This window comes from Malurus melanocephalus, unplaced genomic scaffold, assembly GCF_030028575.1.
Source record: "Malurus melanocephalus ecotype Western Australia unplaced genomic scaffold, MMel_1.1 scaffold_704, whole genome shotgun sequence".
Lineage (NCBI taxonomy): Eukaryota > Metazoa > Chordata > Aves > Passeriformes > Maluridae > Malurus > Malurus melanocephalus.
The window spans coordinates 115,896-183,824 of NW_026623936.1; the positions used below are offsets into that span (position 1 = coordinate 115,896).

The 67,929-nt window shown below is 56.1% G+C and overlaps 5 protein-coding genes across 10 annotated transcripts in view; 4 read left to right on the top strand and 1 right to left on the bottom strand.

Annotated features, from left to right (window-relative positions):
* Nucleotides 1-2,527: 2,527 nt before the first annotated feature.
* OTOP2 (otopetrin 2) lies at nt 2,528-27,212 on the bottom strand. Its single transcript, XM_057384366.1, has 8 exons — nt 26,956-27,212; nt 7,882-8,084; nt 6,846-7,274; nt 6,250-6,386; nt 5,582-5,640; nt 4,819-4,952; nt 3,482-4,371; nt 2,528-2,933 (listed from the first exon to the last, which is right to left on the bottom strand). The coding sequence occupies exons 3-8, from the start codon at nt 7,240-7,242 to the stop codon at nt 2,763-2,765; spliced, it is 1,788 nt and encodes a 595-aa protein (XP_057240349.1). The 5' UTR covers nt 7,243-7,274; nt 7,882-8,084; nt 26,956-27,212; the 3' UTR covers nt 2,528-2,762.
* USH1G (USH1 protein network component sans) lies at nt 10,599-20,855 on the top strand. Of its 2 annotated transcripts, XM_057384371.1 has the most exons (3): nt 10,599-11,289; nt 18,529-19,770; nt 20,453-20,855. In XM_057384371.1, the coding sequence occupies exons 1-3, from the start codon at nt 11,126-11,128 to the stop codon at nt 20,454-20,456; spliced, it is 1,410 nt and encodes a 469-aa protein (XP_057240354.1). In that variant the 5' UTR covers nt 10,599-11,125; the 3' UTR covers nt 20,457-20,855. The 2 variants fall into 2 exon arrangements, with proteins under 2 accessions (XP_057240354.1, XP_057240353.1); XM_057384370.1 differs by having other exon boundaries at nt 18,529-20,855.
* Nucleotides 27,213-36,312: 9,100 nt separating the features above from the next.
* Nucleotides 36,313-43,072, top strand: FADS6 (fatty acid desaturase 6). Of its 4 annotated transcripts, none has more exons than XM_057384375.1 (7): nt 36,313-36,470; nt 37,463-37,800; nt 38,525-38,691; nt 38,941-39,121; nt 39,896-40,083; nt 40,601-40,780; nt 42,397-43,038. In XM_057384375.1, the coding sequence occupies exons 2-7, from the start codon at nt 37,470-37,472 to the stop codon at nt 42,544-42,546; spliced, it is 1,197 nt and encodes a 398-aa protein (XP_057240358.1). In that variant the 5' UTR covers nt 36,313-36,470; nt 37,463-37,469; the 3' UTR covers nt 42,547-43,038. The 4 variants fall into 4 exon arrangements, with proteins under 4 accessions (XP_057240358.1, XP_057240357.1, XP_057240356.1 ...); XM_057384374.1 differs by lacking the exon at nt 36,313-36,470 and adding an exon at nt 36,513-36,623 and having other exon boundaries at nt 42,397-43,041; XM_057384373.1 differs by lacking the exon at nt 36,313-36,470 and adding an exon at nt 37,065-37,237 and having other exon boundaries at nt 37,466-37,800; nt 42,397-43,072.
* A 2,450-nt stretch (nt 43,073-45,522) lies between these two features.
* FDXR (ferredoxin reductase) lies at nt 45,523-56,077 on the top strand. 2 transcript variants are annotated; one of them, XM_057384378.1, is made up of 12 exons: nt 45,525-45,908; nt 46,000-46,097; nt 47,222-47,317; nt 48,735-48,857; nt 49,382-49,495; nt 49,980-50,081; nt 51,330-51,437; nt 51,642-51,726; nt 52,345-52,553; nt 52,854-53,025; nt 53,784-53,957; nt 54,640-56,077. In XM_057384378.1, the coding sequence occupies exons 1-12, from the start codon at nt 45,878-45,880 to the stop codon at nt 54,768-54,770; spliced, it is 1,443 nt and encodes a 480-aa protein (XP_057240361.1). In that variant the 5' UTR covers nt 45,525-45,877; the 3' UTR covers nt 54,771-56,077. The 2 variants fall into 2 exon arrangements, with proteins under 2 accessions (XP_057240359.1, XP_057240361.1); XM_057384376.1 differs by lacking the exon at nt 54,640-56,077 and having other exon boundaries at nt 45,523-45,908; nt 52,854-53,149; nt 53,784-53,930.
* A 6,078-nt stretch (nt 56,078-62,155) lies between these two features.
* The window catches only part of GRIN2C (glutamate ionotropic receptor NMDA type subunit 2C), a 15,032-nt gene continuing 9,258 nt past the window's right edge, over nt 62,156-67,929 (top strand). Inside the window, 4 exon segments of the mRNA XM_057384386.1 lie at nt 62,156-62,290; nt 62,292-62,405; nt 62,408-62,790; nt 66,801-67,224. Coding sequence (XP_057240369.1) covers nt 62,156-62,290; nt 62,292-62,405; nt 62,408-62,790; nt 66,801-67,224 — 1,056 coding nt within the window.

Below are 67,929 nucleotides of genomic sequence, written 5' to 3' on the forward strand. Positions count from 1 at the left end.
TCCCAGGGAAGGCACGGATCTGTGCACCTGGGATGTGGCAGTCCCTGCTCCAGGGCTGTGCCTGGGTTTGGGAGGCTGCATGTGCCCAGGAGCTGCCCAGAGATATTTGGGTGATCTCCATCAGCCTTGGGGCACATCACATTAACTGATCATGAGCTCGTACCTTCTAGTGACAATCCTTGAGCACTCAGGGTTTACAGTAGGGTTTTCTCAGAGTTTGGATTTTTAAACTTCTTTTTTTTTTCCTTGTTGGACTTGTGTGCTCCCTCTCCCTCTGCCTACATATATACCCCTTTTATTTATACAGCCCTTTTTGGGGTTCATACATGGGGTTCACTGGCTCTTTCCCAATCTACTGCTTCTCCCAAGATATTTTGGGCAGAAGAAGAATTCATCCCTTGGCCGGAAGCCCCTGCCATCCCTGTTCTTGCAGCCTGGAGATACCTCAGGTTAGCCAGGGATCCTTGTGGAGCCTCTGCCATCCCCAGGACATTCTGGTTTATCCCAACAGGACTGTGGYTGGATATTGTGGTTGCAGCTGGCCCACCACCCTGGAGTGGTTGCTTTGGGATTATTGCCTGTATCAGTGCTGTTTGGGCTGTTGGGGGTTTCTCCTGAAACCCATCCCGAGTTTATTTGGTCCCAGAAGTGCCCCTACAGTGGCTCTCCAGGAGAAAAGWGCAGTTCAAAGTGTGCCCTGCTGGACCCAGTGCACCCACCCCTAGGAACCTGAGAGCAGGCACCGGCAAGAGCACGTAGGATGAAACCTGATGGTTTCCTGGAACAGACTGGGTGATTAAAAGTGTTTCCTACCCTGGTGTGAGCTCAGCAGCTTGGGCCCAAACAACGTGTGGGGCTGTACGTAGGACTGACGTCTGTGCACCCTTTGTGTCTCTTTTCTGACTTAATTTCAACTGYGGGAGCCACGGAATAACGAGGCTTTTGTTTTAGAGAAGCTAAGGTTTCAGAGAGATTTTATCTTTACCAGATCAGTGGTAAAAATAGAACCAGGCCTTGGCAGGGTTGGTGGGGCTGGGAGAGGTTCCTGGGCAGGTGAGACAGAGGATTGACCCACCTGGGGATGTTGGATCAGTTCAGCTCTCTGAGGGCAGGGGACATTGGGGTTTGTCCCATTCTACCCAGCTCAGAGAAAGGCTGCTGGCACACAAGGACGCTGGTGTCACACCAGCCAGGGGCACTGGTCCCTGCTGGTTTGGTGATCTGGGCTTGGAGGGGAAGGTGGTTGGGAACGTGTCAGCCTGGGCCGTGGGGTGGAAAATTACATCACTGCGTTTCAAGTTCCAYGATTTCCATTTATTATTTTTTTCTTTGGCGGATGCGCACACGTCCAGAGGGAAAGGCTCGATGGTTTCTGCCACCTCTGCAGTGTTTTTCATTGGAACAATAAACCCTGATGGAACAATAAACCCTTTATTGAGCAGCTAAACCCTGATTTCTCAGGATGCAGACAGAGCTCAGCTGTGCCAGTTTGACGTGCACCCTCCTGTCCTGGCAGCGAGGGCTTTCTGAGGCTCTGCTTGGATGCAGAGGGGCCCATTTCTACTTCCTGCAGCCCAGGACTCCTGCTCTGAAAGCCCCCTCAGTCACTCAGTGGCTCATGGAGAGCTGCAGGCACCCAGAAACCTGAGTCACCGTGCCAGGGTCTGGGTGCAGGGCTGTGCTCACAGCCTCAAAGCACACACAGGCCTGAGGGTGAAGCACTAGCATCCCTTCAGGGCACGGGTGATGAAATTGGCCATGGCATTGCATTGATTTCTGTGTCATAGGGTCCCTTCAGGAGCTCAGAGGTACAGTGAAAATCAATAAATAACTTTGCGTACAAAAATGTTCATATATTTTTAAAAAATCATTATCTATCAAAAAAAAAAAAAAAAAAAAAAAAAAAAAAAAAAAAAAAAAAAAAAAAAAAAAAAGAAAAAAGGAAAAAAAAGAAAAAATCTCTTTATTATCCCCCAGACTGTATTGCCCACATCATCTTTATGATTCTTGAGCCCTGATTCAGGAAAGCTGAGAAAAAAAGTGTGCTAGAGCAATCCCATATCAGGGCCAGCCCAGGACCATACACACAGCTCTCCCTCCTTGGGAGGAGGAGGCTGCAGTGACGCCTCCCTGGAGAGGACAGAAAACAGCAGGGGCTGGCACAGGGAAGGGTCGAGAGGGCCCAAACACACGGGCAATACAGAGGGAAGAGTCAAATGTTTCCCAAAGCCTTTGGTGGCCACCAGTTTGTTTTTCACATCTCTGCAGGGGAGTGATTTCCGACTGGCCGTACCAGGAGATGAGCTGGTTTCCCTTTCTGTCCTTTCAGGCCTGTGTCAGCCCCTTGCACTCTCCAGCTCTCTGCATGCAGGGAGGACCTGACTGCCCAAGAACCCTCTGGAGAGTCCATCAGTGGCATGGAGTGAACAGGCTTTAYAAGGAAGGTGAGTCTCTGCATGAACCAAGGGTAATCACCGTTGATCCCACACTGGATACCTTCCTTCTTCTCTTTTTTTTTTCTTATCTATTCTCTTTTCAGCATTAAGAACTTCAGACACACACAGGCACATCCACACACAAGTAGCAAAAATAAAATCTGGACTATGTTTGGATGATCTTCACTGACAGTTCATAAACGCCCCAACACTGCAAGGGGACATGATTCAGGTAGTGCTGGGGACATCTGGRCAGCCTCCAAGCCCTGGGGTAGGACAAAGGTGGGTTGCTTGAGGCGGATCTCATCTTCCTTGTGAGGAAGTTCTTTAGGACATGATGTAGACCTCCAGCAAACTGGCCACGGCGTGCATTCGGTAGAAGATCCCAAAGGGCAGGCAAATGTCCACGATGGCCGGCCACATGGAATCACCATAGAAGTTCAGTTCCGTGTCATTGTCAAACTGGGGCCGGGCACCGAATGCTGGCATGATCCAGAGCTGTGGGAGGAAATGGGAGAACAGCATGGTGAGAAAGGTGTGTGGTGCATCAGGCAGCTGCAGCCACAGCTGCCCAGGAAACGAGTGGCCTCCTGGGCCATGGGTTTTGAGAAGAGATGTGCTGCCAGTTCTCAAGAAAACCCAGATATTTGTCACTTTACATCCTTTCTTTGGGGCTGAAGGGAAAGGGTTTAATGTATTTATTGCTTTCAATAAGCTGTCCTACATACCCACTAATACACAATAAAAATACTGAAACTGATTCTTCTCTTGCACCCAGCTCTTCTGTCTGACTTTCTGGTAATAAGTGACAGGTTATTAATTTAGCCTACAATGTCTTAACCTCAGGGTGGTTGCTGGGCTTTTTTTAAGGGACAAGGGAATYGCAGCTCTGCATTTATAAATATAACTCAGTGCTCTCTGTGCAGCAGAGGCATACAAAATTTGCTTTTCCCATAGGCCACACCCTTTCCTTCACAAACCCTTCTCCCTTGTGCTTGTACCCCTGTCCTGCCTCCACAAACTCTTCTCCCTGTGYGGGTACTCACTATGATATTGCTCAGCAGCAGGAACATGGAGATCTCCCTCAAGAACTTCCTCCTCCAGTTCATCTTCTTGGGGGCAGTGAGGGACCGCACAAGGTCAGAGGTGTGCATGGCTTCCGTACCAGAGGCAGCGCTGGCGGCCAAGGTGCCACCAGTGTCCGGCACCCGCAGGGACACGGCATTGATGTTGACAAAAGTGAGCCCATAGAGGTCCTTCTGGTGGGACTCGTGCTTGTGGTCCTCCTTGGGGGGCTGCCGGTGGAGGCCCTCGATGATGAAGATGTTCTGGAAGGTGTGCTGGGCGATCATCAGAAGGGCATAGGTGAGGTTGAGCGCGCTGATGGTGTCCCTCGGCGTGCTGGCCACGATGGCCACAATGGAGTAGTAGGAGATGGCGTATTGGCCCAAGGCTGCCCCCATCAGCAGGGCCACGTCCAGGGTCCTGGTGGGGTTCTTGTGCCGGTCCATGTCCCTCTTGTCAAAGCGGTAGATGACAGAGCCACCGATGCAGACGAGAGACATGAGGCTCAGACAAACAATGTTGAAGATGTAGTACATGGTGAGTGCTTGGCTCTTCTTGCTGGATTCRGTGCTGGAATTTACCTGCACCTCGTACAGGATGAGGACTCCCAAACCACTCACCAGGATGATGAGGCCCAGCATGATGCCTACAAAGAAGGTCCTTCGGAAGAGCCTGAACTTCAGGCGCTGGATGTGGTGGGAGTGGTGGTCGATGAAGCGCCCAACGTTCTTCCACATGACATAGACCATGGCAGAGGCAAAGAGGCTGTACTCGATGTTGAAGGGATACAGCCAAAAGTAGCCGTTCTTGAAGATCTGGCAGATTTGGCTGTTGCAATTGCATTCACCAGCTGAGCTGCTTCTCATTCCCACTGAAACAAGACAAATCCAGACAGAGGCAGAGGTGTYAAAACAAGGAGCCAATGCTTGTTACCAGCCCTGAAGATGCTTGGGGTTGAAGAAAATCAAGAGAAAGGACAAGTGAATATTTGACCACTTTGAAAACAAGGACACTTCACCCTCAGCTTTCTGGTGCCCGGGTTCTTCCTTAAAAAGTTAACTGTCAGGTTAAATSTTTCTTTTTCCTTCCCTTCTTCATTCCCATCCCATTTGTACAGGGTTTTCCACCTCTTTGACTCCTCTCTGATAGAGGTTAAGAAATGAATATCCAGACTTGGCTTTTAACAAACCAGCTATATCAAAGGAACCTCCAGCTCTAAAAACACCTTCTGAAAAGGGGCAAAACCTGACTTGCTGAACAATTTCTACCTGAYGGCCTCCCTCCCTGGACCAGATGGCTTTGCAAAGGGGCAGATTACCTTTCAGRAGCCACCTGAAGATTTCTTCTGTCATGTTTTTCTTCAGCTTTGAATGTGCTTTGTGGACAGACTCGTCTGTCACTGCTGACATCCACACTGCCAGGTTTGTAGTCAGCGTTAGCATCAAGCCACACCTGCAGGAGAAGGTTTGTGACATTAGAAYAGTGGCTCTAGGCCATGTTTCTCCCATCAGGTTTAGGTCTGCCTGAATTGGTAAGAGTACTCCAGTGGTCCCGGATAGAAATCCTGATCCTTTCTTTGCTGCCCTCACTCTCTTCCCATTTTTAGTCCATGCTCATGAGAATAAGCAGGGCCTGGCTCCCATTGTTGCCTTTGGAAGAGCTTCTCAATAATGAATAAATTAATAGACCTGGATTGCTCTTCAGTAAGATCCAGTCTTGCAAAAGTGAACAAGATCTTATTTTAGCCTGAGGCTTGCCCACTGAATAGTTATCTCCCCCAGGGAAGAAAAGGTCAACTATGAATCATTATTTAATGATAAYTATTTATTTAATACTATCTGCTTTGAGTAATGCTTGGATTCTTGAATTGAATCCCAACCCTGATAGATCCACAGGTCATTAACCAYAGCTGTTTGAGCTGGGATCTAAGTTTAGCTGGAGACTGAGCAGGTTTAGTTTTGGACAGCGTTAAGGGAGGTGGAGTTATTCCCAGGTTACATTTTAGCTGTGTGAGAGAGTGCAGAGCTTGTGGGAGCCCAGGTCTGCTGGGTTGGTGGGATTCAAGAAGCAGCAGTGCTCACCTGGTAACGTTCAGGTGCACATGGATGCAGTCTTTGGCAGAGACCCACAGGAAATATGTCTGGCAGGGGAAAGGAAAGGAGTTATTTCCAGGAAAACAAGAAAGCAAAGCACATCCTCCTGAAACAGGGACCTCCCTGCTGAGGAGAGCGCAAGCTGGAGCTTGGGTCCATCTGGGCTCAGCCTAGTTCATAATGCTGGCCCTCTGCTGGATGTCCTTGTTTGCTCCCACTGCCATTGCTCTGTCCCTGGGCACTCCTTATTCGGTCTGAGTCGTTCCTCTTTGACCTTCTCCCTCCTCTGCATTGTCCCAGAGCAGGGGGTTCTCTGCGTGGGACCTCAAACTGCAAGGCAGCCCTTGCCCTGACTGTCCTTCTCCTCGTCTGTTCTTCATGGGAAGAGAGGCCTGGCTGGCTGAGGGCTGCTCAGTTTGTGACAAAAATGTCATGGGATGGGAACAAGTTTAAATCAATGCCTTAGAGTGAGCTGAGTTGCCATAAATGGAAGCTGTCATGGTTGGAGGGAGCTGTCATGGGTGCCTGGGTGGGGGCTGAACTCAGCCCTTGCATTTGCTGTGGGGGCAGCTGAGCTACATCCATGGGGTCAGAGCTCCTTCCACTGCTGCCTGTGTCTCTCCACCCCTCCCCAGGACAGGGGACAACCATCTCACCTGGACAACCACAAATATTGCTTGCACGATGGGGTAGATGATTTTGATTGCAGACAGGCAGCTGTAGAARCTTGAGTAATATCCAATTTTGAACACATCCATGACAAGGCTGAAAATGGCAAATAGGATCAGGCCTCCTGTTGAGGAACAAAAACATCTGTRGTTGGCCAGATGTGTGCACATGTGGGCTAATGCAGATGGATGAGAGGAAGAAGAGAACTACTGTCATGAAGAAGCTTTACTTCTACTGCTGTTTTTCCTCTCCTAGCACACAAACTATCATGGCAACAACAGATTCATACAATCATTTTGGCCAGAGGTGATTTTCAATCAACCTTGCACTCCAGGGCTACCAGCTCTGGCAAAAGCAGTGGACAGGATCCTGGTGTAAGTTACCAAGAGCCCTTGTGGATACAGGGAGACCTGGCAGTGAATCCTGTGGAGGGAGCAGGAGCTGACCTGAAGCAGGGCATGGTGCCATGCCCCAGTGAACCAGCAGGAAGGGGCTGTGCCCCGACCTTTGCTGCTTCCCTTGCAATAACTGCTGCTCCCTCACACTGTCCACCCTGCACCTCCCCTCCAGCCCCAGCACCCACCTCTGAGCCAGATGGGCCCGGCGTGCGAGTCCTTGCCCAGGATGGCACCCGGGCAGCGGGAGGTGCCGGCGAGGTAGAAGATGATCCAGATGATGACGATCAGCATCATGACGGTCAGCAGGAAGAAGACGTCGTAGTCGTGCACGGCRATCTTCTCGAAAGCCCCGCTGCTCACCAGCGTGCAGGCCAGCAGGGCCAAGTGCACGGCCAGCAGGATGGAGAACATGCGGCCGCCCTTCTTCCACACTTCCTTGGAGGCAGGAGTGGAGGGGGGCTGGTGGCCGAAGGATGCTATCTGGCTCGAAGCCAGGCTGGCTTTGTCATCCTTGTGTCCGCAGCCCATGCTGGAGTGGGGGTGTCCGAGCTCGCTGTCCTTCCGCCCGGACTCCTCGGTCATGGTTCAGCCMAGGCTATATCTGAGGGTCAGTGCTGTTGGGAGGACAGGCCCATGAATGAGAGGTGAATTTGGAACAGCCCAGGACTGGGCCAGAGCAAAACACGTCATGAGGAGGATAGGACGTATCACAGGAACAGGGAAGGCTGGGACAGGGAATGCGAGGAGAGGGATGAGCTCATTTTCAAACTTTCCTTTCCGGGTTCCCTGAAGGCTTTTCTTGCTTAAGATGCTTTTGCTTGGGGAGATCCCAGGTCAGTTTAACGAAGCGTGTCTAATTAGTCACACAACATTTACGTGTTTATTGATGCAAGATTTGGAAAATCACCAAAAAGCACTCACAGGATCAAATATCCTGGGGCAAAAAGCCAGCGTGGTTTGATTTCTAAATGTCAACCACTAAACACTCSGAGGAATTGTTACTCTTCCTGGCTGAAGAACAGGCCACCAAAAGGTAAGAAACCCCCGGGAAACTACGGATCATCACATCATAGTTTGCAACAGTTCCTGCAGGAAGGGTGTGAACTACCTCAGCTGTCACGCGCTCTAAAGCCCCTTGCCCGTGCCAACTTTGGGATTTCATTGATTCTCTATGCCTGAAACAAAGTGAATTAACCATCCAAACAAAGCCGTTCCACCAACCTGTTTTGCTGCCTGGGATCCAAATCTCTGCTCTTGCCAGGCTGAGAAATTTCCCTGTTGCTGCAGCTTGGTCAGTTGGAGAATTTATAGCCGTTGGGACAACTCTGTGATTTACACCATGTCTGGAGCTGACAGCAGGGCTTTGTGGGCTTCTCAGAGGAGCTCATGTGATCCATTTTGTGCAATAGCTGATTTTGGGGAAGCTGGAGAGATGAGGAGATAAAGGTTATTTACCTAGYGAGAGCATGAATTGACAACACTGCTAAGCATGGCACGGACCACTCGGTCACAGGGTCATGGTCACCACAGAGCAAGGCCACCCCACCAAATCCATCTCCCTACATGCATGAGGTCTCTTCCCTTGAGAGGAGATGGTTTAGGTGATGAACTTATCTTTGGTGATGATTTTCTGCTCGGGTTTCCGCTTTCTGGAGTACAATAAACATTGTGCCTCACCCTGTGCTATTCAAATCAGCCCTCTCCATGCCTGGAAGCTTCTTGAGGAAAAGGAAGAAATTTGCATTTGTACCTGCTCAGTGCCAAGGGTAACTCAATCCSTTCCCACCCATGGTGTCATCACTGAGGAAGGTTTAGCGCTAGAGCAGGGCAGGTTTTGGGGACCGGAATTTGCATTGTCCTTTGCTGACGCACTGCCTTTGATTTTGCAGAGTGAGATCACCTTTCTCTGCACTTCAGGACCTTAACTCCTCTCCTTCCAAACACTGATTATGTCACAAATTACAGCGCAGATATGATTCAAGCATTTGCCTGGCAAGGGGACWGCTTCTGCTCATGGTCTCTTTCAGCCTCATTGTGTTTTGTGGGGGAGCAGGGGTTCCATGGCAGTTTTGGACTGATGGGSACAACTTTTAGTCCTCGAAGGAGCCTCTTTTGGAGATGTCTCTGTTACTTTCCCCCACCAGGGCAAGCAAAAAGCTGGRGCCACTTGCTGTGTGTTTTCTCAGTCCCATTTCTACCTGCTTGCACTCCTTACAGGGACAGCATCAAACTGAATGGTGTGGGATGGGGAAGGAGAGTTTAGGATCCAGCGAACAGCCCGGGGAGAGCTCCGTGTGTCCCTCCCGTGCTGCCACCAGCCGGCTGCAGTGCAGCCTGGCACTGCTTTAGGGCCACCTTCCTRTCTTGGGGCATTTTWYTTCCTTACAAAAGCAGCACCGGCTCTGCCCTGCCCGGCCTCTGCTGACCCTCAGGGACTCCTTTAGGGTTGAGGGGCTGATCTTAATCTGCAGCCTTTCCCGAGGGAAGCCCAAGCCTCCCTGAAGCAAATCCGAGCTGATGGTGACGTTTTGCAGAGGCCAGWGGTTCAGAGGCCCCTCGGGCTAAACGCACCGGTTTATCCTCCCTCTTTAGTCCTTAGCAGCCAGCAATAGAGCAAAGAGTGTTTACTGCCTCGGGCAATTCTCCCAGTCCCCCTGGCTGCCACCGTACGGCGCAACAAACTTAATTAGTAACAACACAATCATCATTAAAGAACGTCGGTAATGATTTGCAGACGTTATTGCGCTGCTTTTCACCTGCAAGGATGCCAGCAGCAAATACCTCCGTGGCTACTGCATCCCATCGGGACTTGCCCGGGGAGGCTGAGTGGGTGCGAACGAACCTGCTGAGGTGAGCAAACCCCGCAGGGAGCAGACCCTGACTCTGATGCACTTCCAGGCGTCCCCGGGCAGCCGGGACGGTGACGCCGTGTCGGTCACACAGGGGTTAATTATTGCAGCTTGCGTGGGTGCACCTGGCACTGCTTTAAGGCCACCTTCCTGTCTTGGGGCATTTTTCTTCCTTAGAAAAATAAGCTGCGTTTCGCTCTGGTTTGGTTCCTCTCTGCTCATTGCCTTCCAWGCCCCTCCGCTGCTCTCTTAGAGTCTTTCCCCATTTTTCAACTCTCCTCCCATTTCTCACCCATCTGATGGCTCTGCCTTCACCCTTTCCAAACCCTGTGCCTGTCCCAGGGCACGGTGACACTCACAGGGTCYAGCCCTGGAGATCTCCACTCCCAGGGCCAGGACATGACAAGTAAGATGAACGAGAGAGGAAAAGGAAATTCCYCCTCCATGACAGCGTGTCCCAGGGGACCCAATCCACCGTTTCACCCTCGGGTGTAACGTACKGGAAAAGCTTCGGGCAACAGCCAGGCTTGGCTCCTTCTTTTCCAACAGCAGAGGGTGCCCGGGACCCGGGAATGCTGCGCTGGAGATATTTCCTGGGGTTGTCCAGCTCCCCGAGGGTCTCAGCCAGCCGGGAATTCTGTGTCAGCATAAAAGACCCAGAGATCGCAGACACTGCACCCCCTGCRCATCGCAGTGAACAACAGACTTACAGACAGGATTTGGGTTTTTTAGTCTCCAGAGAGGGAAAGGGAGTGAGGAAGGGATTTTTTTTCCCAGCCTTTAAGAGTTTCCTTGGTTTATCAAAGATTCCTGTTGTGCAGTTTGTTGTGCAATTCCTTGGAAAAGCAGATTTCTGGGGGTATAGGTAGGATAGATGGGGAACAGGGATGGTGACTGGGTTGGCTGTTGTCTTCCTAGTGACACTAGAGATATACATATACATATACATATACATATACATATACATATACATAATTTTTTTTTCTTTTTTTTTTTTTTTTTTTAATTGGAAAAGCTTTTTTTTGTTGCCTCTTTTTTTTTTTTTTTTTAACCACCAAACTACTCTCAGCCACCCCCGCACAGAGCAGGATTATCCATCCAGGTCCCAGCTCTGACAGGGCTTTGAGTGGAGGCCATGGGGCCACACGTTTCACTGACCCACTCTTCCTYCTCTGGCTGCTGTTGCCCCTCACTTGAGATGGGGTAGCCCTGGAACGGGGGGATATTGGGCAGGACACAACCCGTGAGCCTTTCTGAGAGCCTGCTCTGCTCTGGGGACACACAAACCTGGCGAACTGTCACTGTGTGACCCTGTGCTGAGCCCGACACAGCCACGCAGCTTAACTGGAGCTTTTAATGTGCCGGGGAGCCGGTGCGTGTCACAAGGAGCTGCCGGGGCYGGAGGATGCTTAGGACCCAGGGGAAGCGCTGTGGAGCCTGGCTGGCTGGGCTTGGAACAGCTCCTGCCTCCCCGGCCAGGACTTCTCAGGTGTCCTGGTCCGCGGAGCTGCGCGAGGCGAGCGGGGCCCTCCTGGCAGCTGCCCCTGCCCCACATCCGTGCCCATGCTCTGAACCCCCTGGGCACCCATGTGCTGGCCCGGGGACCCCTTCACACCATGAATGACCAGTACCACCGAGCYGCCCGGGATGGCTACCTGGACCTGCTGAAGGAAGCCACCAAGAAGGACCTGAACTCGCCGGACGAGGATGGCATGACCCCGACCCTATGGGCCGCCTACCACGGCAACCTGGATGCCCTGCGGCTCATWGTCAGCAGAGGGTGAGTGCTGGCCAGGGCACGGGGCTGGGCTGGGGAACAGAGTAGCTGGCACCCCTTTTTCCCCCTTCCTTGCTTGCAGGTCAGTGTGCCCCACAAAATTCTGCCTTCTGTCCATGAGACCCCTGCTCCTGTCCTCCCCACTGTCATTGTTCTCTGCTTGTGGTGCTTTCAATCTAATCCAACACTCCTGCTCTGTGTTCTCCCAGCTCCTCTGACCCTTTAACTGCCCCTGCCCMCAGCCCTGCTTGCCACTCCCTGGGTAGGTATGAGTTCCCCTTTCCAAGCGCTTTGTGATCCTTTACAGCTCCTGTAAAGAAAAACACGTTCTGTTGCTGACACGAAAAAAGCCCTTTTAGGTGAGGGGGCAGAGAGAATAACTGCTCCTTCTGTCCCAGGAATGCTCACAGAGGGATGTGTGCCGTGCCAGCTGGCAGTGGGTGGCACTTGTCTGTTTTACCCAAAGCAAGGTCTCAGTATGTGACCCCTGGGCAGCCTGTCCCGCACTTGGAGCCTGGGAAATTCAGGTTTTCCAAAACCAGATTTCTTTAAGCCCAGACTCTCCCACAGGGCCTGCTCCATACTGGTTTGTCTCTCTGTGCCTCACCCTGTGCTGCCACATCTTGGGGTTTCTGGCTCCCTAAGTGTGGATGGGGTGGAGAGGTGGGAGTGGGATTTAGGGGACTTGTCAGGCTGGAAGCATTTACACCTTGGTATTGGGGGACCCACACCAGGTCTGTGCTAAGGCAGGATCTGCCACTCCCAGTTCCTTCTGTGACTCTCCAGTTCTTACCAAACCCCCAAGGACACATCCACTGCTTCCTTCTGCTCCTGCAGTTTTTCTGAGCACCTCATCTAACCCATCCAAGTTGTAGTGGCCTCTGCCTCTGCTGATTTTGATTTCTGTTGTTCTCATGTTGAGAGAYGGTGCTGAGCTCAGCAGCCTGGATGGACATCACACCTCCTTGGAAGGCCTTTGCTTCTCCATGCTGGGGGATTTTCTGTGTCCACCCTGGGCAGCTCTTGTACCTGATCAGCCACATCTCCACTGTGCCTGTTCCTGGGCTCTTGGCATCTCCTGAAACTCTGGTTTGCTTGTGCKCAACCTTCAGCCAGTGCCCCAGCTGTGCTCGCAGGCAGAGCTCCTCCATCCTTTGTTGTCCTTCCATTGTAAATCATTTCCTTTCAGACCCTGGGGTCAGAAAGGCTGTGTACAGGGTGGCTTTTTGGTCCTTGAGCACCTAATCCAATAGGAACGTGGTCAGAAAAAGAGTATTTTGGAGTCGGAAAGGAAGAGAGCAAGACAGTGCTCCAAGTGGAGCATCCTGAGATGGTCCAGGGCTGAGAGAGCTGTGATGCTTCCCTGGTAGGGGGCTCTGTGTACCTCCCAGGAGAGGCTGTGCCCAGCAAAAAAACTGCCCAGAGCTCCTGTCAGRTTGGGAATTGCCACCCTGAACCAGAGAGACCATGGCAGGAGAGCTCAGGGATGAGACCCTGGAGTAAAGAATGGTTCCAAAGACTCTCTGATGGCCAAAAAGTCAATCTGGAAGGCCCAAACGGTGGGTGAACATCCCTCCAGAAAGGCAAAGCCTTTCAGACTGACCTTTTAATCTCTTTGTATCACAGTATCTCCTCATATTGCCCACCTCCATCACGGGGCACCCTGCAGCACCACTGCCCTGACAACCTCCACCCAAACCACAAGTTTCTGCCTCTCCACAAAGCCCAAGAGCCGCTTTTATAAATTCACATTGGATTAAAAGGTCCCTGTGGGCTCAGTCATGTTCGAGTGCAGCTTGGCTGCTGTTTAATTAACAACCTAATATACATTTGTTCCTGACAAGGAAAATAGCCTGGCAAAAGCCCAGTGCCCTTTACATGATGGATGGTGGAGCAAGGTGTGCGGCTGTGGGGCTGCAGGGCGTGTTTGCATTCGTGCATTCATCTCCATGTGTCAGATCCTCGCCCGGGGCCACGCCGAGGCCAGCAAAGTGCTTGGCATGGAGGGATTTACATCCCTGGAGCTGGCTTTGGGTCTGTGAGAGGCAGGAAAGCCCCAGCCTGGGGACAAGGATGCCACAGAGGTGGAACTGTGCAGAGTCTGAGGGCAGACCCTGTAATTTTCTGCCAGTGCCCGGGATGATGTGCCACAGCATTTAAGCCTTGTTCAAATGAAACTTAATTCTGTATTGTACATGATACTATTCCACCTGCACTGTAACAACTTGAGGAAAGAGGGAGGACCTCTGAGTATCCCAAAATGTCAGGGCATTGCTCTCTGGCCTCTGCTGGCAAAATATTCCTCCTTTGGTGCAGAAAGTCCTGCAGAGGAATGTGTAGCATAGATCAATGTCTGGGGGAGTGGAACTGGGCTGGCTCCATGCAGGGACRGGGTGGGAGGCATCTTTGGGGGCTGAGGGGGTGGTGAGCCTCCAGCTGGGGTGCACGGGGATGTCAAAGCACAGGGGGAGATGGGGGAGTTCTGGGGCAGCAAGAAACACCAAAATATCTTTTCCGGTGCTGGGCAGTGGTACCAGAGCCCAAACAAGCCAGACATTGAGTGCTGGGGCCGGGCTGTTATGAAATGTCCTAGTGAGGGTGGCCAGAGGCACCCTGAGAATGCAGAGCTGTGGGATGGAGCTGCTGGGAGCCAGAACCATGGCTCTGATGGTCATGCCAGGCTGATGGACACTTGGGGTTATTGAGGCTCTGTCATCAATGAAGGAGCCTCATCCATTTGTGTTCAACTGATTGGGCTGAAACGGGGGGTGGGGAGAGAAATCCTCTGGTAGATCCTTGAGGGAAGTTTGTTGCCCCAACCCACATGGAAGGGGTAACAAAGCAGGCTTCCTGCTCAGCCCTCACCAGCTGGTGACGTGCCCATGCCTCTGGAACGGATGGAGAGAGGGTTTGGGAAGGAGGGAGCAGCAGTGGCTCATCCTTCTTGTTAACCACACAAAAAGCCTTTTTCTTCCTCCTGGCCAGGCCCCAGCGTGGAAAACAAACTCAATTAACATGATGGCTGGGAAGAGGGAGGCGAGCTGGCATTTAGCATTGCCGCTTTTCAGACACAGTAATCCTTCAGTGTGGCTCGTTAGGAGCTGCTGTGGCAGCGGWGGGCACTGCTCCAGCTCCAGTTATGGGCAGGTTTGGGGGGCCTTGGCTGGGATCAGCCAGGACTTCCTCAGAATGGACAGCAGGAGAGGCGAGGATGTGTCTGCAGGCCCTCACTCAGCTCTGTCACCCAGCAGAGCAGGTCCTCAGTTCCCCTTCTTACAAAMACAGGGGGCGTGGATGCTGTGGATGTCAGTGGCAGAGGGGACAAGTGGCTCAGCCGTGGTTTGGGGGTGATGGTGGCTCCTGACATCAGCCAGGCTGCTCGAGGGCACCTCGTCACCCCRGCTGGGTGCAGTGGATGTTGCAGCAAAGGCACGTGAAGGGTGATGTGCATCCTCTGGCTGGAGCCAGGAYAGCGTGGCCGTGTTGGTGGGGACCTTCCCCGGGCGATGACCTGCCGGGAAGGTGAAGGAGCAGGGTGGGGCACTGTTGCAGCTTGGTGGTTTCCGGCACCTGAGCTGTCAGCTGGGAGCGAGGGCGAGCCCTGGGCATGGTGAGCTCTGAGCCAGGAGATGTGGCCCCAGGCACTGCCCCAGCACCGACAGTCACCAACACAGGAACTACCAGCCCGTCTTTCTGCTGGGACAGAGGCACAGAGCCCTGGGATGACCCTCATCTACAGCAGCTCTGCTGGATTTGGGGGGATTTGGACTCGGAGAACAGCTGAATCCTTGGGCTACCACCACCTGGGCAAAACTTGGCATCCAAAACTCTGCTCTGAGCCCAAAAACTCCTATTTTGTGCTCTTTTCTAGGCTTTGCTTGGGCCCTTGCCCTGATTGACTATRCTGAAAGTAGTGAGGACTTTTTGTCAAGCCATAAATTGTTTTTTTAACAATTAATTAATTTAACAATTTTTAACAAGTTATTTTTTTACTCTTCCTCTATCCCAAACCATTTCATGAGAGCCAGAGACACTCTGAGGGCCCAATTCCTCACACACACCCAGGAGCCAAGGGTGAGCCAGCMCTTTGCTATCGGAGGAACTCCACACATGCAGCCAGGGAAGAGCATGTGTGAGTGCCACTGGATTCCCCAGCTAATTGGGATCCCACGGGAGAAGCAGAGGGGAAAAACCCGCAGGAAGGGAGTGAGCATGCATGTCACAGTGCAAATGCAGTGACTCAGGAGATGCACATGTCCACCTAAGGGGCCCAATTAACAGTGTTTTTAATAATGATCATTACGGGACTTGACTCAGTGCTCGAAAACGCTTTGAAGCCGAGAAGGGCTGCACAATTACACCTGTTATTAAAATGCGTTCCCACTTAGTGGACCCTGCAGTCAGCATCTCCTCGTGTGCAGCACCCCGGAGGTGAAGTTTTGCTTGGACAGGCAGCTGCCAGAGGGAGGGCCTCATGTTTATTATCTGAGTTGAATCAAACATCTCTACCTTACAAGTCACCGTTCTTCTTTCCTTCTGATGCATTTTTAGCGCCTGCGGCAGACATTTGTAAGGCAGAGAGATCTAACTTTGCTCCAACGCTCTTGTTCCTACAGAGTCCAGGGAAATCTGGGTTTGATGTTCTTTCCCCTCACTCTCTGAGGGAAGGAGATCTTCATGTGTGAGACACCCAAGACCTCCCTGGCTTTGCCCTCTGCCCCCTGAGCCATACAGGCCTGAGAAACGGTTCCAGAAGGTTCTTTATGGATTGAGCATCCCCACACCGGGTTTGGGAGCGAGGCTGTTTCCAGCGAGTCCACTGCTCAGTCACTGTCCACATCATGAGCCCACAAACACATTGGGGCTCTGGTGGTGCCCTGCCCACCCATCAGGCACATAAGTGTCCTTCCAGAGCATGCAGAACAAACCAACAGCCCCTCCTGAACCATTCTCCCCACCAGCACCAGCAGTTCCATGTGGAACTGGTTCACTGGCTCTTTAAATCCAGCTCCATCAATAATTTACTCCTCTCTTGCAATTCATCAAATATTTATCCTCCCCATGCATTTCCCAGCCTGGACATGTCACTACGAGGGTAGAGGCAAGGGCTGGGGAGTTACTGCTCCTGGAAACTCAGCATTGCCCGAGTACTATCAGCTCCCTTCTCTCCTTTTCCTGGTTTCATGGCCCCTCAACCCTGTGATCTCCTGCTTTCCCCCTCCCCATCACCCGTCTTTGAAACCTTTTTCTCCTGTGAGAGGTATCAAAGGTTCTGGCTCAGAAGTCCTGAAGGGCTTTTTACCTTACAGAGTTTTGAACCTTTTGACTACCTTGCTGAATTTGCCAATAAGCTCATTGAATTTGCCAGTGAGTAAGAYTGTACTTATTAAGTTTCTGTAAATTCAGTGAAAACATGTGCATGATGGAGTTACTGCTCATGCTTCCACAGAAAAAGCAGAGTGCATCTTGTAGCAGCTCTCAGGGAATATGGTTAGGAAGCTCATGCTCTGGCACCAAATAATCTCCAGCTTAACCTCTGGACAGTCTTCATTGCTTCTGTAAAGCCTGGGGATTGYAAACTTGGCATTAAACTGGCTGGGCAGCTGCTCTGTGTCTCTACTGCTCATTGGACAGTGTTCCAAGCATCAGGGGGTCCCTGTGTGGGGTGAATGTGCTGCATGAGGCTGTTCCTGGGGTTTGTGCCTTGGCAAAAAGTGATGCAGATGCACAGYAGCAGGGCAAAGACGTCCCTCTGCTTCTGTGAACTTCTCCTCTTTTCCTGGAGAAGTTTTTGGACTCTTTGAAGTAAGACAAGCCATAGCTCAGAGCAGATGGGATTTGGGAGGGGGTTCTGGGCTCTGCTGCTCCCAKCTCCTGTCAACACAGACCCTAAAGCAGCAAAGAGTTAAGCAACCCTTCCTGAAGGTCTCAAGTGTGCATTTCAGGAGTTGGACCTGATGATCCTTGTGGGTAACTTCCACCCATATGTCCTGTGATTTTCTTTCTGCACTCCTGGTGTCACCATGGATTTGAGCTGAGGTGTCCGGGGAGGAGGAACAGTGCTGGGCTCCTCTGGGGCTCATTTCAAGGGTGGTGCAGGAATGGGCAGGAGCTGTGCTGAGCCAGAGCTCTGCCAGAGCCCTGCTGCCCACGAGGAGCTGCTCCTGAGGGTGGTGGAGCTGCCCAGCTTTAATAAAAGGCTTTGCCATGGAGGGAGAGCGCCCTGTTGACAGATACTGCTGCTGGCTGCATATCATTAGCACACACTCGGCAGAGGGCTGGTGCCAGCAGGGGTGTGAACTCTCTCTCGTTTCACCTGAGCACAAATACAGAGGAATGTCAGCAGGGCAGACTTGCCTTCAATCCCAGGTTTGTGTCCATCCTGGCATGGATGGAGGTGTGGGTGAGTGGTTGTGTCCTGCCAGCAATCTGCTGGGGCAGGGGCTGACACTCTGTGAGAGGAGATGCTACTGGCAGTGTCCAGCTCTTGTGGAGTGCAGAAACCTAATCACCACTTTCTCTGAAACTGGATTCTCAGGATGTGCTAATACCAAYGGGCTTCCAGCCGTGCAATCGAGACCAAGCACGGTACAGCAAAATCCCCCACAAAACCCCAAAGCCGAGGCCAACGACAGCAAATTCACCCTTATTCTCTCCTGCCACCATTCCCCTTTGTGCCCCAGATTTCCCCAGGTGCTGAGGAACAGGCGGGTGGGAAGGTGCAGCAGCTGGTGGGTTTCAGAACCATTGCTGAGGATGGACATTTTATGGTGGGGTCCCAAGGTGTCCCACCCAGGATGTGGGGTGCAGAGAGGCATGGCCCCTCCACAGAGGCTGAATGAAGCCAAGATCTGAAGACAGAATCTCTCTAGGCTTTAATAGGATGTTTGAGATTTGAAATTTTATAAYAAGCTCCAGGTCTGAGCTGGAACCAGCCCTGTATCTCAGTTCTGGGCTTGCCTCCCTCCAAAAGTTGGTTTGATGCAGGAAGATCTTTCTCCCAAGACCGAATTTAAGTTATGGGAATTGCAAGTGGGGCACGTTATTCCATGTCAGTGTTAACACCCCTCCTGAATTACCCCTTAAAATTAAGTTGCAGGAACCAGACACAAGTAGCTTGATATTTCAAGGAGTCAAAAGTTCATGGTGCTGATTTGCCCCTGAATATCTCAGCTGGGAATATCCCAGAGGAGTCTGTCATCTATCCCTGCAGGCTAACCAGTTGTTTTTYTTGCTGTCTAGGGGTGATCCAGACAAATGTGACATCTGGGGGAACACCCCCCTCCACCTGGCGGCAGCCAAYGGCCACCTGAACTGCCTCTCCTTCCTCATCTCCTTTGGGGCCAACATCTGGTGCCTGGACAATGAYTACCACACCCCGCTGGACATGGCAGCCATGAAGGGGCACATGGAGTGTGTGCGCTACCTGGACTCGATCGCTGCCAAGCAGAGCAGCCTCAACCCCAAGCTGGTGAGCAAACTGAAGGAAAAGGCCTTTCGGGACGCAGAGAAGAGGATTAAGGACTGYGTGAAGCTGCAGAAGAAGCACCACCAAAGGATGGAGAAACGGTACAGGAAGGAGATGTCGGATAGTTCGGATACCATGAGCTTCTCCAGCTATTCAAGCAGCACCTTAAGCAAGAAGTTCCAGCACATGTCTATGGTGACTTCGCTGCCATATTCACAAGCCACCATCCACGGCACAGCCAAGGGAAAGACGAAAATACAAAAGAAACTGGAGAAGAAGAAGCAGGTGGATGGGACATTCAAGATCTACGAGGAYGGGAGGAAAAGCGTGCGGTCTCTGTCAGGTCTGCAGCTGGGCAATGATGTCATGTTTGTGAAGCAGGGCACGTACGCCAGCCCCAAGGAGTGGACCCGCCGCAATATCCGAGACATGTTCCTCACGGACGAAGACACTGTCTCCCGTGCCATAAGCGACCCGGGTTTGCACATGGACTCGGCCCACTCGGAGGTCAGCACCGACTCYGGCCACGACTCCTTGTTCAACCGCCCCGGGCTGGGCACCATGGTGTTCCGGCGCAACTACGTCAGCAGCGGGCTGTTCGGGATCGGCCGCGAGGACGGGGSCGCGCTGGGGGACGACAGCGCCGACGGGATGGGCGTCAGACTGCGGAGCCGCCTGCAGCGCTCGCCAAGTCTCAACGACAGCATTGGCAGTGCCAACAGCCTGCAGGAGAGGAACGCGGAGGAGCTGCCCTGGGACGAGGTGGAGCTGGGCTTAGACGACGATGACGAACCGGACACCAGCCCCTTGGAGACTTTTCTGGCTTCCCTGCACATGTTTGAGTTCGTCTCCATCCTGAAGAAGGAAAAGATTGACTTGGAGGCCCTCATGCTGTGTTCAGACAATGACCTGAAGAGCATCAACATCCCGTTGGGCCCCAGAAAAAAGATTGTGGATGCCGTCAAGAGGAGACGACAAACGCTGGAGAAGCCAGATGTCATTATAGACACTGAACTGTAAGTAGGACATGGGATATMGGTTAAATTCTTCAGCAGGTGGAGATGGGGAAAATGTAAGGTCTTGTTTTCAACCTGCTTGGAAGAGTATGAGTCCAGGTAACCTCAGCTCTTCTGTGTGTGGGCAAATTCCTGCTCGTGTGGAAAGGATGAGAGTTTGGAGAGGTGGCAACAGCGTTAGTTCATTACTCAACAGCCCCRATGTGTGACGTGAAGCCCTTGTTTCGTTTCATAACCCATATGAGTGCAGACTGCTTTGTGGTCTGATGCTCCTCAATCCCTGTAGCTGAGATTTTCAACCACGTTCAGGCGTGTCTTGACTCCTCACCTTTTGAGGACATTAGGAAATCAACCGCAATTCCCGGTGGGATCAGGCTGACAGCACTGCCYGGTGGCACTGGGAATCCTTCCCCAAATGCTCAGGATCTTACTCAGGAGATTGCGTATTTGGGTTGCAGCTGTTGCTGTTTTATGGTGTTTCCAGGGTTTGGTTGGGGAGGGTTGAAGGACCGTGTCCCTGTCAGAGAGKTGAAGGGAAGGCCACGTGCACTGACACCTCAATTTATGGTGTTGTTTGGGCTTCCCAGCCTCCAGATATCTGTGTGCTGTTTTTACACCCTTTCAGTACAGCTCGTTCTTGGATCCTCAGGGTGCTGACAGATTTTTCTCTTTCCCTTTGCAGATAGCAGCAGCATCCTTTTTTTATCTTTTTTTTTTTTTTTTTTAATGCTCGAGAAACAAACCCAGTTCTAAGTTGCCAGAAAACACAAGCCAGAGACTCCCTTCCTGGGGCAGCTGAAAGCTACAGCCATCCCCACCATTCCCGTGGGACTGCTCCCTCGCTCTGCTCCCTGCCTGTGCGATGCTTCCCAGCACGGAGGGGTGGACAACAGCAGAGGTCAGACCAGGCAGCTCCAACCTGCCAACCTTGAAGGGACCGTGGTCTCCCTATGCTGCAGGAAGGAGTGAGCTGCACAGCTGGCTGGGACGCTGCTGTCACAGGCTGTGAGACCACACCAAGCCATGAACGGAAGGAGATAACGCGATCTTTTCAGCGGGACCCAAAATAAATAATTACAATCCATTCTTCCCTGAGTGAGTGGTTGTTTTGGGGTTTGGGCTTGAGGAGCAGGGGGTTGGGGAATTGTGCTCTCCCTCCTAGTTCTCATTTGATGATGCTTCTCATCTTGCCTGGTACTGTGTTTTTGGAAGGGAGTTCTGATGACCATGGTCTCAGTTTGGGATGTGCCAGCCCTGACTTTGCCCAGCTGGTGCCCAACAAATCTGTGAGTCCSGTCTRTGCCRTCTTGAGGGCAAAATKCAGAATGAAGATGATGCTTTGAACRTGTTGGTAGTTGCCTTCCAGTGGTCAAATGGCTCTTACATGGACGCAACCTTTCTGTCCCATCTCTCCAGGGCACTGRGCTGGATCAGCARTTTGTGTGCAAAGGACCTTGTCTCYGAAAKCTGGGAATTTCCCAGGCCTGAGCACAGCACCAGGCTGTAATCCAGAACCTCTTCYGAGCATCAGTGCTCAAAACACTGCTCTGAACTGCAGTCAGGTGCTTGCACAGACCCATCCCACTGAGCATTGCACTCCCAGCTCCACTGCTGCATTTCACACGTGATCTCTGGACGGCTTCTGGGTGGCAGCAGTTTCTGGGGTGCAGCAGCAGGATGGGCAGTGACAGATCCTAAGGAGGGAGAGTTGGCAGTCTGTGCCATGGGGTGTTGGCAAAGTGCCTGTTCGGCGCGATGCAGACTGCCAGATCAGAAAAAGGCTGCATGGTGTTACTGGTGTTGCTTACCCACGTTATCTCAGGGATGCAAATGATAAGGAATGACCTGTTTGTGCTCATCCCGGGCCAGGCTGGGGTCTGGGCTGTGCTAGTCCCTCTGGAGCTGCAGAGGCTGTTGTTGTGCCGTTTGGAGGATGGGGATTTGTTTGGTGTGAAGCTGTGCTGCTCCCTGCCTGTGCTTGCCCCTGGGTGTGTGGGTGTAAGGGAGGAAAATCACTCTTTGCAAGTTAGAAATACTCAGGTGTTTCTCTGCTCTGCTGCTCCCCGAGGGGCTGAATCCCCACCAGGAGAGGTGTGGGGTCCCAGCCTCATTCCACTGCACACAAAGATGCTCTGGCATCCCCTAAACACCATCACCACACTGAGCGTCTGAAGTGTTTCTGCACAGAAGCTAACTGATTCATTTTTAAGCATTATTTTAGTCCTAACAGTGCATCTATATTTGAAATTACAAGTTCTGCATAACTCTTGGCTCGATTTCCAGGCAAAAGGGCGAGCGATCAGAGTGCTGAGTCAGCGAGCTCTGCACGAAGGCTGCACTGCCCCGGCCCCAGCATTGTTTTCTTTGGTCCCTCTCCAAAGCCYGRGGCTGCTGTCCCRGCAGGGAGAGCGGTGGCTTGGCTGATGTCACAGCTCCCTCTGCCGGGACCGGGTCTGGGAGAGCGGGATGGGACCCGCTGGGATGCACTGCTGACCCTCAGGCCGGTTTACAGGCAAGGCTGGGATCACTAAATTCACCCCTTCCTCGTGCATGCCTGTGACTGCAACCAAGCGCTCTGTCCCTGCTCTGGATAACTGACAGAGCGCCAGGAACCAGTCCCCAGCCCCARTTTTCCTGTGCCTTTGGGTCTTTGAGGGCACAGCAGGGGAGTGATGTGCCATGGCTCACCCCAGTGCCATGGGGACCAGTTTATCCCACCAGATTACAGAGAGAAGTGGATCTATTCTCTCAGCACCCACTGGAGCCTTTGGCAGGCCAGGCACTGGAATGGGGAGGGTATTTGGGGTCTGCCAGGCACCCGGGGTGTGCAGATTCCTTAACTTTTGCCTTTTTGCTTAGGAGCACCCAAGCGGTTGCTGACATTGAGTTGATGCTGACCGAGATAATTTCTCCCAACTTGTCTTTCCTTCAAAGAGCCAGTGAAAGGTTCGGTGCCATGGCAATACCCAAGTGCCACGGGACATGTCCTTGCAGAGCTAAGACCAAGCCCAAAAATATCACTTGGGATCACCAAGCCCTGAGACCAAYATGGTCACCTCCATGATGCAGGGAAAGACCAAAACTGAGGCGTGGCACCAATGCAGTGTGGCAGGGTGGTCTGCGGGCGTGGGGTGGCTGTCACAGGCAGCAAAAGCCCCAAAACAAACACCTGCACTTGGAACCGTGCGTCTTCCTTGCCCTGAGGGTTGGTCCATGGTTTCCAACCAAGTTTGCCCCACAGAGTGTGCAGCCACAGCCTTTGCAGGACACAACATCCAAAATCCCAGCCCAAGAGATGTCTCCTGCATTCCAGCTCCCCCTGTCCAGATGGATTGCAGCATCGCACCGGGCTCAGGATGGAGCCAGGCTCCTCTTGCCCCAGGCTGTCCCCTCAGGGTTCTCCGAGCCCAGCTTGCCCTGTCGCTGCTCTGCCCACTGGAGCTTCCACGGGGAAGCCTCACGGCACTCATTACACTCCAGGGCCGAGAACAACAAGCTCCTTTCCGAGAGGGCGCTTGTGAAAGCAGGGTGGAGGCCAGGGCTGGCACACCCTGGAGAACACCCTTAAATACCCTCCCAAACAGAAACCCAGCTGGGCAGCAGGTTTCCCCGACCCGCTGCTGCCAGCAGCAAACACCATCCCTTGTCCCTGCCCATGGCACCGGAGCGCTCGGACATGGGGCAGGTCTGGCAGTGGTGGCAGCATGTCCCCAGCAGTAACCCTGGGATGATTGTCCCATAACACCCCAAGCCACAAGCACCAAACCATCCCGTGCCTGTGTTAAATGAGGCTTCCCAGCAAAACCAGTCCCCTGGGTTCAGCTTGGACACGTGTTTCCGTGTCCGTGACGGTGTGGGAGGTGGTGCAGGGAGTGGAGAAAGGCCAGTGGGCCAGTGGGTCCAGCCATGGTATGGACACCCCATCTGTGAGCTGGACATCCCCAGCTCCTGAGCTGAAGGAGCATTGCTCTCAGAGTGATGCTGATTCCCAGGCCCTGTCTTTATCCCCAGGCAACTGCTGCAAGGGGGGAGGTGTGGGCRCTCATCAGCACCCAGGAGCTCCAGACCACAGTCTGGAGCAGGGAAAGAGCAGGGAAGATTTTGGAGATGACCGACGTCACACAGTGACGGCGTTGGAGACGTGGGTTTGCAGGCAAACAGGTACCACCTGCTGGGGACATGGCTGCTTTTCCAGGCTGCTGCCCGAGGATGGCACATGTGCCCAGCCCTGCCACATGGGATTGACATGGGAACTGACAAAGGGCATCCGCCACAGAACACCAGGTGGGTCCTACGGGACACCAGGTAGATCTTACAGGACACCAGGACACCAGGTGGGTCCTATGGGACAGCAGGGGGGTCCTACGCGACACCAGGTAGATCCTGAAGGACACCAGGTAGGTCCTACAGGCACAGAGGACCAGGGGGAGGCATCTCCCTAGGGCTGGAGCACCTCATCCTCAGCCCTGCCTGATGCTCCTCTCCCCCAGGTTCCCCCAGAGTTGGTGACGGCCACAGTGCCCACACCCGAGGGTGACTCTGGGGTCCTGGACCTGCCAGGCCAGCATGGGCCATTTCACCCCACTGTTTCCTGCCCATCCCACCAGGGATTCACTTCCTGGCCCTGAATAATGCATGGCTGCAGAAGGAGCACGGCCAGGACGGAGGTGAGGGGCGAGGGGGTTGTTGTGGAGCAGCCCCAGCACGCTCTGGCCTTGCTGTGCCTTGCAGGGTTTCCCCTGACTATTCCCAAAACCAAAGTGCCCCAAAAGGCAAGAGCATGGACACAACTCAGTGCATCTTCCTGGTGACACAGCTGCTGGGTGGGAAGCAAGAGAAGTTGAGGGGCATTTCATTTTAATTCTGGCTTTATATATTAACAGGGCAAATAATTTTCAGCATTCTCAATTCATAAATTTTCTACTTCATGCAATTCATAAATATCAGCAAAACTTCAAGCAATGCCATGGATTCTGCCACCAATTTTYTCAGGGYTGGAGCGAACTCCCTGGTACCCGTTGTCCTGGTACCCAACATCCTGGTTTGCTCCCAGCAAGGGAAACRGGGACACAGCTGCAGATGGCACTGAGCACCCCAGGGGCAGCCAGGACAGAGAAAGGTGTGGGGCATCACCAATGCCCTGGGCCCACTCTGAATTCATCCCACTGGGCACTGATGGTGCTGCTGGGAAAAAGTGTGCAGGTCATCACCCAGGGCATCATTGTCCCCAGCTGCTGAACATGCCTGGTCCCCATGTCACCCAGGCTCTGGCACAGCCCTGAACCCAGCAGTGAGGATGGGCTCRTGGAAACACTGCTGCAGGGAAACTGAAACCGAGGAACTATTTTAGGAGGAACTGTTTGACTTGAGCCCRGTGATGGAGCTGGCTCTGTGCCACTCCACAGAGAGGTGAGAACCCTGAGCAGATGGCAGCTGGCACAGCCCCTGTGTCAAGCAGGGGTCAGCTCAGCAGGGACACCAGGGGTCCCAGGGGTGATAGATCAGCTCAGCAGGGACACCAGGGGTCCCAGGGGTGATAGATCAGCTCACCAGGGACACCAGGGGTCCCAGGGGTGATGGATCAGCTCACCAGGGACACCAGGGGTCCCAGGGGTGATGGATCAGCTCACCAGGGACACCAGGGGTCCCAGGGGTGATAGATCAGCTCAGCAGGGACACCAGGGTGCCAGGGGTGATGGGAAACCCGCAGTAGCTGGGACAATACCAGTGGCTCCTCAGCAGTGCTGGTAGCTGTGACCATGCTGTGTCTGGGACAAACACGTGCACTGCAGGATTGATGCCCTGTACATCCTGCTCTGGACACTTTGGGGGGAGAAAGCTGGGGATGGAAAGGCACTGAGGGGCTGTGGAACCCTTGGCTGCTGTGGTGACCCCAGCTTTCACCATCATCTCTCACTTTTTTGGACTGACAGASACAACCTTCCTGCTGCTCCCAATCTCTGTCCAAGCTTTAACCTTTCAGTCTGTGCTCTGACAACAGCTGTACCTTCCTGCTGCAGGACACCAAGCTCTAACACATYAGCACCCTACAGAGGCAGGAAGGTTCAGCCCAAAGGTCCTGGTGGGACCAGGAGCAGCCACCACCAAAGGAGACAGCCGGGTCAAGGCTGGGCCACCTGGTCCCTCGTGGAACTGCACTGGCTGGAGCAGGAAGTGCAGGGCTGCCAGGGTGCCACCCACCCCGAAATCACCTAAACCCAGACAGTAAGCAAACATGAATGGACCTCCCTCCCACCTCCTCTCTGTTGAGGCTGCACTGCCTGGGCAGAGGTAGCAGCGGGCTCAGCACGACGCTGCTCCGGCCCAAGGACGGGCTCTGCCCTCGCAGGAGGCGCCAGCGACAGATCTGTCTGCCACAACATCCCTTTGTTCCCATCCATTATCTCACCCCCAGGAAACAGCAAAACTGTGCTGGCGTGACCATGTCCCAGCAAAGCCTGCGACCCTCACCCACCTCATCCCCCCAGGACACTGCCCTGGGCTCTCAGGCTGTTTTTTGGAAATGCACCCATGTCTTGGATGGCCAGGCTGCACGTGTCCCTGTCCCTGGAGTGCAGGACCATCAGCTGTGGGCAATGCTGGTRACCAGCGCAGGGGAACCTGCAGGAATTCCAGAATGCTCAAAGGCCTGAACAGGGCAGGCGGCGGATTTGGGAAGCCGGCCTGGTGCTGCCTTTTACATCTATGGTGATAAACCCACAGCCTGGCCCTTCTCCACTGCCACAAACAACCCCTGAGCGTGGCACCACGGCTCAGCTGGCGTGCCAACACCCGAGACAGCTGCAGGTCACAGCACCGGGGTCAGACAGGGATGTCACCCCCAAACCCTTCCACATCCCCRGCAYTGCAGACCTSCCACACCAACACCCCCTATTYCAGCACCCCGACCCCACCAGCKTTTYGGAGCAGACATCCCGGRRCAGGGGGATCCCCGGAGCCCCCCGAGGGCAGGGAAAGCTGCACATCTGGGGAGGGATGGGCAGCTCCAGGGGCATCCGTGACCCCAGCGGAGCCGCTACCTCCGGACGAGCGGGGAGCCCAGCCMTCGGCCCCGCTCAATAACCGAGCTAACGAGAGCCGCTGTCAACAAGTCGGCGGCTCCCCAGCCGGCGCAGGAAGGACGCCTGCTCCAGGGATCCGGGAGGAGAAACCTGTTTCACTGACCTTGCTCCATCACCGCCTTCCTGGCTGCGCCGTGCGCGTTGGGGGCTGCGGCGGGGGGCGAGCGGCTCTGCGGCCCCTCAGGGGCACAGCGAGGAGGAGGAGGAGGAGGAGGAAGAGGAGCGGGGCCGGGGCCGCATCGCCGGCGGGCCGGGGAGCGGGGACGCGTCGGGCGGGAGGGAAGGAGGGAGGGAGGAGGGAGGGCGAGCCCCGCTCCGTCGATGCCGAACCTCGGCCGGCTCCTCGCCTGCCTGCGGAGCCTCGCTCCACCCCTCCTCCGCTAATAAAGCCTCCGCCGCGCCGGTCCCTCCTTTGCCACTGACTCACGRGCTGACCCAGCCCAATCCCCGAACTGCCCCGCACTTCCATTTTCTGACCTACAAAGGCCGGCTCATCCCCACCGCTCTCCTGCTCCTTTACATAAGAGCAGCCGGCTCCCAAGCAAAGCCTGCGGCGCYGGGACACCCGCCAGGGATGCTCGAGGGGTGGCAGAGGGTGCTCGATGGCGGGGTGTGGGCTCGGGCACCCCTGCCCAGGGAATTGGACCCCGGCTGTGGTTTCGTGGGTGCTGCACGGCCCCCGAGGGCACTCGCTGACACCCACAGACGGCATCTCCCCAGGGGCTCTGCTCGCGTTTCAGGGGGTGGGAAGGGGTGGAGAGCAGCAGGTGCTGCTCTTGACATGGCATCCTGCCTGCTCTGGTGCCAGGGARTGCCTTCACCCCGCTGTCCTGGTGCTCTGGAACCCCTCCAGTACCCCAAAACCCRGCCAGTCGGGTTTGGAAAGCAGGCCAGGGATGGCTGGGGCGGTGGAGGCTTTATGGGCACCGTCAGATTGTGATGGGCTGTGCTGGACTCATCTCCACTGCTGGTCAGGGAGCAGCTCTGGCCACATCCTGCCCCTTCTCCTCTCACTTGGGAAAAGCATAAAACATCCTTTTTTTTTTTTTTTTTTTTTTTCCCTTGTTGCTTTTGCAGACAATGGCAAGCCCTGCTCCACATGAAGCAGGACTGTGACGCTGAAGGTTTTGAGGTGGAGGATGAGCATCTTTAGGTGATGGTGGCAATCAGGTGRCAGCACCTGCCAGCATCCCTGCAGAAAAGCTGCAGGGCAGAGGGTCCCCCAGGATGCTCAGAAGGTGCAGGGATCCCCAGGGAGTGAGAGCCCAGAGCTCTGTGTCCCAGGAATGGAYGCAGTGCCAGGCCAGGATGGGTTGGGAGAGGAGCTAGCTCAGCTGTGGCCCAGCGCTGTGTGATGTAAGAGGTTATACAATCCCGTGCAGGCAGGGTGCTGGGAGCAGCATCGGTGAGTCTGTGAGCAGAGCTCTGCTCCAGCTCCAGGATATCCCCTCCAGGAATGGGGACAGCCCTGCCCTGCRCCGGGCATCCCTGGCAGAACCCCCGGGCGGCGGTGAGGGCTCCCTGACCCTCGCCAGGAGGCATTTTGGAGGTGCCACGAGAGGCTCTTCGCTGCCAGCAGAGCAGCACGGCTCCTCCCTGCTGGCACCAGGTGAGAGATCAGCCCCTGGTATTCGAGACAGGCGGCTGAAGGTGTTACTCACCTGGCCCGGGGCTGCTCAGCTCCCGGGCAGAGATGCCACGTGCTCAAACCACCTTTCCCAAGGGAGGATCAGCCAGTGCCTCCTGGGTGGCTTTCCRTGCCAGGGAGGATGAGCAGGTCCCCAGCCCTCCCCAGGCATCCCACAGACACCAGGGGCTGGAGGAGGTGACAAGGGACGGGTGTCTTCTGTGTAGGGCACTGCAATCTCCCTTTGTCACCACCCCAGGGGGAGGTGACGCYAAGGACTGTGCTGGCCCTGACACCAGGATCTGTGATGGGACCGGAGGCTAAAAAAATTACCTTTTTACACAATTTCTTCCCCAGATTGTCTGTGTAAAGAAGGAGGGGGAGCTGGCAGCTCTAACTCTCTCCTCTGATGTCCTTCCCACCAGCCCTGTCACCAGCAGAGCCTTCCCACRGGATTTAGGGCCATCAGCCCTGCCCTTCCATGGGACAGGAAATGGGCACTGCAACCCACTCATGACATTGCTGGGGACTTGTGGAAAGGCAATTTTGTTGACCTCAGGACTTTTTATTAYGGGAAAGGGAGACCTGCTGCTAGGGGAAAGCAGAGCGTATGGGGATATTTTTTCCATGTTTGACAGCAGGTTTTGTYCCACTCTGGAGCAGATAGAATGCATTCCTAGGTGACAAGTTGTCCCGTCAGATTGGGAAAAGCCATTGATCCGTGCTCAGGCCGAACTTGAGATTTCCCATGAGCTTYAAGGAAGCTGCTTTCACCCCTTTTCCCAACAAAACACGAGTCTTAGTCACCTCTCTTCCAGCAAATTTCCCGGTTTTATGAGGGCACCACCTTCGCTCATGCTGGAAGGCGACATCCTTCTTGGAAGTGGGCTCAGGGCTATTCCCAGAACTGCCTCTGGCCTCTCTCAGTAAATTCTGCTATCAGCTCCCTGCCTGGCTCCAGCTGGCCAGGACCCAGCCGGGGACGTGGCCACGAGATTCCTGCTGTGTTTTCCAGCGGATCCGGCCGCCCGTGGGCTCCCTGGGCTGGCAGGTGCCAGGGTGGGGCTGGTGGCACCTCGTGAGCACTCTGTGCATTTTGGARGAACCCCCTGGGCTGTGCCAAGGGTCCCGTGACGCTCGTGGTGCCACGGCAGGCTCTGCAGGAGGTCGGCCTTATCTTGCCTTGTGCCAAGTTGGGCTCATTGTTGATTGTTCTGTTCCCAATCAGAGAGAAAGGTAAAAACAAACCCTACTTTTTCTGCAGAACTGCTCTCTGAGTCTCCACTCCTGATGTGTCACTGCCCCGGTGTCACACTCCTGGGTCAGCAAGGACCCTCTGGAGGTGTGTGACCATCCAATGGACCAGCAGAGCCCTTGCAGGATGAAGTGATGGCTTTAGGGCTGAGCTCTTGCTCATTTTGCATTGAGCTTCATCCCTCTCGTCCCTTTCTCCTTGTGCCCTCCAGCCCAGCAATTCCCACAACCAGAGGATGGAAAACCCTGGAAATCTGGTGAGGATGCTGAGGAAGGCTTGGAGGCCCTCAGGTCCCCTGGGCTGGCAGAGCAGCCAGCTCTACCTGCCACGACAGCTTCTACACCCACAGTTTAGCCCTAACCTGGTTTCTTTTCTAAGCCCTATTTTTTTTTCATGGGCCTCCTCCCTCTTTTGCTGTGCCCCACTTTGCCCTCCCGCWGGTGAGCTGACCCCGATCCCAGCAGGACCTGGCTGAAGTTGGTAATAAAATGGACCAGGGAGGTGAGGTTGCTTGGGTCAGGGTGGCTCCTGATTGCCCAGGCTGGGATTAAGGAGCAGCATGTTGGATTTACCTGCAATGGCTTATGGTGGGAGGGGAAAAGCRAGAGGAATGGGGCCAGGGAGTCTCTCCTTTCATGGGAAAACCAGTTGGAGGATGAACAGCTTTCCTGGTTGTGTTTTTTTTAGGGGGCTGCAAAAATTTTTTTTTTTTTTTTAGGGGTTTTTAGGGGTTTTTAATGCACTGGGGAAGGAACGGAGCTTCTTCACCCAGTGCTGCTGGCAGGGCTGGGTCTGGAGCTGTGTGCCAGCCAGAAGCTGACCCACAACCTCCTCGGGGCTCCTCCAGATATTCCCTTGGCCGACTGGGATCCAGAGMACCAGTGCTCCAAAGGTATCATTAGAAGAGTCGTGTTTTTCCAAGCYGACTGGTTGTATGGGTCTGGCTGTGCTGATGAAATAGCTGCCAGGCAGCRTGTGAGTTATCCCTCTGGATGGCAGGGAGCATCGGGCACCTGCCTGGAAGAAGAAACAAAAACTGCCCTCAGCGAGTGCCCAGTCTGGCAGGGCTTTGGTGGCTGCCCTTGGCCACTGGGAAGGGTGTAGTGGACAAAGTGGACACACTGGGTCCTGGGTGGATGTGTCCCCAAGCCTGGCAGGAAGATGGAGCTGGGACAGATCCTCTCCCCATCTCCTCAGCTCAACCATCACCTCCCAGCAGCAGCCGAAAGTGGGAAAATAGGTTACAGCCCCGTGAGGCCGGCGAGGTGGGGATGCATTCTTGGAGTCCGGCTGGCTTTGGGCAGCCCTTTGGCTCCCAACCAACTTTCCAGCCCGAATGAGTGACACAGCAGGTTGGATTCCCAGCCCGGCCGGGCGGCTCGCTCCCATCCAGCTCTGCCTCCCGGGCACGGCCGGTTACATCATGGCCCTGGCTGCCCTCACCTACCCTGCGGCCGGGGCAGCGTGGGATCGGGCACCTGCCCGGGCACCGTGGCACCTAATTGCTGTTTGCACCCAGGGTGGCACCTGCCATGCAGGGAAGAGCATGGACACATGCCCAGAGGAAGGCAGTGCCCATCTCAGGTGCAGGGGTTGTGTCGTGCAATCTCCTCTCTCATTAATTAAAGCTGTRCTTGGGCTTCTTAATGAGCAGGGAKCTTTCTGTCTTGCAGGAATTCCTGGTTTCCATGAATTCAAGGTATCCTGATAACACAAAGAACAGGAACAGAGTAAGACACAGGCACAGTGCTCACCTTAGCTCTGGTTTCTTAGACCAGGAAAATGCAACAGYGCTGGCAGAGCCTGTTCAAAAACTCTTGGGGGAGAAAGGAGCAGGCACACAGCCTTGAGCCCTGCACTCCCAGCCCCTTACCCTTCCGGCAGGGGAAGGCAGCAGTGGAAGCTGACAGGGAGATCTGTCCCCAAAAAGCAGCACTGAACCACTGGCAAAATGTCCTTGCTCARCCACAAATCGCCCCAAGGTGGCATGTGCCAGCTAACGCCATCCTGGGGGCCACATCATCCCCCTGCACGSTGAGGAGGTTGGAAATGTCCCTCTTTCCTCGAGAGGGCAGAGGATGGAGCCTGGAGTTACGCTGCTTGCRCTGAATGCTAAAAATTTTGTGTGGGTGTCTGCTGGGCAGCTGCCGGGCCAGGTGCCTGCCTGCGGGGACATGTGTGTGGCCAGCCCTGGTGGCTCTGGCTGGGGACCAGGAGGGCACCTGGGAGCTGGGAGGGCTGGGATTGGGCACTTCCATGTTTATGAGGAAAAACTTATTTAATTTTTGAGGACTTTAAGTGTAGAGCTGTGTCCAATCTTTCCAATCACTGGCTGTTAACCAGGAGTGAAACCACAGCCGGTTCCCTCCTCGGGGCTGATCCTTGCCGGGACAAGACCCCCCCAGTATTTCAGGGTTACAAAAGAGCTGCCAGGCTGGCAGGAGAGAAAACTTGGTGGCACTGCTGGTGGCAGGCTCAGCATTTTGGCAGCAGAGAGGGACGGAGYCCATGGCACCTCCACCTGCGTTGGGTAACACCAGGCCAGGCGGTGACGCCAGGGACACAGGGGTGGGGGCAAGCAGTTTCGGTCGGGGCAAGAGCACAGGCACCCAAACCAGTGATTACCTGGGCCCTGAGCTGCTAAGTGGAGGAAGTCTGTGATTAGTTGACACTTCCAGMCAGGCTTTGGAAATTAAGCTGGGCTGGAGCAGGGGTGGATGACAACTGCTTTATTCATTCATTGGTGATATATAAAACTGAAAACACAGTCTGGGTATGGTATCAGGATATGCAGCGAGTCCCCAGGGGCTTTTGAGGTGCTCATGGGGAAAGGTGGGTTTTGGTGCTGGGATATCCAAAGACTCAGGGCAGGACTTTGTGTTGGGTTTGGTTTTCAAGTGCTTTGAATAAACCTCCCTCCACAAGCCTCTGCTACGAGTCTCACACAGCCTTGGGAAGTAAAAATKTATGCCTGGTGCTTGTCCCTGAGCTTTGGGGTTCTTGTGTTTGCACATGGCCGCTGGAAAGGGAAGAAGAGAGGTGGCTGTGTTTGTCCCCATGGTGTGGCTGACACCAGACATGTTTGACTCCCTGCAAGGACGATTCTCCCTCTCTGCCAGGCAGTCCTGTGGGTCTGTCCCCAATCTTCCAGGGGGATGATGCTTGTGGCCAGCACWGCAGCACACTGGCCTAGCCAGAACCATAGTCCCAAGCCTGGAGCCAGGAGGGTTCAGGCTCTGCAATGCCATGTAGCCCCTAAAGCTTGCAGGATTTAGTTTGATGTCTCCCTGGCTGCTGCTTACAGGCAAATCCCAGCTCTTCTCACCCTGGGGTGAACATCACTGAGGTTAAGCAGAGCAATTCCCCACCTACAACTCCTCCAGCACCCATCTTGGGGTTAAATGGTTGAGAAAAACATGACAGCAACGAAAAGGATGGTGTGAATGGGCTGATGTGGGACCTGCAACCCCTTTCTGGCTGGACAATGTCCTTTGGGGTTCAAATGGTTGAGAAAAACATGGCAGCAACGAAAAGAATGGTGTGAATGGGCTGGTGTGGGACCTGCAACCCCTTTGTGGCCGGACAATGTCCTTTGTGGGGCTTTGGCCTTCAGCCGCCTCCATGCAGAGGTGCTGGGGCAGCGCAGACCAACCCAGAGCCTGGATAAAACCAACACAGAGCCTGGATAAGCCCAGACTCCTGTCCACACAGCCTCCCCCGCAGCCAGTGCACGACCCAGGGCTCTGCCCGCCCCGTCTCGCCGCTCTGTGCTGCACAAACAGATCGGCCGGATTAGCCAGCGCCACCATCCCGCTCCTTCCCGGAGCTGCCCAGCACCAGCGGGAAGTTTGCTGTGGCCCGAAGTGGCCATTTGTGCCCTGCAAACAGTGAGACACCCCTCAGTGTGGGAAGKGTGTTTATTTAAGGTTAAAAGCATGACTTTGCCCAGTCCYGGCAGGGCTGGGAGGATGTGGGCTRAAAACCAGCCCAGGGTAGGTCTGGCATGTCACCCCTCTGCCAATCCCATCCCAGCCTGGCACCAGCAGAGCTCTCAGAGAGGCTGTGGCTGCACTCTTGATCCCCAAGAGAGGACTTTGCAACACATGGGATGGGGTTCAGTGGTTGTGTCCCCCCAGCATTTAAAGTTTTGGTCTCTGGAAAGGGACTTTGCATCCCACGGGTGGGGGCTGTGCCAACCCTGGCATCCACCGAGAGCTTGTTTCCCTGGCACACAGATCAGGCTGGGACTCACGTTTTGGGGTGAAATTCCCGCACCTTTGGCTAAGCGACAGCCCGAGCAGCCGCTGCACGGAGCTGTGACTCCCTCTGGTGCCTGCCCCGTGCGAGCTCGCCCTTCGCTCTTTCCTCATTCCACAGCCCCAGGGATGGAGGGTTTGGGGTGCCCCAGTCAGCCTTGGGGCAGCCCCGGGGTGGGGACCGGAGCTAATCTCTCGCYCTGGCAGCCGCTCGGCAGCGGAATTCGGGATATGCCAAACACCCGTGTGCCAGGGCCCGATTTTGGGGGGCAGGGAGCAGCTTTCGGGGTGATGGAGGCAGAGCTYTGCCTGCAGATGGAGCTCCTCGCTCGGGGCTCGGGGCTCAGTGAGGTGATAAATCCGGAGAATTTGTCCTTCTCGGGGGCCCCGCGGCTCTGCCAGACCCCAAAAGACAAAGAGAGGCGGTGCTTAAGCTGTCCCTGCTGGGCGGGGGATGGTGGCAATTAATCCCTCATTATGTTAATAATGTTAATAAAACGCGCTTGGTTTGAAGAAGGTGGGGTGAAGTGCCACTCAAACGCAGGTTATTACCAAAGTGAATCTCTGCAGAACCAGCGATGTCAGGGAAAGGGGAGATGGTGGTTTTGGGGTGTCCGGCTGAGGCAGCCAGGGGATCTGCTGGTGTCCCATTACCAGCTCCTCTGAGCCTTCCTCCCCCGAGGAGGAGGAGGGTGTGCAAGGTGGGCAGTTCTAGGGAGGGTGGGAGCTCTGCCTCCTCACCACAACCCTGGGGTGCAAATACTGCAGCTCTTCCAAACTGCTGGATTTGGGCTGCAAACAGCACTTTTGGGGCTGCAGCAGGCACTGTCCCACAGGCTGAGGGGACCTTGGGAGGGCTCAGCAAGGAAACAGCTGCTGTGTCCTGATGGTCTGACCTGTGTGTCCCTGTGCCAGGCTACAATGGTCCATTTCCCCCTCTTTTGGGAGCAGGGACACGGGAGCAGATTGCTGGGGAGCAAATTTGGCCTTTCCAGGGGCTGGGCTCAGTTCTAGGGACAGAGGGGGTCAGATGAGGACATTGGKGGGGTTTGATTCCCCTGGACTGGCRGATACCTGGGGAGGCAGTGGGGGCTGTGAGACCCCTGCACTGCCCAGGGCAAGGGACAGCCACAGGATCAGCAGCTGCTGGCCAGAGCTCGCTGCTGCAGGGATTACACTGATCCCTCCGGTGATCCCCTGCTGTGTGCAGAAGGATTTCTGAGTCTTACACATTTTCCCTGCTAAATTGGAGGTGTTTGTGTCCACAGTGCAAGGGCCAAGTCAGCCTTTGCTTTGATCCCTAAAATCTCAGCTGGGTCAGGGGAATTGTGTGACTTGGCCTGTGCATGGTGAGAAATTGGATACAGCTTGGGGTTTAAAAGTTTCTTTTGAAAATGGAGCTCTGTAAGGCAGCATATACAGGGCTACAATCCTGAACCTGCTGACTGTCCTCACAGCTCTCCTTGCGCTTTCTGGTCTGTTGTCAGCATTGTGACTCTGACCTTGGCTGTGCACTGAAGGAAGGAGCCCTTTTTGTGTTCAGCACTTTTCCTCAGAAGCCAAAACTCAGCCTGTCCTGTGAGGTTTTCAGCCCACTGTTTGTTCTCCTCTCCAGGTGTCTCTGGTGACGGTGGCAGCACAGAACYGAGCGATGCCACGTGCCTGCTCTCCCTGTCCAGCTGCGGAGGGATCCTGATAGATCATGTTGGTCTTGGATGTGTGGCTGATCCCCACCCTCCTCCTCCTCCTCRGCTGCCACCCCATAACCAGTTCAGCCCCGTTGTGCAATGGCAGCTCCAGCACTGCTCACCCTGCCGAATGGCACYGTCCAAGCAGGGCTGTCACCCTCCTGCCACTGTCCGTTGCGGTGACATCGAGGTGTGACAATGAAGGTGTCTGAGGAGCAGCCTCGGCAGCCCCACCCGATGAGTTTTTAGGTCTGACACCCACCTCTCCTGCCCTGGCAGCACCCAGGGGTGCTCTCCTGCCTGTGGGCAGGTGACAAAAGCCACACTGCACACCAGAATGAATCACTGGCTGGGCTTCAGATGCTGCTGTGATTCCTCAGTACCACTGGTCTTTCCTAATCCCAGCTCTTACAGTGGAAATGAAACCTCAGCAGGTCTCTGATGCACTCTCAGCTCTGCCCTTTTTGCAACACCTGGGATTTTTTTTTTWAATTGTTATTATTTTTTTTTCCCAGAGGATGATGACAATTCCSTGGGGCTTGGTGTAACTTGGGTGTGAGGTTTGCTGCCCTACAAACTGCTGCAGTGATGTGACTTTATTGGACGGGCTGAGCCCATCCCAGTTTGAGGTCAGGATACCCCAGTGATGGGTGTAGCAAACCAGCTCTGTTTATTGCAAACCCACARGGGTTTGATGGATGTCAGTGTCCATTAAGGTTTTGGTGGATTGGTTGAGCTGATTTGGGATTTGGCAAGGAGAAATAACAAAGCAAGAAGAAATCCAGCGCCACGGTGAGGAACAATGGGGTGTTAGCGCTCCTCCATAAAGAAATAGGACTCGGGAGGTCCTGGTCTGTGCAGGGGCATTCCCAAAGCTTCAGGTTGTGTCTGGGTGATGAGTCAGGAGGCAGTGATGGAAAATGGAGGAAATTCATACAGAATCAGGTCAGAAGAGCAGAGGGTCCCTGCGGGGGTCAGAGCTGGGTGCCAGAGCTGCTGGGGGCAGATTTGGGGTGGCCTGGCGAGTGGCGGGTGTCCCCCCGGCAGAGCGGAGGGTGCMGGGCGGCTCCGCGGCAGCAGCAGCTTGGACAGGCACGGACAGCCCCTCCTTCCCGCCGCTCCTTGCTGTGGAAAAGGCCGAGTTTCTCCCCAAAACCGTTCGCTAGCGGGACAGGCAACGTTTGCTCCCTCTGCCTGGCAGAAGCGAAACCCTATCCTTGCACTCGGAGCTCCGCTTGGGTTTCTCTGGGCTATTCCTGGCGCTTGGATCCTTCGCCTCCAGCCTTTCCACTGTCTCTCTCCATCTTTTTTTCCGCTCCTTCCCTCCTCCGCTGCCGTGGCTTCCCCGTGCCCTCGCCGAGCGTCCTCCCCACCGCCCCACTGCCACGGCTGCTCCCTGAAATGGGCCACCAAGGCGGATTATTGCCATCGCTAATCTGCATTCGCCCTCCTCCCGGTCCTCCCCTGCTCCTCCCTTCTCCAAATCGCGGCTGCCCCGGTGCGCGGAGCCGGCCAGCCTGGAACGGCAGCGCCGGGAGAGCCACCGAGCCGGGGCTGCCGTGAGTAGGGGGCTGTGGTGGCCGGGGTGTCCCCCTGGTGGGGGGCTGGGTGGCTCTCCGGCCGCCTCCGGCCGCGTCCTCCTTGGATTGTTTATTTTTTTTCCATCCCTGCCCTTCCCGTGTCCTTCGGCGGCGGCAGGAGCCGGGCAGCCCGTCCGCGGCGGGTCGGGGGTYGATCCTCGGGGGGTGACCCTCCCTGGGTGACACCTTCCGTGGCCATCTCAGCAGGGAGATGTCGCTGGAAGATGGGGACCCGGCGAGGCCGAGGGGACAGCAGGTCAACGGGGAGGTCAGCGGTGTCCCCCGGCTCAGGGGGATGGGCACGGCAGCACCCGGTGGCAGCAGGACAGAGGCGATGGCAGAGAGCTGGGAACCGGGGACAGCACCGGGTGACGGGGACGTGACCCCCGCGGGAGCCTCGCAGCGGGCAGGGCAGCCCGAGGAAGCGCTGATGAGAGAGCTGTCGGAGCTGGTGCAGAAGGTGGTGAAGAGCAGCAGCTGGTGGGAGCGGCACGGCGTGGACATCAGCATCCTTGCCTGCAGCTTCCTTCTGCTCCCGGCAGGTAACCCGGCTCAGCCYCCCCAAAACACCGCCGGGGGGGTACCCAGGGGTCCCCCTGCCTCCTCATGACTGCTTCAGTGCTGGGAGCCTGGTGGTATTTACTGAGGTTGTAACAAAAGCGTAATAACTCCATCACCCCGTGACTTGGGGCATTCTGACCCCACAGTGGTGACAGTGACACCCGGGGCACAGCCTGGGGGGATGGTGGCACCTGGGTACAGCCTGGGCAGATGCACCCAGGGCAGAACAGGGGTGATGTGCCCCACCACAGGACAGGGAAACCCTGGTGGTTTTGGTGGCAATGGCTCTGGCCGTGGTGGGTGTGGGAGGGGACACGTCCAAGCATGGGTCTCTGGTGGCAGGGCTGAAAAACTGGCACCTTTCCCTTGGTTCTCCTGGGGATGCTGAAATCCTGGCAGAGTTGTGTCACCAGTGGGATCCCACATCCCAGAGCTGTGGGGTGGGATCAGGCACTGGCAGCACCCGTTTGCCATCCTGGCTGGAAGTGGCCGAACCTTCAGCACAATGGTGAGCATGGCTGGTCAGTCATGAGGGCGCTGAGGAGGCAGACTCTGGCTTGGGTGGTTTAAACACCTGTAACTAYGGCTGAAGAACAGGTTTAGGGCAGTGGCTGGCGTGTTTGGGTGTAGCAACGCCTCCAGTCTGGCTCAGAGGGCTGCAGGACGTGTGGTGGCCGAGCTCCTGCCCGGCTGGTTTCTCCACAGGGTTCCTGTGCCTGCGGTCAGCCCAGGCCATCCCTTTCCTGGCCGGTGTCCTCACCCTCGGCGTGGTSCATCACACCCTGACTGTCAAGGGCAGCCACCTGGCCAGCCACAATGCCTTGACCGAGTCTAAATCCTGGAGCAAAGTGTGGGCCATCTTCTTCATCGAGGTGAGCGGGGCAGCCCCCAAAACACCCCATCAGCACCTTGCTGTAGTGTGGGATGGTGGGAATGATTTCCAGTGTTTGGTTCTTAAAAAGTCCATTTCCAGACTGGTTTGGGGTCTGTGGGGTGCAGRGCATCTCCCCAGGGTGCCCCATTATGGTTCCAGAGCATCTCCCTGGGTTCCTCCCCCATAAGCCCAATCCAGGCAGTGCCCAACCCCGACACCACAACTTCTCCTGTCTCTCCCCTCCCAGCTCTGCTCAGCTTTCACAGTGGAGCAGGCCACCTACAACCACGTGAAGATCCACCAYGGCTACACCAACGTCATCGGCCTGGGGGACTCCAGCACCTGGAAATTGCCTTTCCTGAACCGCTACGTCTACATGTTCATCGCCCCACTCGCAGTGCCCATCCTGACCCCTCTGGTGGCACTTGGTACGTGTGCCAGGAGCWTTGGGACAGAGTGCTGGGTGCAGGGAGCCTGTGGCTGCTCAGCTCTCACCCCACCCAAGGGTTCTGCTTTGTTTGGAGGTGTCACATTAACTACAACAGCCACTGGGCTGCAGGAAAAGCAGGAGATGCTGCACTTCCCCKGGGGATGGCATCTAATTTCTGCTGGTGCTGAGAAAACACCTCACCTTTTCCTGTGCTGGATGCTGAAAGCTCTGGCAAAAGCCATCATGGATGGGCCTGAAGCACCCCAAATTTGATCTCCTTTAATTCAGACCTGTGGCCATAATGGGATTCAGTGTCACACGTGGGTCTCAGGCTGGGGTGTTTGATGGCTCTGGATGAGCTGGAGGTGTGGGGGGCTGCAGGGGCAGGAAAAGTGGTGGCTCCAGGGAAATCGTGGTGCCAGGAAAGAATCAGGGAGAAGAGCCCAGAAAGCAGTGAGAGGCTGGGCAAGCAAAGCCCTCTGGGCTGCATGACCCAGCTCTGGGCAGTGCCAAATGCTCTGACAATGACTTGGCAAATTGTAAGAGATGAAGATGCATCTGAATCCCCTGAGTGATGATGCTCAGCTGGTTCTGCAGCTCTGGGGAGGCTCTCAGACCCAAAATCCAGCAACTTAATAGAGTTTGGGCCAACGTGGAGGATGGGGAAAGTGAGTTCATGGGCTGGGCTGGGCTGTGGGGTTATTGGCACATTGGGCAGCCTGGCTGCTGGAGCAGCAGGGAAGCATCAACACCTCTCCTCTTCCTTGTGCAGATTTACTGAGGAATGTGGAGTGGAAAGCAGCTCTCCGGACCCTGTGCTGCATGTTCCTGGGGTTTTACTGCCATTACTGGCTCCTGCTCCACGTCTCGGGGTTCCAGTCACCATGGTCTGCTCTGCTCTGCATGCTGCTCACCCGCTCGCTCCTGGCCCACCCCTACATCCACGTCAACATATTCCAGGTAGAGACATGAGGCTCTGAGCATCCCAACAGTGCTGGAGACAGGCCAGCCACCACCCAGTGCTGGTGACAAAGCCCTGATGCTGCTGGCTGGAACTYGTGTCACCKTAAAGTGAGCGRGCTCTGTTGTCACCTCCCTCGTGCYGATGTTGTCACCAGCAGGATCAGGCTGGTGGTGCTGGGTGGAAAGTGGTGGCCCTTGGACAATGTCAGGGCACATGAGTGCAGGGGGTGAGGGGGATGTCCTGGCAGGGCTGGTGTGTGTTTGGGGTGGTGTTACAGGCCCTGGCATGGGCAGAGGCTCTGAGTGTGGATGTGCTGGGGGAACAGAGCCTGGGAGCTCCTTGGTGGCTCCAAGGACAGTCAGACACAAGCTGGGGTGACTTTAGGGACAAACCCAGCTCTGGGGCTGGCAGAGAGACCCCCAAATGTGTCTCTTCATGCCCACACAYGGGCAGAGCTGGGGAGAGAKCRGGGAGGCAGTGGGTGCCATGGTGSCCACCCTGCCTCTCCCGCAGCACATCGGGCTCCCCATGTTCGCCGCCGACCGCAAACCCAAGCGGATCCACCTCATGAGCATGGGCGTGCTGAACCTGCCCCGCAACGCCCTCCTCGACTGGTCCTTCGGCCACTCGCTCATCAGCTGCCACGTGGAGCATCACCTCTTCCCCAGCCTCTCTGACAACATGTGCCTGAAGGTGAGACAAGCCCAGAGGGTGGCTGAGAGTGCTGGGAGGTGACACGGGGACAACACATCCATGTCCCCCACCCTTCTCTTGAAGCCCAACAGGACAGGCTATAAATAAAATCCCAAACACTGATGTCTGTAGAGCAGGGATTTATCACAGCGCTGGAGGTGAGGGGGATCTCTCCAYCCAACTCACCCACCTTKGTCAAGTRYCATGCCTTATTTATWAAATAAGTRTTGTTTAATGTTGYTATGTCAGCRTAACATCATCATGTACGTGCCTGAAGCTAATTTATATAAGATTACCTCGTGATTATAAATAATTTTTCTGTACTGGGCTTGCACTTCTCCAATTTAGGTGGTCCTGGGGGTCTTCTTTGATGAGGGCTCAAGGTCTTCCTCACATCTGAACTTTTCAACTTTTCCTTCGGAGCATGCATTGTTATGGTGTTTCTTGGGCTTTCTAGCCAGTCTAAATTCTTAATCTTGTGGCTAATTTGCTTTATATTTGCCAGTTTCTCATTAGCACATCTTGCTGTCTCCCAATTTGCAATATCTATTTTTTTGAAGTTATCTACCTGTCAAGTTTTTGCTTACTTAAACATTAAGCAACTAGTTAACTACATTTGGCTATCACGTAGTATAAAAAGTTATAATTCAAGTTATGTAAATATCAAAAGCTATAATTCATCTTATATAAGTATTAAAATGTTATAATTCAGGTTACATAGGTATTTTATAAATCAAGCTATATAAGCATCTTATAACTTTGACCCAAGTTATAGCAGCATCACTCTCTGAGACCTCCCTGCACTCCTCCCTGCTGTGTTGGAAGCATCTTGCTGCTTTCCAACAGCCCCTAACCCACCTCCTGCCATCCCATCCCTATTTTTCTTGGGTTTCTGCTCCCTGCTCCTTCTCCTGGTCCCAGTTCCASCCTGCAGCAGCTTTCCAGCTGTCCAGGATCCTCCCAGTTACTCCACAAAGCCCCCCCAGTGTTGAGCAGTTCAGTTTTTGGTTCAGACAGCATCSAGGCAAACCTCCTATCATTTTGATCATGCCCTTGCTTGCTGCTCTGAGGTGTGGGGTGACCTCAAAATGTGGGCTCTGAGCACTGCCCTGGCTGGAGGGACCCCAAGGCAGGTCCACACACTGCCCTTCAGCACAGGGTGGGCACTCAGTGCTGTTCCCTTRTTTTCAGTGCCCTTTGCTCGAGCCCACGGAGCTGGCAGGACTTGTCTCCCCCAAAAGGGTGTTGCAGGGAAGGGGTTAATTAAATCTGTGGCAACCTCCCAGTCCTGTCACCGAGCTGGCTGTGTGGGCACGTGGTGACAAGGATGGGTGTGACCCATGAGCATTCYTGGCTGGCTCTCATTAGAAGCCTCATTAGGGTATCTCTCCCAAATCAGAACCCTACCAAGATGTTTTGCCAGGGTGAACTCCCCGTGCTGCTGCAATTGCAAACCACCTTCCTCTTAAATTTCACACCAAAGATATTTCAGCTGGTGCTGCCTGCCCCAGCYCAGCTTTKCRCGTGTGGGATGGGTTTTTCTGGGCACGTTTTTGGGGTTTTGTACAAACACCAGGGCGCCCTGCACAGGGGTGACGCTGCTTTTGCCCTTGCAGATCAAACCCATCGTCTCCCAGTACCTGAAGCAGAAGAAGCTGCCCTACAACGAGGACACCTACAGCTCCAGGCTGCAGCTCTTCCTGCAGAGATACGAGGAGCTGATGGTGCACGCTCCCCCCATCACGGAGCTGGTGGGMATCCAGTGAGGACAGCGGGGGCTGCAGCACTCGGGGGGTGTTTTGTTTCCTGCAGGGGATGCTTTCAGCAGGACCAACACCTCCGTGGAGCCGTGGAGTAGGAAACATCCCTCCCTGACGTCTTGCTTTTGGCTAGAAAACGGTGCACRGAGCCACTGCAGGGGGAGAGCCAGGTGGTGCAACACTGGGGACAGAAAAACTGGGGTCCCCCCACAGTTATTCCCAGCCAGGGCTTAGTTTAACCACTCTGCTTTCACGCTTGGGGAGAGGAAATCCCACTGTCCGTGGGGGATGTGGCACCACGCTGGGATATCCAGAACTGAGAAGCACCAGGATGTGTGGGATGGAGGTGCAGATGCGTGGTTGGGGTCTCAGGGAAGGGCTGGATGGTGGGGAGGGGGTTGTGTCACTGCTACTTGTGCTTTGCCTGACTTTGGGCTAAATCAGTCCCTCCTAGGAACAAAGATTTGGCAAATTCAGCCTTAACACTTTGGGGTGAATTTTCTTTATTGCTGGAGGAGGATTTGCTGGTRTCCTGTGGTTATCTCAGGGCTGGGGGAAAGGCCCTCACCCCATGGGGGRTGTCTGTGTTGGGGTGACCCCAGACCTGCTCGTTGCTCTGGTAAGAATTTATCAGGGGAATTATCCACCAGGAGCAGGCAGGGGTCCAGGGCTTGGGAGACTTTCCCTGTTTGGGGAGGGTGAACTCTGCCCCCTGTGCTGCTGCCAGGGGCAGGGATGCTCATGTGGACATTCCAGCCCCCTCTGTGATGCTGTGTCTGGCATTACCAGGGTGCTCTGCTGTCCCAGACCTGCAGGACCAGTGACAAAGTCCAGCCCAGTGCCACGGTGGGGAGCAGAAAGGGCCAAAGAGTGACCAGTGTGGCTTTGCTCTGAGCCCGGGGTTTTGCTCCCTGGTTTGGGCTGTGCTCCCATCAGGGCTGGAYCCCCAYAGCCCCACAATGTGGGTTTATAAAKMTCCACAGGTAAATGTGTGCCAAGGCACAGGGATGCTCTGCCCTGGGCAGGGCCTGTGGCGGGGTGATGGGTGCAGCAGGCAGTCTGTGCTGTTTTCCACCCTTCTCCTCCAGGAATACCCTCGGATCCACCAGAGAAGTGTCCCWGTGTGGCTGCTGTGACATGAGGCTGGAGCTGGGCTGGCCAGGGCGTGTCTCTGTGTCAGGACAGGGAATACCAGCCCTGGGTCTGTTCAGTGTGACCCCTTTGGCATCACAAATGTTGAATTACTGATTTATCCAGCCCAGGGARTGCTGATGCACTGATCTGGTGCCATTGCCACCTCTGTCCAGGCCCATGTGGGTCATCGATCCAGGATGTTATGAAACATCTGAAGGGCAAATGCTCGTCCTTTGAGCATGGGTTAGGCTGGGTCTGTAGGTAGGGGAACTCTGGCCTGACCAGATGTCCTGAATGCTCCCCAGAACTGTCCCCCTGATTCATCTCTCAATCGAACATCAGAGCTAAATTAAGCTAAATGTGAAAAATCATCATAATTCCCAGCTCCAACGAGGGGGTGAGAGAGCATTAGTGGTGTGTTTGGTTCAGGCAGGGTAATCTCAGCTTCACGTGCTCACATTTGTGGGGACAAAATGCTCCTTTCCCCTCTCTTGCTGCAAAGAGATCAGCCCCAAATGTTCCCAAGCACTGGTGGGAGTAAAGGCCCTTTTCCCAGCGGGATTTCAGGGATGTTGTTTAAAGCAGTGCCATCTAAAGGCGGGTGCTTGCAGGTCCCTGAGCCAGCGGSAGATGGCCTGTGACTCGGGAAATGGGATTTTCCCCTGGAAATAGGGATAAAATCCACCTGGTGGATACAGAAGTTAATGGGGAAAAGGGAGAACTCTGGGGAAAAGGTGGATTCTGATCCCTGTTCTTGGAACAGCCCAAATTTAACCTGACTCCTTTTAGGGATGACATCTATGGTGACATTTGGAGCCTCCAGCCGTGTCTCTCTGGGCAGGGATCAGTGATTGCTGTGCTGAGGATGAGGGTTTGGAGCTGCTGGAATTCCCGGTCCCTGCCACAACCCCCCAGAAGGAGYGGGTGCAGAGGGAGGCACAGAGCCAGCTGCCATTCTCAGCGTGCCTTTGCTGAAAGCCATCAGCTCATTTCCCAGAGCAGGAGCGAAAGCGTGTGGGTTTTATGACCCGTATTACAACCAGCTCCTGGCTGTAAACTCCTCATGGTYTTAATTGCATTTAAAAAGCCCCGTCAAGGCTCTCCTGCGTGCTCTGGCATCTGGCCAATTCTTAAATGTCTGCTGGGCCCACTGAGATGATTTTTTCTGGCTGGTGTGTTGTGCACGGTCTGATCCAAGWTGGGATGGGGTGCTCCTGCACGGGAGGTGTGAGTAGCAGCCTTTGAAATAAGCTGAATGATGGGGATTAGGGAGGAAATAAAGCAGGAGCCATGGGGATGCTGGAGCAGGAGATCTGTCAGCAGCATTTACCCGCTGCCTCTGGCATTAATGTTTTACCCTTTATCGAGGGATGCTGTGGGTTTCTCCTGTCGAGGAGGGCACCTGTGCAGTGCATGGTTAAAATCAGTCTGAGCTTCGGTTTCCCGCCGTAGAGCTCGGCAGCTGGTCGCTTTTTGGGCGATAAAGGGGCTCAGGCAATTAACAGCATCATGATGATGCTGCGGGAGCGCGGCGGGTACCGCGGAGGTCTTACCATAGAAAGCGGCGGTGCGAGCGGCCACCATGGTGCCGCTCCTTCTCCGCCTCTCTATGGTACACTCGTTTCCGGTCAGCTGCAGTGGAAACGGCGAGATGCCATTGGCTATCGGTTAGGGGGCGGGGCCAAACACCGCAGGAGGGGCGGGGTTATGCTAAACCAGGCACAATCCTGGCTCACGATTGGTCGGCGGAGAGGAGGGGCGGGGCCTGTTCCGTGAGGGGCGGGGCCTGTTCCGTGAGGGGCGGGGCCTGTTCCGTGAGGGGCGGGGCCTGGCGGCGGTAGCGGGACCCTGCCCGGGGCGACACGTGCCTGAGGGGAACTGGGACAACCGGGGGGACCGGGACAACCGGGGGGACCGGGACAGCCGGGGCTGTGGGCCCGAGGGGCTCCGACAGCCGCGCCCCGCAGGCCCGTGCTCCAGCCCCGGGCGAGTGAGGGACGCGGGGCCTCTGGCACCGGCACCGGGATCCCGGTGCTCGCGGTCGGGGTCTCGGTTCTGTCACTCTGGAGCAGCTGACACCCCTCGGGCCCCGCCGGCCCCGGTCCGGCCGTAAGCGCCAAGGCCGCTGTCCCTGACCCCGAGGCGTGTCCGCCTCCCCCGGTGCGGTACATAAAGCCCGGCCCCGCTGGGCTCYGCTGCGGCGATGGCCGGCGCGGGGGGACGAGCCCCGCTGGGTGGGTGCCGGGCTCCGGGGAGGGGCTCTGCCGGCCCTGGCAGGTGGCAGCTCGTGTGGCTTCACGCCCTGCCTGTCGTTGTCCCCTGCAGGTCTGCGGCGGTGGCTGTCCTCGGCTGCCCCGGTGCCTCGGGTCTGCGTGGTGGGCAGCGGCCCCGCCGGTTTCTACACGGCTCAGCACATCCTCAAGGTACCGGGCTGGGATGTGGCGGGGGAGGGCAGGGGCTGCCCACCGAGGGAGGCATCTCTGTGCTGCCTGGCTCTCAGCTGCTTGTGGGGTGGTTTASAGGGCTCCTGGCCCCGCTCCAGCCAGGTCTGTGTTGTTGGGGGGCTGCTTGGGCAGCCCAGACCCCACAGGGTCCTCCTGAGCCTCTTCTGTTCATGGTTCCATGAACCGCTGTCTTCACCCCTGCCCTGCCCCTGAGCCATCCATTCAGGACTCAGGTTGGTTGCTACAAGTTCATCCCGAGTGATTTTTCTAGAATCAAATAAGCAGCAGGGATCTATCTTGCTYGGAGCTGTTGTCACCGAGCAGGAATGACATTAACTGTGTGTTAAAAGTGGATGTGTRGGACTTGCTCTCCTCCCTCGTCCTTCCCCGGTTGAATTAAGACACACCGGTGATGCTTTACCTCGTGTCTGCAAATTTCAGTGCTCTGGGCAGTCGGRTCTGTTGGGAAATGAGACCTGAACACAGAGCTGGGCTGCTGGCACCCTCCAGAGATACAGCAGCTTAACCCCGTCATTAAACCGTGCTGTGTTGTCTCTGGAATGTGTCAGAAAATAGCTGTTACTAAGCCTCAGGGACGAATTTCAGGGCTGTTTAATCTCGGGAAGAGGCTGACTCAAAATACAAGATAACAAAAGCCCTGCAGCCAAACATCTGTCTAAAAGCTCCGACCCTGAGGTGACTCAGCCCAGGCCATCTCAGGGCATGGGCATCTCTGCTGGGGACTGGGAGATGTCTGGCAGGTCCCCCAGCACCCAGGGTGCTGCACTGGGGGCTTCCCAGCTGGCTTGGGGGCTCTCTGAGCATTYCCCWGGGTGTTGGGTACTGCCAGGTTAGKGTGGGAAAGGAGCTGAGGGCTGGGTAGGGGGATGGAGCCTCACAAGATGCACTTGATGGTGGTTGGGGTCACTCTGAGCTGGCAGTGACAGGTGCAGCATCATCCTGCTCATGAAAAAGCCTGCAAGAGGCTGTTTCTGGCTATGGATCWTGGTGCAGCCTTCCCTCCTGCCCCATTTTTCCCTCATTGCTGAGCTCCTGTGACCTTCCTGTCCTCATCCCCTGACTGTGCCTTTCTTCTCCCGCAGCACCATGGCGGGGCCCTGGTGGACATCTACGAGAAGCTGCCTGTTCCCTTCGGGCTCGTCCGKTTTGGGGTGGCCCCAGACCACCCTGAGGTGAAGGTTGGTGCTGCCTCCTCCCCTTTCYGTGCAGTTGAAGCTGTTACAGTGGTTACTTTGTCCCTGGGCACTTAATGCCAACCAGATCTCACCTGCTCTTTGCTGCTGCTGTTTGTCCCTCAGTCCATTCTGGGAACACACAAATCTCCTCATGGGGGCTGTGGATTCAGGCTGAAGGTGCTCACCTGGGCAGGGAGAAGTTAAAGCAGGGATTTCCCAACCATTTTCCTTTGAGCTGTACCCAGGGGTGTCTGCTGTGTCTGAGCTGGGGTGGGGGTGGTTGGAGGGGTAGGACACAGGAGATCTCAACACAGCAATACCTTGTGATGGTTCCCCTCTCATCCCTGGAGATCCTAAAATCAAAATGCCTGGATCCCTTTGTGCTGAGAGAGGAGGAGTGGACACAATGGTTGGGACAGTGTCTGCAGCACAGTGCYCTCTGTSCTGTCCCAGGCTGAGTCCAGCTGGAGCTGCAGGGGTGGGAGTGGTGGTTTTGCTGTGTAGCCCTGATGACTCAGAAGGAAAAGGTCTGGATGCCATCCTGCCCTGCATCCATCCTCTCTTGAGGACGTGGCTTTCAGGCAGGGTGGAGATGAGAGCCTGGCTGAGGGGGTCAGGTGAGCTGCAAACCTCACTTTTGGGAAKGAGTTTTYCCCTGCAGTGGGATTTATTCAGAAGGGCTGAAGGTACTGGAAAGGTCCTGTCCTCSCCAGGTGGGTGCAAAATATGTATTTTCCTTTCACGAAGGGTGGTGGAGAGAGTGCCAAGTCACAGCTGTGCTTATCTCCCTGTGAGTTATCTCTGGCTGTTGGTAGATAAAAGTCTCAGAATAACTTGGCTGGGATAAGGCRGGGAAGCATCTCAAGGCTGGAGGGGGCAGAACAGGGATCTCCCGTCAGCAGCACCCTTGGCCCTGGCTGTGGGACATAACTCCAGCTCTGTGATCTCTCTCCAACTTTGGGAAAATTAATCCACAAACACCAGAGGTTATGTCCAAAAAGGAGACAGAGGAGTCCTGTAACTTTATTTGAATAAAGGGAGAGGCCATGGGGCATTTCCATGGGGTCTTTCAAATTGTTGGAGGATGTAGCCTCCTTTTTATCCCAATTTCCTGGCCATGTTTCCCTCTCTGAATTGGCTGAGGTACTTGAGAGGTACAGGACTGCCTGAATCCCCTAATACAGACCCCCATTTAATGGGCATTCCCCCCCCTTTTTGTTGTTTGTGTCTCTGTTGTTTTTCTCTAAGTCCAGGATTTAGCACAGCCTTGGGTCAGCACCAGTCTGTGCCAATGGGTGGAATTGCTATGGAATTTATGGTTCCTCCCATTGCACCTTTCCCCTGCCAGATCTGCCCTTATCTCCCAGCAGACCCCATAATTAGTTTGTAAAGACACCTCCCTCTCATTCCTTTCACCCAGAATGTGATCAACACCTTCACGCAGACGGCGCGCTCGGAGCGCTGCGCTTACTACGGGAACGTCACGGTGGGGAGGGACGTGACGGTGCCTGAGCTGCAGCAGGCGTACCATGCCGTGGTGCTGGTGGGTACCCACCCCCTCAGAGCCCCAGAARCCCTGGGAAAGGCCTGCAGGGTTGTTCCCCACTGGGACCTCGGGTGGAGTGTTTGGGGGAGGTGTTTCTGGGTTTCCTTGTTACTGTGGAAAGCTCTTCCCGGCCTCGGGACGGCTCAGATGTTCCCAGAGATGCCCGAAGCCCTTGCAGGGAGTGTGTGCTGAGCTTGGCACTGAGTGCAGGTGTCTGAAACCTCTCCCTGTGCTGGTCAATGCCTGTTCCAGCCATGGATTTGTCCCTCCTGCTCAGTCCTCACCTTGCCATGCTCTGACTTGGCCCAAAGAGGCCAAATTTGGCTCTGGAGCCCGGGGTGATGAGGTGGATGAAGCCCCCGTGCTTGGGCCTTGTTCAGCCCCTCCACTGAGTGTCCCACCTTGGGATGGGGTGTCACAGCCATGCAGTGTTCCTGGCAGCACTGGGAGGGGAGATTTGTGTGTTTTGGTGTCAAACCCTGCTCATGGTGACACCTCTGACCGTGTCTGCTCCTCCTCAGAGTTACGGTGCTGAAGACAACCGGGTCCTGGGGATYCCAGGGGAGAACCTTCCTGGTGTTTACTCTGCCCGAGCCTTCGTGGGCTGGTACAACGGGCTGCCCGAGAACCGGGATGTGAGTACAGCCCTGTGCTCCCCTGCCTGTCCTCCCCATCCTTCTTCCCATCCCAACAGCTCCAGATTAAATCCTGAAAGGCCTGCAATTGGAAAAGATTAGCAGGAGCCATGTTAAATCCTTCTTAGATGGTAGAAATGTGAACAATTTGCACATCAGTGAGAGCGGATTAGCTCGCTCTGCACGTTGGCAGCGCATTTTGGCAGGGCCAGATGGGAACCTGTAGGGGTGATGCTCTGCTTCCTGAGGAGGCTTTTTGGTCAAAACAGCTCCTGTTCCCAGGAGAGCAGGGAGAGTGGGAAGAGGGATTGTCTGGGGTGGCTGGAGGGGCTGTGTCTGTTTGGGGAGGAGACTGGTGGGGAGTTTCCCCATCTGCATTGCCTCTTTTTGGGGCAGAGAGGGGTGTGAGGGAGTTTGGGTGGTAGGAGGGCTGGACATCATGGAGCCCACGTGGATTCAGTCCCAGCTGGGTCTCTCCCCACAGCTGAAGCCTGACCTGAGCTGTGAGACCGCGCTGATTCTGGGACATGGCAACGTGGCACTGGACATTGCCCGGATCCTCCTGTCCCCACTGCAGCTCCTCAGGGTGAGTGATGGTGCTCTGCACCACAGGGCAGCCCAGGGCCCAAATTCCCTGCCTGCTGGGTGGGTGCTGGCTCCCCCATCTCAGCCAAAACCTTGGACTCCTCTGTCTTCGGGATCTTTTCCCAGGGAAGGCTGTTGCCTCTAGGGTACACCCATAGAGTCACTGTAGGGATTGATCCAAGGCTGTGGCCATGCCTTGGGTGATGCTGCAGAGCTCTCTGGATTGCTCTGCTGGCATCCAAAAAATTGCAAATCGAGCATCATCCCTTGCTTTCCCACAAGAAGCAAAAGAGGAGTCACTTTCTCTCTTCTGCCAGCAARCCAGAACATTCTGTTGGGGTTTTTCTTTTTCTCCTGGAGCTGAGGGCAGCAGCCTGGTTTCTGCTGGTGGCACTGGGCAGACTGGTGGACCTCMTCCCTGTGGACAGCTGGGATCTGGTGTGTACCAGCTGCTCCCTACAGCTGCTGCCCCAGATGTTGGCAGCAAAGGCTTTCCCTCCGGGAGAAATGCCACGAGGTTTGTTACAGCTGTGTGACAACTTCTGTACTCATATCTAAATCAAATTAAAAAAAACAAACAAACAAACAAACTTGGAGGTGCTGCCAGCCAGTGGTTAAAGGCAGCTGGGAGCAAAAACATAGCACTGGAATGAGTGCCAGGGTGGGCAGGTAGTTCCCTGATAGGAATATTGGGCTGGAATGGTTTATCYTGGTTACTTGGTGTCCCTCCCATCATATTTTCACTGGAACAGATCTTGTAGCCTAGATAAACACACCCATGACTGAAACAGAGCACAGGATTCCTGTGAGGTGCCAATACCAGGCCGAGCCCTGGCCATGCCTGYGCTTGTGCTGGAGCTGCCTGGGGCAGGCAGGTGGGGATTTGAGCTCTGGTTTGTAGCAGGTTTCACCCAGAGCCTGTACATCACCCAGCAGCATCTGCAGGCACCTCAGAGCAGAGCTCCTGGAAGGCTGTGCTCTGTTAGCCCCAAGGTGAAGCTGCTGGGTGGATCCCCCGAGGCAGTCACGGGGTGCTGGCTCGTTACCTCTGGTGCATTATGGCCTCGGAAAGAACATTCAGTGATGAGGGACCAGCTGTGCAAATAGCTCTGTGCAAAGGGAGATGACTCCTTTCCCTCTGCATGCACAGCCAGCTTTTCTGCTGATTTTTCACCTTCAGAGGCTGTGCCTTCCCCCCCAGCTCCCTCCAGATCTGCCCTCGTCCCACTCTGCCGTCTCTGTTTTGCAGAAGACAGACATCACTGACAGCTCGCTGGCAGCTCTYGCCTGCAGCAAGGTGAAGCGTGTCTGGCTGGTTGGGAGGAGGGGACCTCTCCAAGTCGCTTTCACCATCAAGGTGAGGCTGGAGGTGCTGCTGTTTGCCAGAGTTGAGCCCCAAATTGCCCATCCCTAGTGGGGAGGGGTGGTTTGGGGGTGAGTGTGGATCCCAGGCATCCTTCCTGCACCCTGGCTCCCAGCCTGGACTGCTGGGGAGGGGGTCTGGGGCTGTTGGGTGTCCCCTCTGTGCTGGAGGTGACATCTTCCTGCCCACAATTCCCAGGAGCTGCGGGAGATGATCAACCTGCCTGGAACCAGAGCTGTCCTGGACCCTGCTGACTTCACAGGCCTCGAAAAYGCAGTGAAAGGTGAGGGAAGTGTGCCTTGCTCCCCCAAACAGGGACTCACCTTGGCAGGCCAGCGTCCAGGAGTGATCTGGAGGTGCTCAGAGTGTACCTCAGAGTAACTCTTGTTCTGTGCTTAATGCCTGGCTCGTGAAGGCTCAGTGACCATGGTGTGTCACGTCCTCACAGTGCTGGGAGGCACCAGGACAAGGGAACATTGTGTTTTTCTGTTTGTGCAGCCGCTCGGTGCTTGCACTCTGAGTGATGAGGGCAGGAAACTCAGGAGGGCCGAGGGAACCTTGCAGGGGAGCTCCCAAGGCTGTTGATTGAAGAGCTTCCTGTAGAYCTAAAAAGAAAACAGAGTTCAAGGGTGCCCAGGGACCTGCTCTCCTCCACAGGCTGCTGCCTCCGAGCACCAGCACGACAGGAAACTGCAGGCTTTGATTTGTGTGTCCCACTGGCCCCAAGCCTCAGGAGATCCCCTGGTCACTTTGACTTGCAGTTTGTCATCTCAGAGGTGCTGGACTCGCACCGACATGACAGACTCACGTACTCACACTGCCCTGACRTGGCCTTGGCCCCGTGCTGTGTCCCCAGGGGCTTTTGCTGATTCCTGTTGTGAAGATTTCTCCCTTTTCCTAGATGCTCCCAGGCCCAGGAAACGACTGACTGAGCTGATGATGAAAACAGCCCTGGAGAAGCCCGGGGAGAAGGCAGTGGAGGTGCAGGCAGCAGGGCCAGCAGCCCCCCGGGAGTGGGGGCTCAAGTTCCAGCGCAGCCCCCAGGAAGTGCTGCCCAGTGCTGATGGGACCAGGGCGAGGGGTGTCCGCATGGCCCTGACCCGCCTGGAGGTACCAGGGGGCTGCTGGGAGGCTGGGATGGAGCAGGACACTGTTGMATCCCTTGGGAATCTCTCCAAAGACAGCTCTGTGCTCCCTGTCTGGTTGGAATGGCCTCTGGTGGGCTCTTGGGGAATCTGGTACCTCCAAAAGCTTTTTCCCTTCCAAAGGGAACTCTTTCCACGTTGCTGCTGCAGAATGTCCTTGAGCAAACATCCACTTGGGGATCAGAGATGCCAAAAGGGACTGGAGGGGGCTGCTGCTCTGCACTGGTGACTCTGGTGGTCAGCAGCCTCTTCCTCCCTCTCTCAGGGCTCGGGGGACTCTGCCAAGGCCGTTCCCACTGGAGATGTGGAGGAGCTGGAGTGTGGGCTGGTGCTCAGCAGCATCGGCTACCGGAGCCTGCCGCTGGACCCGGCCGTGCCCTTCGACAGCCAGCGTGGGGTCATCCCCAACAGCTCAGGCAGGGTGGAGGGTGTCCCAGGTCTGTATCCTGGGAATTTGGGGTCATCCCCAACAGCTCAGGCAGAGTGGAGGGTGTCCCAGGTCTGTATCCTGGGAATTTGGGGTCATCCCCAACAGCTCAGGCAGGGTGGAGGGTGTCCCAGGTCTGTATCCTGGGAATTTGGGGTCATCCCCAACAGCTCAGGCAGAGTGGAGGGTGTCCCAGGTCTGTATCCTGGGAATTTGGGGTCATCCCCAACAGCTCGGGCAGAGTGGAGGGTGTCCCAGGTCTGTATCCTGGGAATTTGGGGTCATCCCCAACAGCTTGGGCAGRGTGGAGGGTGTCCCAGTCTATATCCTGGGAATCTGGGGTCATCCCCATCAGCTTGGGCAGGGTGGAGGGTGTCCTAGTCTGTATTCACAGGATTTGTTTGGGACATGTCAAGCACAGCTGGTGGGTGGGTGGGAGGCTCCATTTGCCAAGGGTGTGGATATTGCACACCTGGGGCAGTGGGAGCTGAGGGAATGAGCTGCCTCTGTCAGGGGTTGAGCTGGCCCATCTCCATCTCTTGTTTGGGGTGTCTGGTTTAGCATGGGAGGGTTTTACTGGATCCTGTTATAAAGTGACACAGCTCTTGCAGCTCCTTAGTGCTGGTCTGCAGTTTCCCAGTTTCCTGCCACAGCACTGTCCAAGGGTCTATTCCCCCCTTCAAGGTGGAGAACAGGGCAAGGACGTGTAGCCACGAGGCTCCAAGGCCACATGCTGACCCAAGCCTGGCTGCTCGTGTGCCCCTGCAGGTCTGTACTGCAGCGGGTGGGTGAAGAGAGGACCCACGGGCGTGATCATCACCACCATGAACGACAGCTTTGACACTGCCCAGTCCGTGCTGGAGGATCTCCAGGGGGGTGTGCTGGATATGTCCCCCTCCAGAGAAGGCTTTGGGGCCGTGGAGAGCATCCTGCRCAGCCGAGGTCAGTGCCAGGCTCTGTAGCATTCAGTGGGAGGGCACAGTGCWGCCAAACTGCTCCTGGATCTGTGAGGGAGCAGAGTCTGAACCATGGGAATGGGTTTTGCTGCTGTTCCAATGTTCCAAAGCCCAGGGAGAACAGGACTTGAATTCCCTCAAATATCTGTGTCATTGCTAAGGTTAATGATCACTTTCTGGGAAGGGCCATTAAAAGCAGYGCAGACCTTGGGTAAAATGTCACTGTCAGCTGCCGAGACAGTGAGCTATTGCTCTTGAGTGGTTTTCCTAGTAATCCTTCCAAGCAAGTTAGGGGAAAGATTAAAATGCCCAGGAGAGTAATTTGCTGTAGCTGTGTTTAAAGACATTCAATTAAAGTGTGTGTGTGTGTTTTGCCTCTTAAACTGTCTGAGGTTTAACAGTGAACTGGAAGCATTTTGTCCCCTGGGGTGCTTTGTGCTCGCCGTCGTTACAGCTTGCAAAGGTCTGACTGATCCGAGCCGACTGGAACCTGCCATCCCTCTCCTCGTGGTGTTGGAAATTATTTCTCCTTTGCGAGGCTGAGCCCTGACACTGTGTCGGAAAAGGGCAGCTCTGCTGCCACGTCAGGGCCCTGCCGAGGGGGAGGTGAGGCTGAACTTGTTCTCACCTGGTTGAGTTTTCTCTCCCTTCTCTCACCATCACCCCAGGGGTCCGTCCAGTTTCCTTCTCGGACTGGGAGAAGATCGATGCTGCYGAAGTGGCCAGAGGCAAAGCTGCTGGCAAACCCCGGGAGAAGATCGTGGATCCTGCGGAGATGCTGCAGATCATCGGCCACTAAGGCAGCTCTGGTGGGAATGTGGCACTGCTCCTGTGGTGCCAACCTGGGGCAACACCAGCAGGCCATGAGCAGAGCCTGGGAGCGCAGGGCTTGTGCCCAGGGCTGGGGGTGGCTCTGGAGGGGTTTGTGACACTGGGGTCTCCTGGTAATGATCAACTCTGGGTTCCCAAAGTCTCAAGAACTGAGGCTGCTGGCTGGCCTCACATCCCTGCAGCCAGCTGCCATTCCTGGGGTGATTCTTACGTCCTTGAAGCATTAATGATYGTGCAGTGCAGGTGAGGGGAGGTGTGTGTGCAGCTGGAGGACTCCCGGACAGCCACTTCCCCACAGCGAGTCACATGGAGAAGCTTCCCTGTGTCTTGCTGTCTGTCCCTTAAACTGCAAGCCAAATGGYTTCGTTGCCTTGTCATTCGTGCCAAGCAGGCATCTTTTAGTAATGATTGTTTTTAAAAATAAACCCTTCCAGAGAAGCCAAATTGGACTGACTGCTTGAGTCTGGCTTCTTTGTCCTGCCACTGCCTTAACCTGGGAGCAGCCCCCGAGTGCTGTCCCAAAGCAAGGCAGCTCCGGGTGCTCTCCACTTGTGAGATCTACACAGGCAGAAAAGGGCATTAATTTGCCTTCTGCTTCCCACAGTTAAAGCCCATCAGAGCCCAGGTTCTGTTTTATGGGGTGGACTGGGMTAAAAGCATGTAATTGCCTTGTTCCGGATCATGAAGGATCTATTGTCCATTGGTACCTGCCGGTGCTGACTGGTGCAAGCCGTGCCTTGAGCCCTTTCTCTCCTTTCACTGCTGGGGTTATTTTCTTGGCCTGTGTGTTTTGAAGCTTATTAAATGCTGCTCTTAGCCCAGATTGCCTACGGTGACGGTGTCAGGTTTTAAGCCAGATTACAAGCCGTGAGCTGTAATCTCCTCTTTATCCGTGGCGCAGGGGCAGCGTCAGCGGAGCCCCTTCCCTGGCTGTCCCCAACCCCCCCGTGCCTGCTGGAGCACTGCAGGACTGCAGCCCTTCCTCTCTGATCTGTGGAAATGGTGACAGTGGCTYTGTGATGGAGGCAGAGGGTAAATCGAGTCAGGGCAACCTCCACCTTGGCTCAGTCTCAAGGCAGTGGACTTGCCCACGGGGCATGGTTCTCCCACCTCATCTCTGTCTCCAATCAAGGAAGGGACATCTCTGACTTCTCCCTATTTTTCCCTTTTTCTCTCCTTTTCTATTTAAATCTCATTTGCAAGCTCATTAAGAAACTCAGGAAATGTGATAATGGGAGCTCGTACTCAAACGAGCAATAAAGCTTTTGTGGAACAGCTGCTCGTGTGATGTGGCTCTCCTTACGTCTCGCGGCTGATGCAGTCCTAATGCTGAACTCTTGAGCAGGAGATTACATCAATGCTGGGCTCCGAGGTGAATCAGAGCTTTGGGAAGGGGGGTGTGGAGGCCAGGGGGGCTGCACCCACTGTGGGGAGCAGCAGTTCAGGCTGACAGCCCAGCCAGGAAAGTGATGGCGAAGGGGTTGTTGTGGCTGCCTCAAATCTGAAGGTTTTGGGAAGAGGAGACGGCCCTTCCCCAGGGTTTTCTTCCCCATCGCCTTGAATGTTGATGCCAGGGTGCTTTTGTAGCCGTGGTAAAGGCCACTGTGCTCGCACTGAGCCTGGCACACGGCTGCTCCCAAACTGAGGATGCTTCAGGCTGGTTTTTGGGCTGTGATAACAGATTAACGGGAGTGTCTGTCCTTKCTGAGCTCGGTGACCTTGCTCAACCCTGAACATGACCAAAGCCCTGGGGTTCGTGCCGGTCTGTGGGAAAACCATGGGATGATGAAGGTCAGTGAAGGGCAGGGCCAGGGCACTGAGCCTCACGGGCAGAGGGAGGATGGTCACATCCATGTCAGTTCTTATTCAACACCTCCAGCTCCCCTTCCTCTGCTGCCTACGCCCCCAAGCCCCAGCCCCGTGTGCGGGTTTCTCCTGTCTCCCCATCGCTGCCGCTGCTCTCCATCCTTCTCGGGGATGCACCCAGCGCCGGGAATGTCCTTGTCCCCGGCCGCCGTGTCGTTAGGTGGCGCTGGGAGCCCGTGTCGGGGAGCGCAGGGTCCGGGGGGTGACCGGGCTGGGGGTCCCAGCGCTCCCGCCGGGGCTCCGGGCAGCCTGGGGGACCCTCGGAGGATCCCTCTCGMATTCAGGCTCTGCTTTTGGGCGTGAATAACCTTGTGTCTGCTCCGGGTGTGTCTCCTGCGGGAGGGCAGCCGTCCCTCGCCCTCCGCTCTCCTGAGCCGCCAGACGAGCAKCTCCAAGGCCATTTTCCGGCGCAGGTGAGGAGCTGGGAAGGCGACGCTGTGAGTGACACTCGTCTGCTGCTGGAAAGAGGCCTGAAACACTGAGAGCCGTCGCTGCCAGCTCTGCATGTGGATTGCCCTGCTCGGATGAGTTACRGCTCAGCTTAGCTCTAATGAGGCTGCACAAAGCTGCTGGAGGTCAGCATCTGGTGAGCGATGGCCCGGAGAGTGGCCGGGCACGGCTCCTGCTCCCCTTGYTGTCTGTCTGCTGCTCCTGCGAGGCAGCTGGGCTGGCTGTGGGGCAGAGCTTGTCACGCCGTGGGGTCACAACACAGCCTCAGCTGGGTCTTGCCACCTCCTCTYGCTGCTTTGCGCTGCCGTGCCTCAGTTTCCCTGTCTGAAGACTGTCCAAGAAAGCTTTTCACTGCCCATGGGCTCCTGCCTTGGAGTGGCAGGTCTGGCACATCCCAGAAGCTCCTGTTGGTGCAGCATTTTCCAATCGCTCCCAGAAGAYGAAGTGCAGATCTCTCACTGCTCGTGAGTTGGCTGCCTGCTGAAGTTGGCCTTTTCCAATGAGTTTTTAGAGCCCATAAAGTAGGACGTTTCCAGCGCTCTGGAATAAGGGAAAAACCAGCTCGGGTTGGATCTCTGGCCTGGCATCGAGGAGCTGTGCTGCTGTTTAAAAGCCAGCTCACGCGACCAGAAAAATGGTTGAAAAGGCTTTTCCCCAGCGTGGCTAATGGACAATTTTCCAGCCCCATCGCCGGCGCTGGCGTGGCGCAGAGGCGGTGTCCGGCTGTGTGCCGGCCCCTCGCCGCATGCATCACCGAATTGCGGCACCGGGAGCTGCCGGGAGCCGGGGCGAGCCCGTCTGCGCCGGGGCCTCGCCGGGAACAGATGGCTCCGGAGAGTGCTGACTTCAGCGCCTTGGCTGAGCGCAGCACCGGCCCCTGCCTCAGCCCACCCTGGCTGCTGCTCTCTGGGCACCTTCCTCATGTGCTCTTCCCCTCCAGATCCATACCCAGCCCCAGGCAGCGATGGGGAACACGTTGGGGTACCGAGCTCTGGGGTTGTTGGAACAGCACACCAGCCCCACAGCGCCCAGAGAGCCCCTTCACTCCAGAAACAGCATCATCCCCTCTCCCARAGAATCCCAAGCACATCCTTGACTCCCGACCCACTCATGGTTTCCACTCCCTGCCTCACAAATCCAGCTTTGCTGTGGTTCTGCTCTTGCCAAAGTCTTGCTCATGGTTCAAGGGTTGTGTAGGGTCAGGTAGTGATGCTGCAAGTCCAGATGTTTCCCCTCTGCTTGGGATGAATTACTTCAGAAATTGGCACTGCATAAGCCCATTTCCCAAGGTCAGGAGAGGAGCAGAGGTGAAGAAGATGCAAACTCCAAGCAGCTGTTTCCAGGAGTTATTTAGGGATACGACAGYGGCAAATGAAGTTGTTGGAGGGTGATGGCTGGTTACGCCCCAGAAAGAAGYGATTTCCTTCCTTCCTGGGAAATTTCCATTTCCAGAAGCTTTGTTTGCCTCATCCCCAACCTCTGGGGCAGTCCTGCAGGCACACTCCACCCCAGGAGGAGGAATTATCCCTGCAGGGATGAAAMCAGCCCTGTTTATTTTTGCTCCCTTAATTACCGCGAGGGTAGGACGTGGTGGCAGCGGAGCGGAGCTGTGCCAGGTCGGAGCTGTGCACCATGCACAGCACCATCCCCGTGACTGCTGTCCCACCTTTCTCCTTGTTCCATTCTCCGATTCAATTCCTCTTGTGGCTGCTGGGATCCGAGATACCGGCCAGCTCTGTGTGGTTATTTAAGCATTGAGCCTTGAAATCCCTGTGGGATGGAGCAGAAGGGGAGGTGGGGAAGGAAGGGTGGTCCTGTCAGCTCAAGGGGGCACAGGGTGGGGGAAGATGATCTACACCTGTGTTTAGTTCTTAAGTGAGTCTCRGAGGAATAGGTGGGCTCAGACCTTAATTTTTGGTCAGACTTCTTGGGAGGGGAAGGTTGGCAGCCAACACGCAGGATTGGGATGGATGCAGGACCGGGATGGGTGTGGGGCAGGGAACGGGTGTGGGTCCATGGCCAAATCTCAGGTGTCACAAGTGTCACTGGCAAGACTCCATTCTGGCAGAGAGACCCGTGACATCTGCTGTCAGATGCCATTAGAGAGATGCAGGTGCCTGTGGGGACAGCCCAAGCAGGCTSTGTCACCCCAGATGCCACCCTGCCCTTCCAGACCCAGCTCCTCTCCTTCCCCAAGCCCTGGTTTAGGATGCACATGGGTTAAAAACCTTCAGCTTTTTTTCTCCTACAAACAGGAGGCTGATGCTGGCATTTGCCCAGCAGAGCTGGAGATACCAAAGCCTCGGTGTGCTGCTGACCTGGCTKTGGATGTGCCCTGGGGTGGGTGCTTTGGGTCTGGGGTGCAGGTTCATGCTGGACTTGGGGGCTCCCATGGGCTCTGCAGAGCTGGAGGTCTGAGGGGACCAGAATGGAGGCGGCTGGGGCAGGAGGTGGGGCTTTACACAGTTTAGGATGTGAGGTGCCACTGGGGTTGCAATGGGCTCTGAGGAGCCTGCACRGAGCCCAGGGCACTTCTCCAACACCGCTGTTGGCCTGGGTGGGTCAGTGCAAGGCTGGACAAACATCAGGGTGCCACCACCACCCTTCCACATCCCCTCTGCTCCCCTGGCCCGTCTGCCAGCGAGCTCTTCCCTGCAGGAGGTGGCTGCACACCAGGAGCTGTCGGAGCACCGTGCCTCGCATTTATCAACCTGCTCACAGAGCCTCCTGCGAGAGGAGATGCCAGGGAAAGGTAACGAGGCGATGGAGAAGCTGGCAGAGCTCCCTCTTGCCGGGGCTGTGCTGAAGGGACCAGCTGGGATGCCAAGGGTCCCACATYGGGGCACTACCACGGCCTGGCAAGGAGGAGGGTGAAGGTGGAGAAAGGCAGCTTTGTGCCCCAGAAAGCTGGGAAAAGAGAGCACAGCATTCCCGGACAGGATGGCACCAAGGGGATGGGGAAATAAGAGGAAAAATCCAACTTTATTTCCTGGGGTTGTGGGTTTCATCTTGGAGTGCCATTAGTGCTTTTGTTTCAACCTGGACCTTTGTAGCCATCAGGGCAATTTTTAACACAAGAAGGATTTTAGGTGTTTAAATGTACAAATAAATTATTTTGATGATGCAGAACAGCCTCCACAAGCTTCATTGTGTCTGGTGGCCCACAAAAGCAGGTTGGATTTGGGGATTCGCTGCATTTTCCCCCAGAAAAATGTTGRGGTTTTCATTTTCTAAAAACAAACTGAAGGATTTTGCCAGGAAAATTGCAAACCTGGAGYTGGGCTCTCATTGCAGCTGCTCACTGCAAGCCACTGGACCCAAGGGACAGGAGATGTGGCTGGGGGCCTGGCAGGAGCATATCACCTCGAGTCCTTGCCTTCCACTGCTTGTCTCCACTGCAGGCATTCTCCAGCTGTGCCCAGCTGTGCACCAAACTTGGGTTTTTCTCTGTCTCACGTGTGGGAATTGGGCTGTGAGGGGGATTAAATGTCCCATGGGTTGGGGATGCTGGGCAGTCCTGGGTGTGATGGTGGAGCTGGGTGCTGTCCCAGGTGTGGGGTTGCTGTTGCCCCCCTAAACCCACATGGAAGCTTTTCTGGGAAATATTTGTGAGCCAAGACTCTCCAGAGTCCTGGGAGGGATAAATGAAGCCCCTGAGCTGCTGGAGGGGCAATAAGGGCATGGGAGCAGCTCAGTCCTTCTATGCCAGTCCCAAGGGACCAGATCCCTGGAAAGCTGGATCACATTGGACCATGAAGGCCACAGAAAGGGTTAAATGCAGCCGCTGCCTCCTTCAATGTTCAACCCAAAATCGGCCCTTTTGTCCTCCTGGGAGAAGAATTTGAGGCATGGACCTGTTGCCAACACTCARATCTCCTCTCTTTGGGCAGGAGAGWGGCAGCGCTGCCAGAATCGGGGCGAGGTGGGCTGGGGGAGCAGGACATGGCCAGCAGGTACCCAGRACAGGAGAGATCCCCACTGCCCTGAGCCCCCGCACTGCAGCAGCCTCAGAGATTTGGCTGAGCTCTCCTGCAGAGACAGCGGGTGCTGCTTTACAGGGATTAAAATGTAGCCCCAGATGCATTTTTCCTTTCCCTATTTTTTTTTGGCATCTCTTTCACCCCCGAGGTGCCCCGAAGGCACCCACAGCACCTGGGCAGCAGGTGGCCAGGCTGCCCCGGGGGATGATGTGTGGAGCTCCCGCATCAGGCAGCTCACGGCTGAGCACACGCAGGAGATTTTCAGCAGGTTGAAACCTCTCTGCAAACGGCTTCTCCGAGCCCAGCAGGCACAAGGATGCTGCTGCAGGTGGCTGCAGGGCCAGCCTGGGTGGCAGGCACCCAGCAGCCCGCTTGGGTGGCCCTGTCCCCGAGCCAGGCATCTGTCCCTGGGGAGGGCAGAAGGGCACGGGCGCTGCTGGCACCCGGCTCTGCTGGAGAGGGCAGGTGCTCTCGGGGCGATCCCCGGGTTTTGGAGGCTCTGAGCCGGGCCATGGGGAGGTTTGGGAGAATCTGCCCCCCACAGTGGGCTCTAACTCCTGCCAGGTCCTGCCGGAGCCGCGGTGCCTCTGCCGGCAGCCACGGGCTCGTTTTGGGGCAGAGTGGGCACCCAGCCAGCGACAAGGGATCCCCAGCAGGGTCCCTGCCTGTCTCCCGCTCTCCTTTACTGTATCTCCCCCCTTTCCTCCCCCCTCTGTCCCCCAGTCTGGCTCGCTCTAAACCAGTGCTGCGGGATCAGCTGATGCTTTAATACTGGCCCTGGCGACAGCTGGAGGATGCTGCTGCCTGCGGGGGCTTTGCTCCGTGTCACCCCCCCTCCCTGTGACCGATGGGGACCCCGGGGCTGCCCTGCGCCGGCCGGGGGGCACCAGGGTGGGCAGCTGGCCAGTGCCCACCAGTTCAGTCAGCAAAGGGATGGAAGATACTGGCGGGAGGGAGTGAGTCCAACCGCACTGCTCCAGCGCTCCCTGGGGCTGGGGACGGGCAGTGCCCACAGAGGGGGACTGTGTCATTTTGCCATGGGTTTTCCCTCCTGGAGATGGAGGAGAGGGGCGAAGGAAAGTGTGTGTGTGGGAGGGGGGTCTTGTCCCCTTCTCTCTCCAGCGCTGGGGCCGGCCCCGGTGCCAGGAGAGGCGGGCCGGTTTCGGGAGGGAGGGCTGCCCGTCCCCCGTCCCCCCTCCTTCCACCGGGGCTGGCGGCCAGCCCCGAAGTTGCGGCGAGGCGGGAGGACACACGTCCTGTCCTTCCACCGCCCCCGGGCTCCCCCCAGCCTCCATCCCCGCATCCCTCCCCCGCGCTGTGCCGGCCGTCCCGCCCGGGCAGCCCCGCCGGTCCCGGGGCGGGGGGAGATGGCTGCCGGGGCTCGGAGGTCGCCGAGACACCTGCTGCCACCGGGCCCCCCCCCGTGCACACCCGCTCCGCTCCCGCTCCCTCCTTCCTCCGCTCCCGTCCCTGCCTCCAGCCGCCGCTGCAGAGCCGCCGCCGCCGCCGCCGCCGCCAAGGACGAGCCGGGACCGACGGCGGCCGCCGGAGCCCCCCGCCAGCCGCGGCGGGGGCCGACCCTGCCCCGGGGGGCTGCCCCGCAGCAGGAGAGGCTTTGCAAGAGCCGAGCCCCCGGTGGGACGAGCCCCGCCGGAGCCGCGGGGCATGTAGGCACCGAGCAGCGGCGGTCCCGTAAGTACCGGGCGGGCTGGGGGCAACCGGGGCCCGACGGGCTCCGCTGCCGCCACGCCACGGCCGACAGCAACTTTTAGGGACGAGGCGGGTGGTTTTTTGGGGGGTGGGGGGTTTCTCTGTCCGTCTTCCCCTTCCTCAGTGCCCCCCGCATCCCCCGAGCTCCTGTTCCCCATCCCAGGCACGGGACGGAAGCGAACCTTAATCCTGGGCGCTGTTCTTGGGGGTTTTTGGGGGGCAGTGAGAGGCAGAAAAAATTGAGGAGACCTCCCTGGGTGCCACCAGCCCTGTGTCCCCCGCCGCCACCTTGCGTAACCCAGCGGCAGGCAGGACACTTGGCGTTTATTTTTGGTTAATCCATATTCGACCTTTTTAAGCTGCGTTTCGGTGCGTGCGTGTGTGGGGCCCTCGCCATCTCCCCGGCCCGCAGCCCCCGGCCCGCAACTGTTGCTGTCGGAGGTGCGGGCGAGGAAGGGGAGGGTGGTGAGGAAGAGGAGGGTGATGCCGGCTGGTGACGGATGAAGGTTGAAAGGAGACGGTGCTCGCCGGGGGCTGCCAGCGCTGCTCTCTCCCGAGTCATCCCCCCTGCGTGGGGACAGCGATGGTGACGAGTTGTCTTTGGGGGAGGTTTTGCTGCTTTCTCCTCCTCTGAGGGGCTTCATCGAGGTCTCCTTGCTCCACACGGGTGTCCCCATCGGGGCAATGACAAGCCCTGGCACATTCCGTTGCCCTCCTCTGTGCCCCCTCTCCTCCCCGCCAGGTTTGGCTTCGCTCTGTCCTTTCCGTCCATCAGCAGCACTTCCCCATCCCCTGGCGCAGGCTGCGTTTTCCCTCTGATTTCAGGCTCGGAGGCTTTTTTTTTTTTTTTTTTTTTTTTTTTGTTTTCCGGGATAAGGTTTCTCTTTCCTGAATGATATTTTGCATTTCGGGATTTTATTTCTCCCTTTCCTGAAGTCAAAATATCTGCATGACCTCCTCCTCTCTTGGAGCAGGGGAGGGAGTGAGGAAAAAAAGGTTTAAGATTAGGAGAAAACTTTCCCTGTTGCATTAAAATGACATTTGAGGGGCTGCTGGGGCTTAAGGGTTCTGTCGGTGTCTTTAGAAGGAGGTTTCTGTGGCTTCAGTGCACCAGGGGAAGTTGTGCCTAGGAAGGGGGTTAAACTGTTCAAAACTGCCCCAAAAGAAGCAAAAACAAGTGCTGAAGCCACCAAGAGGCTTTGTGGTGTCCTCTGGTCCCTGGGGAGGCTGCCAGGAGGTGGCATTGCCTTGCCCAGGCTCCTGGCCACGGCCACCTTCCTCCTGACCCAGCCTGGCCGCTGGCCCTTCACCGGGCTGGAAAACCCAAAACCTCCCTTTCCAAAAGCTCTTTCTCAAGGGACCCGCTCTGCAGTGCATCCTACAAGGGGCTGAAAAATGTGGATTTTTTTTGAAGTCAGTGTGGGCTGTGCTGTGTGGTGCTGAGCCCAAGGGCGGCCCCAGCTCTGGCAATAGTTGGATAGGATGGGCTCAGTTTCTCCTCAGCCTCCACCACTTTCCTGCAGTCTGCCATCCCCCCCCAAAAAAATACAAATTTTCCTGCACCTCTCYAGTTCACTCCAAGAAAAGATGGGCTGGAAAGGCCCGGTGTTGGCTGGGCTGGAGGAGCTGGCTGCCCTTTTCCTCCCAAATCCGGCCATTTTGGAGCAGCCCTGTCTCCAACCTGCACACGGAGTCCTTGCCAGCCACGGGCTCCCTGGCCTCAAATCCCTCCATCCTCTTCCATGGYCCCCAAGGGCTGTGGTGAGCCAGCCTGGCTCTGGGTGGTGGATCCCATCCTAGGCAGGGAATTCATTGCCCTCAGCTCTGCTGAACGATGGGATGAGCCCGTGGCCACCTCAGTCGCGTTCCGGCTGGGAGGGATGGGGATGTTTTCCACCTGTGGCTTAGTCCATGGGAAACCAGAGGGAYCAGCCCTGTCCCCTGTCACAGCCAGGAGCAGGGGGTGACATTGCTTGGAGTGCAGGGGCATCCCCTGCTCTGTGCCTGGATTGCTCAGTGCTCAAAGAGGCTCCAGAGTTTGGGCARGAGCTGGGTTGAGGAAGAGGAGGATAAAGGCCCGGAATAGGTGAGGTGCCAGGGCTGGCACCAGCAAACCCCATCAATCACCACGAGGGCCCAGAGTATATTTAAACGTCCTTGAGGAGGGCTCAGACGGGCAGCGCTGCTGCCAGGGCGGTTCTGTTTGTTTTGGGTGGYGTGTTGCTCCCCTTCCTCTCCGCTCGGGTAGCTGATGCCGGATTCCCAATGAATTATTTATCATGGGACTAAAAATACTTGGGAATTCGCAGTGAGGAGCAGGCGGCGCAGGCTGCCCTGCCACCGAGCTGGCCGTGCCGGAGCGTGGGACGCTGCCAGGCTGGCATGAGTCACYTGCTGCCCTCTGTGGCCAAGGGGCCCTGGCTGTGGCCATCGGGGTGGCATCGTGGCTCCTGCAGCTCCAGCAGCTGTGATGTGCAGTGGGGTGGGGGATGCAGTCAGGTGAACCCCCCGGGTGATGGTGGGTGCTGGGGGTGGGTGATTCTCTAGCCAAACTCACCTGGTTGAGAGAGATGAGTGGTCATCAGTGCCCAGACAGGTGCCCGAGTATTCCTGGTACCCACGGGGTACAGGAGGGAATTGTATCCCCTGTTCCTCTGGAGGTGAGAGCCCTGGTGCTCAGATCTGCACCGAGCAGCTCTTGCAGGGTGCCCAGCCCGCAGCYTTTGGGTTTATATCCTGCATTTTCAGTCCAATGCGCCGGCAGCGTTTTCGCAGCGTGCGGAGGGGGTGTCCGTCACTGCGGCACGCAGGAGTGTTGGGGTGCAGGTCACTGGGGCAGCCCAGACCCCAAAACCATCCAGGACTCAGTGAGAGGAGCCTCTGGCTGTGCTGGAGACACGATAAGCAACAGCAGCTTTTAATTGCAAGTGACGTTTCCGAGCGCCAGCTGGCACCTTGCTGCATGAGGCGACACCGGCATGTGGCTGGTGCCACCGTGCAGGGCTGCTTGTCCCCCTCCCCGCTGCCCAGCTTGGCACCGGGGTGACAGCCCTGGGGGAAATGGGGCTCACAGGGGCTTGGTTATGCTGCTGGGCTCCGAGGGGTGATGGGGGTGCATCCGGGTGGGTAGGGATGTGTCCCCTTTCAGGGGACTGTCACCCCAAATGCTGCAGAGTGTGCACGCACTGGCAGTGTGGAACTGGGGAGCTGGCAGGGGGAAGTGCCCAAACAGCCCCTGAGAGCCTGGATTTGGGGTGCAGCCAGCASAGACAGTGTGAAGGGTGTCCCAGCTGGGCGGGCAGAGCCAGCAGGGGACACACACGGCAGGAAGAAAGCTGAAGGATGCTGTGTAAGGGGGAAACTTGGAGATGAGGAGCCAGATAGGTGCCCTGGTTGGGATTTTGTGGCAGAGAAGGGTCTGAGGCACGGTGATAGGTGGGGGACGGACAGGGGGACAGGCAGGGGGCGGCTGCTCCAGTGATTGTGATTCGCAAAAATCTCAACAAGCGGGGTGCAGAGCTGAACCCTCCCTCAAGGGAAAAGCCTTTAAATATTGAAAGGGGCTGTCCACTGCAGAGAGAGGCACCAGGGAGCTGCCTGGCACCTCTTGCAGCTGTCCCTGTCCCTGGCTGAAGGGACGATATGGACCAGTGCAGCAGCGGTGGTTTTGGGATGGGGTGGGAGGGCAGTGGGAGGGAGGTGGTGGCAGTGGGATGGGGACAGGGTGGTGGTGGTAAGCAGGGACAGTCTGTGAAGGGTTAGTGGTGGATAGGACCGCAGACAAGTGACACAGCACGGAGGTGTGCCGYGGGTGGTGAGCACAGCCCCGTGGTCATTCCTTCACCACATCCACTGTCCGAAGGGTGAGCGTCCCCTCGTTCCCTGGGGTCAGCCCGCACCGCTGATGCCCCAGGGCAGCGGGGAGGGCTGGGCCGAGCGGGGCTGGGTTCCTGGGCTCGGCTGGATGCGAGGGGCTGTGTCTGTGCCGGCAGGGACGCGCTGGTGGACATGGGCAGAGCGCCGGCGCACGCTCTGCTACTGTCGATGGTGCTGGGCTGCTCGGCTGCCTTCACGGACATCCTGCTGCCCRGCCCCGAGGAGCCGGTGGTCAACGTGGCCGTGGTGTTCGGGGGCACGTCCTACCCCCTGCACATCCGCTCCCGCCTGAGCCCCCAGAGCTTCCTGGACATGCCCCTGGAGATCCACCCCATCACCGTCGTCGTCAACAACACCAACCCCAGCACCCTCCTCACCCAAATCTGCGACATCCTCGCCGGCCACAAGATCCACGGCATCGTCTTTGAAGATAACGTGGGCACGGAGGCCGTGGCCCAGATCCTGGACTTCATCTCCTCCCAGACCCAGGTCCCCATCATCAGCATCAGCGGCGGCTCTGCCGTGGTGCTGAGCCCGAAGGTGAGGCACTCACTCGCGGGTGTTTCCAGGGGGGATGAGAGAAATTAGGAATTATTAGAGAGGGGTAGGGAAGGGATGTGGATGCTGGAGGGCAGAGGAGCTGCTGGGCTGCGGCATTTGGGATCAGGGACAGGAACAGGCAGTGGCAGTGGCAGTGGGGCTGACTGGGATGGAGGGACATGGTGTGGAGTTCGAGGAGGGGCCCTGCTGATGGGACGTGAGAGAGACCTCAGCACCCTGTGGAAGGACAATCCTTGGTGTGCTGCTTGCTGTGCCCACCATGGGTTGGTGGCACTGGGGCTCCTGGGGCAGGGCAGGGYTGTCCTGACCTCGCCCTCCTCCATGGCTGGATCCAGCTCTGGAATGGCYGGGTGGGTAACATGGAGAAACCCCTCACCATGGGGTGGTGATCTCGGGTGCACCACAGCCAAAACAGGATTTTTGTCTTCTCTGCTCCTTGCTGGCATCAGACACTGCCAGTTATTGTCACCTGCCTGCTGAGAAGCGCTGGTGGCAGGGAGAGCTGGAGGGTGCTGGGCATGTGGTGATGGGTGAGGAAATTTGGGTTATCTCCTTATGGCTGCYCATCCCACCCTGCCCAGCCTGGGYGCTGGAGGGGTCTCAATGCAATTTCCTGTGCCTGGGAGAGTTTTTGTGCTTCTCTTGCACAGTGGTTTGGGGTCCAACCCCCTGGATGACAGCCCC